This window comes from Eretmochelys imbricata, chromosome 23 (genome assembly GCF_965152235.1).
Source record: "Eretmochelys imbricata isolate rEreImb1 chromosome 23, rEreImb1.hap1, whole genome shotgun sequence".
Taxonomy (NCBI): domain Eukaryota; kingdom Metazoa; phylum Chordata; order Testudines; family Cheloniidae; genus Eretmochelys; species Eretmochelys imbricata.
In genome coordinates, this window is record NC_135594.1 from 2,335,327 (window position 1) to 2,397,271 (window position 61,945).

General features: G+C 42.8%; 2 protein-coding genes across 2 annotated transcripts; one reads left to right on the forward strand and one right to left on the reverse strand.

The window, feature by feature from the left end:
- Positions 1-7,246: 7,246 nt before the first annotated feature.
- On the forward strand, positions 7,247-48,135 carry ZNF541 (zinc finger protein 541). Its single transcript, XM_077840709.1, has 15 exons — positions 7,247-7,550; positions 8,884-9,127; positions 10,331-12,146; positions 15,700-15,758; positions 18,967-19,126; positions 20,186-20,353; positions 21,424-21,760; positions 23,076-23,139; positions 27,952-28,094; positions 28,605-28,708; positions 31,595-31,670; positions 32,224-32,312; positions 39,472-39,555; positions 46,569-46,750; positions 47,807-48,135. The coding sequence occupies exons 1-15, from the start codon at positions 7,247-7,249 to the stop codon at positions 47,907-47,909; spliced, it is 3,933 nt and encodes a 1,310-aa protein (XP_077696835.1). The 3' UTR covers positions 47,910-48,135.
- Positions 48,136-52,597: 4,462 nt separating this feature from the next.
- LOC144279114 (E3 SUMO-protein ligase ZBED1-like) lies at positions 52,598-58,898 on the reverse strand. Its single transcript, XM_077840563.1, has 3 exons — positions 58,829-58,898; positions 57,488-57,644; positions 52,598-54,978 (listed from the first exon to the last, which is right to left on the reverse strand). The coding sequence occupies exons 1-3, from the start codon at positions 58,838-58,840 to the stop codon at positions 52,904-52,906; spliced, it is 2,244 nt and encodes a 747-aa protein (XP_077696689.1). The 5' UTR covers positions 58,841-58,898; the 3' UTR covers positions 52,598-52,903.
- Between the last annotated feature and the right edge of the window lie 3,047 nt (positions 58,899-61,945).

Sequence of the window (61,945 nt, forward strand, 5' to 3'; positions counted from 1 at the left end):
CAAGTTCAGGGAGTCACTCTCAGCCAAACCTACTTGACAGAATTGTACCATGTCTGAATATGATTGCCAACAATTGTGGTTAACTGACACAGTAATGAAACTGAGCCTAATTCAGGACAACCCTGCACTCTATGTTGTCATTTACATCAGTGCAAAATGGGCTTTATATAAAAATGTCACATAATCCTGCCAACCTCATCATGGCAGTCCCAAATCTATGAAGATGATAGTACTTTGAAATCTACCTTTATTTAATTGCGATGGATAGTATCAAATGTCACAATTATATAATCAAAAGAATATTTGATTATTTCCTTGTTCTCATTTTGCAGCTTTATTGACATAGAATGTGTTTTCATATCCATGGAAATAGTAGAATATAATAGGTCCTGTTATATTAAGTACATTAACTTGATGTGCTTGTTCAAGTGCTGAAACAGTTAACATTGTTCTTTATTTGACTGGTCACAATTAGTGTTTAAATTTGAACTGAAATAAATTGAACATGATACTGTATTAAGGTAAATTAAGGTGGAAGTTCACATCTCTCTTGGTGATGTTGTTTTAAGCTGAAAACCAAAGTACATTAGAGAAATTTACAGTGTGAAGGGATAGCTGTTGAAATATAAAACCAAAGTTTTGACCACTTGTCAAGCATGTAATACTGAGTATCAACTTAATATTAGTTTTAGCTCACTGATCAGTATGCACACAGATTTCACCTTACCTGCCACTGAAATTCAGCCCCTTTGGGACGGATGGAACACACCAGCTGTTTCTTCAAATGAAACTGTCAAAAAGGGTTTTACTAGATAGAATTGTAACACCCAAATTTAAATTTAGTTAGCGCACCAAGGCTAATAACCATGATCATGAATAAAGACATTAGGCTTGGTTCCTCACTCCCTTGCACTTGGTGTAGCTATGTACACCTATTGAAAGGGGGAGTAAAACTACCATTTTGATCTAATGGCATTTTACTTACACGTTGCACTACTGTTCATAACTACACAAGGAGCAAAGTAGTCCTGAATGAGGCCCAGTTTCATTACTGTGTCAGGTTTCAGAGTAGCAGCTGTGTTAGTCTGTATTCGCAAAAAGAAAAGGAGGACTTGTGGCACCTTAGAGACTAACCAATTTACTGTTGGCAATCATGTGAGGCATGGTACAATTCTCTCTTGTCACCTCCTGCAACATATCACCCTGTAACACAATGGGATATTGGAATCCATGCTGACAAAAGACGAGTCTTCTCCTCTATAGCCTTGCCTACACTCGTGATTTGCCTCATGTTCGGCCACCAGTGTAGTTGCACGAGAGCAAATCCCTACCGTAGACAAAGTAAACCTCCATAAACCAATGTTAGAATTAGTACACTTTACCCCGATTTCAAGCAAGGGTAAGTTCATCACAGTTTTCTGTTTTTCTGGTTCGTGATGTGCTGTTGCCTTAGCAAGATGTTCAGGGGACAAGTAAATGTAGCCACCTTTTTTTTTGGGGGGGGGTGGAGTTAGGGAAACAGTCACAGCACCGTCTCATTGGCTTTTTCTCCACTTCTCTCTCCTCTCTCACACCTTCTCCCAACTACACTGTTATACTTTCTCCCTTCCTCCTCCTCATAAACCTCTTCTCTCTCCTTACACTTCCCCCTACAGCCCTCTCATACTTCCATCCCCTCCTCTAACCAATCACTTTCTTCTTCACGCTTCTTTTCCCATGGTGCCATTATAGAGCAAACCCCTTCCCTCAACGAGTCCTTCTCCATACACCTCCCTCAGACTTCTCACTCCCCAAACACTTCTTCTCACTCATCCAACACCACTCCACCTTCCATTATGTCTCCCCCTAAGCTCCCCTTCACAGCTCCTCCACCCTATATTCATCACACACCTTCCCTTTAACCTCTTCCTGCCTCCATATTCCCCTCACACCTCTCCTTTGCATCTCCGCCTCTCCACACCCTCACGCCTCCCCTCCCACTCACACATCCTCTCCCTGTATGCCCGGTCCCCTCATATCCTCCCACCTTGCCATATATCCTCTGGCCCTCCTCTCCTATCCCCTTCCTCTCTCTCCCCCCACTCCTCCCTATCCCCCTTCCCCATCCCCTCCATTACCCCCACTCCACTTTTCCCTATTCCCTCCCCTACCTCCCACTCCCCATCACCCTCCTCACTCCTCCCTATCCCCTCCCCCACCATATCTCCCACTTCACTTCTCCCCAACCCCTCACACCTCCCCTCCTGACTTCTCTCCCGTCCCTATCCCCTCACAAGTCCTTTCCCCACCCTTTCCCCATATGTCTCTCCCCAACCTCTCCCCCATATACCCCTTCCTATCCTCCCTCCCCTCCCTTCCCTAGTCTCATATACACTTCCCTATCCCCGCACTCCGCTCTTCCCCCTCCTCCCAACCCTCCCGCTCCAGGTATACCCCCTCCCTGTCCCCTCACACCTCCCCTCCTTTCTCCCTCCCACAAAATGGCGCCGCCCTTCCGCCCCTTTTCCCGCCCAGGCTGTCCCAGCGCCACGTGACCGAGGCGGAGCCGCTCCTCCTGACGGCCCCTCCCCTGTCGGCGCGAGGCTCCGCCGGCGGGGGCGGGGCGGGGCGGGGGCGCCTCGTGCCGGGGCCGGAGCCGGGGCCGGCGGGAAGGGGCGCGAGGCGACGGGTAAAGTTGCTGCCTCCTGTGGGGCGGTGCCCCCGGCCCCCTCAGGCGGCGGGGCCTGACTCGGAGACACGGCTGGACCCCGGGACAGGGACCCCCCCATCCGCCCAGGGGCGGGGACCCCCCCTCAACGACAGGGACCCCAGCCCATCCCCCCCAGGGGCGGGGACCCCCCCATCGACGACAGGGACCCTAGCCCATCCCCGCAGGGGCGCGGACCCCCCCATCCGCCCAGGGGCGGGGACCCCCTATCAACGACAGGGAGGGAGCCCCTGCCCATCCCCCCAGGGGCGGGGACCCCCCCATCAACGACATGGACAGGGACCTCCCGCCCATCCCCCCAGGGGAAGGGAGCCCCAGCCGAACCCGCCGGGAGCAGGGACCCCCCCATCATGGACAGGGGAAGGGATCTCCCACCTATCCCCCAGGGGCAGGGACCCACTCCCATCCCCCTAGGAGCAGAGACCCCCCGCCCACCCCACCAGGAGCAAGGATCCCCATTATGGACAGAGACCCCCCAGGGGCTGGGCGCCCATCATGGACAGGGGCCCCCCTGGCCATCCCCACCAGAGGCAGTGACCCTCCCATCCAGGGCAGGGACCACCCTGCCCCCTCACCCCCACCACATACTGGGACCGTCACCCCCATTGCGGTTAGGGTCCAGGGATGCCCTGCCCATTCTCTCTAGGAGCAAGGACCCTCCCCCTATCATGAGCAGGGAGCTCCCCATCCATCTCCTCCAGGTGTAGGGATACCCCTCTATCATGGTCAGGCACCCAGCCCATGAGGGGCAGGAGCAGCATCCCCATCAGAGCTAGGAGCCGTGCCCCCCCTCCCCAATTGGAGCAGCAGCCTTATCCCCACCAGGGCCAGGAGCAGTCTCCCCAGGAGTAGTACCAGTCATCACCAGGGCAGGAGCAGCCCCCATCCCTACCCAAGCAGGAACTTCCCCCCTTCTCTACCATGGACAGCAGTCTTCCCCATCCTCATCAGGGGCAGGAGCATTCCCCACCCCCCCACCTTGGCCCAGAGGTAGAAAGCAACCCCCCATCCCTGCCAGGAGGTAGATCACCGCCCACTTCATCCCCAGCAGTGCCAGAGTTCTACCCTCTATTGGCATAGGCCCAGGGGTCGGAGTGGATAAAAATGGATTTAAAATTTTTTGATTCTTTTGAAATTGAATTCAGATTTTTTTATTTAAATTAAATGCATTTTTCTTTTTAAAATAAACCTGTTGAAAATTAAATTTGAAATTGTCAGCCTATATTAAGGCATAAATTTACTATAATCTATTAAAATAATTTAAACTACATACAAAAAATTTCAAGCAGTGCATGTTTGCTGTTGAAGTTTAAAGTCAAACCACCGAACTGGTGGAAATTGCTGACTAAGCACCTAGAACCAGAATTTGCTGACATGCTGAGCCAGCTTTTGACAGCAGTAGCCTTTTCAGGTGCAGAGAGAATATTTTCTTCAGTTGGGTTTATTCAACTAGTTCAGTTCAATGGCTAGTTAATACTTAGCTTTCCTCACCTCAGTTCAGACAAGGGCAGCTTCCACCATCTCTCTTATTCTTCGTGTGAGAATGAGGAGGACATGCCCTAGGATAAACTCAGGATCTTCTTTCTTGACAGCATAAACATAGTGACTTCAGCTTTTCTGTCATGTTTCTCTGTCCCTAATACCCTGTTCTCCCATTATCATGCTGCTTCAATTGCCTAGTTACAACCCCCTGGTTATAATGTGCTCTGCCTTCTTACGGATATGCAGTTCAGACCCCCACAACAAAAATTCCAAACAGCTCTGCAATTATAATGTATTTATTAGTCTTCAACCCTCAGAGACAACGTTAAAAAGTATTTATTCTCCCGCTACCCATTATAAATGATGTTGTGGATTTTAAGAGTATTTTGTTTCCTTATCACCCTAATTTTTTTTTAAAGGATGAATTTAAAAAATACTGTGTGTAACTGAAATTCTCTCAATTCTTTTGACCCAGCAGCTCACAATCCTAAAAATGCGACCTGTGGACCGAAGAGTTCTAAATTGCAGTCCACAGCTGCCTTCTATCTGTAGCTGTGTGAAGACAAAATCAATCAGCTTCAGGTTTTGATTGCTGGTTAATGGAGGCAACTGGCTTTTAATCTAACAAAATAGATTAGAGTGTCAGCAGATTATTAGAGCTATGTGTGTTTATTGGTAGTTTAAAAAACTGATGTGATTGAGCCCAGATTCACACGAGTAGCTTTGCCGATATAAGTGTGGTCATGTCTGGGCCCTTTATCTGTAAATTAGCCGTCGTGCTTTTGCTCCTGGCAAATTTAGCGCCTGATCGTGTACAGGCTTATGCATATGCTTAACTTTATGCATGTGAGTAGTCTCACTGAAATCAATGGGACCAATTTGCATAAAGTTAAGCATAAATTTTGCAGGACTGGGCATTAAATGCTATGATGATGGGCACTCTACAGATAGAAATAGAAGTTAATTTTACCCCCTGTTCTGCAAATTTGAGTGCCCCTGTTTTAACAAAATAATTTTTTTTCTTAACTCTTTGGCCCTGTTCTTGCCATTGTTACTTGGGCAAAAATTCCCAGTGATTTAAATGAGAGCTTTGCTTGAGCAGCAGACCCATTATGGAAGCGTTAGATGTAATTTTAGTAGCTTTATTAAATTATTACAAAAAAATTAAAATCAGTTTTCCAGCCTTCTTTGTCTCTTAAAACAAAGAAAGAAAAGCAATTGAAAGCTTCTATATAGAGGGTGAAGAACTCATTTTTAAGAAAAAGAAATTTAATGCATTTGACTTTAAAAGGAAAATATTTCTTAAAAATTGGGTTGGGGAGCATTTAAATATTTTCCTGTTATTCAAGGTGTGAGAGTGGGGAACAAAGGAAGGATACCCAACATATACATTGCTGTATGTACAGCTAAAAAGAATTTATAACAAAAAAATTAGGTGTCATTTTTACTATTCCATCTCCTGTAAAATTTGAACCTATTATTTGAAAATAATATTGCCCTTGGTCAGAGTAGTATGAGGAAGTTCTTTATTCTCAGATATGCAGCAATAAACTATTCTTTTTGTGGTGGTTGTGAAAACTGTGCCTCTGAGATCTGTATGTCCTGTTCGAGAGAGATATGTTGCAGACTGGATGAAATTCACCTCTCTGCAGGTTCTGTAACCTGGACCTACTTTTTTCTAGGCATATAGCACCATAAGTTACAAACTTATAAACAGGGTCTTTGTCCCACCATCTTTTGACCCCATTGAAATACATGAGATTCAGTGATTTTTTAGGAATGATGTAGTGAATAAATGGTAACATTTTTCATGTTTGCAGCAGCACTGGATGCTGGTAAGGAACTTCAGGTTTCATAGATAATTCAGGCATATTTTAATTATGGACTAGTTCCGGTACATACACTTATTGGCATTTAGCTGTGTGCAATTGTGCATGAATTTTTTTCATATACAGTGTGTAGACTTGGTTTGAATATCTTCTCTGCAGGTTGCATTTCCTAAAATAATATCATCAAGATCAAATTTCTCATCAATCAAGTTTAAGGCAAACCAGGCTTAAATTACTTCACTTGTTCATGACTAGGCTTGGAAAAATTAGATTTTTATTGGTAAATGTCAATTTCACCATACATACACAAATGTATGAAAAATATTGCCATTGATAATAATTGTAATTTATGCATAGAAAAAGTGAGAAAATTGCTGCTTGAGAGCATATTAGAGTTTGATTTAAGGATATTTATTTTGTACGTTTTGATATGTGATGTTGACAGTTTGTGTTTTAACTGGTGTAAAACTAACTTTTTGAATCACAACATATACTGTCATTAAATAGAAAAGGAGTACTTGTGGCACCTTAGAGACTAACCAATTTATTTGAGATTAAGCTTTCGTGAGCTACAGCTGTAGCTTAGTCTCTAAGGTGCCACAAGTACTCCTTTTCTTTTTGCGAATACAGACTAACACGGCTGCTACTCTGAAACCTGTCATTAAATAGTTATTGTCTTAACCCCCCCCATATTTTCCTGCAACTATGAAAAATTAAATAGATAAAAATAGAAAACAATGCTTAAAACCCATAATTTTGTGCAACTGTGAAAATTTAAATTGATAAAAAATTAAAAATGCTTAAATATAAACATCAATATTATCCCTCAAATTTATATTTAAAAAATATGAATTCTGCCAAATCTGTTCCTGATGATCAGTGTAGCTTAAAGAGCAAAATGGATTTAACCACACATACAAAGTTCCAGTTGTTTGAAGGCACTTTTAATTTGAACACATATTTCCATCTAAAATACAAACCAGAAGTATTTATCTAGAATACTATATAATAAGGATTGGTTTATATATATATGGGCTAATTTATCAATACTGGTATTGCTTTCATTTTAAAATGTATTATCTGTTCATCTCTGTTATCTAACTTTTTCCTGTTACCTTTTGTTTAGGAATCTTGCTATACACTAATGCAGTTTTCAAGCTCTGAGTCTTGTCCTAGTTTATCAGAAACCAAAGCATATTCCCTGACCAAACATTAAAGGTGGGTAAACATGGACCAGTACCACCTCAGTGATGAAAACTTCATCCAATCAGAGATGCATATTCCTGGATTTTCAGAGAGTCAAGGGCTGAACTGTAGTGACACTCTCAACCTTAAGCTGTGTCCAGATACAAGAGACATAATGTATACTGGCCTAAGCAGCCTAGATATGGATCCTAGCCTTTCAGCTGCAGATATGGCTAATGACACTTTGGAGGACAATTTAGATGCACTGTCTTTGTATTCTGTGAAGGACTGTGATTTTGTTAAACTCCTTGATGAGTCTGACTTTGGCTCACAGCCTTCTTTGTGTGGTGAGTACATTGGAATCTCCTTTGGTTATAATTTTACAGTTCAGTGTAGCCAGAATTCTTTAGTAGTTAATTTAGAAGCTAAAGTAGACCTAGTGATAATCTCTTTGGGGCAGGGACATTGGGTAAAATTTTCAAAAGCCCCTAAATGACGAGAAGCCTAAATCCCAATTTCAAGTGCCTTTTGAAAATGAGACTTAAGACTTCTAAGTCACTTAGGTGCTTTTGAAAATTTTGCATCTTTATTTGTCTTGTAAATTGTCATGTGTATTTATAGCTCTATAGAAAATAGTTACTTATAATTACTGTAATATTAAATAGGATAGGAATATTTCCCCTACGACTCTGTTTCCTTAAAATTGTACCATGACTAGGAATACACTCTCTCTTCAAAGTCTTTGCAACTTGATCTCAAAACTGCAAATGGAAAATTTAAAAACATTAAGATAACAGATTTGCTAAATATGCTGCTAACGTTTACATTACTAGCTTTCCTTGAAGCACAGAAGAGACATTCTGTTTAATTTTTGCATTTCAAGTTCTCTGGGAAATGGATTTAGAAGAATGGGCTTTCTCCAAAATTTGCAATTAGAAGTTAAAAGGAGAATGTCCTGAGTAAAATACTCTCCTTGAAAGAGCAGGGTAGCATCACTGCTAATGCAGATCAGTGATCATGCAAAAGTTCAAGGAAATTTGAAGACAGAAAAAACAAAAAGACACAAGCAGGAGTGCTCAAATAAGAGAATGATAGAATTTTTTTTATAAAATTTGCTGCTTTTATTTAACTGATTAGGCCAACTGATAAAATTTGTAGTATATCTACCTCTCTCCTTTTTCATTCTGGTTCATAGGTAATTAATCTTAGATTTATGAAAACAATGTAAGCTTAGTGGCTCAATGAATTTATTAACTAGTCAGTCATCTCTGGTGACCGTGGTTTAAATATTGATAAGGTCACAAGTGCAAAATAATTCGGAGGAGTCTCCTGTGTCCATTTTTGTCCAAAAAAGCGGAAACAGTGTGGCAGAATTCAGGTCAGTTGACACTGCTCAAGAGATTCAGGACTGAAATAGCAAGCCACAACTGAGGTGCATTGTCAGAGCTGGGTGAGGACATAGGCCTGGAAAAGCAGTGGTGTTGCAGATCACAGGCTACATTGTTAGACACAAACCTGTGGTGCATCATGCTTGTACTAGTTATCCTGCCCTGTAACTAGGCTCCCAACAGAAAATTTAGGGGAATTAAAAAGAGAAATCTATGAAACCTTACATTATTGGGGTAATTTACTAAGATACTGTGTGTTACCTAATGAGTATAACTTTCACCCTTTATTTAGAATTGGGGCTTCCTGTCCCAGCAGCACCTAAAGAAGTTGAACAAGAAGGAAAGTCCAATTCTGGTAGTGCCAGGAAAGGGAAGCATCAGCACAGCTCTCCTCAAAATCCTGTTCTGGATTGCAGTCTCTGTGGGAAGGCGTTCAGCAGTGCCAGCTCTCTTAGCAAACATAACCTGACTCACAGCCAGGAACGGAAATACATCTGTAAAATCTGCAGCAAGGCTTTTAAACGGCAGGACCACCTGTATGTAGGCGTTTACTAATATAAAGGCATAAAACTATGTTCAGTTTGTTTGTTTGTATGTTTGAAACAGAGTGGATAGTATCCACTTCAGTAGTACTTCATTTTCCTGTTTCAGTTTGGTTTAGATGCACAGTTACCCTACTTTGGTACTTTGGTGTGGGCATTTGTCAGGCCAGCAAACCCCATCAAATTACATTGCAAAGCTATATCAATAGCAGAAGCAAGTTAGTTCTAGCATTTCCAGAGCATATTGGTGCAGGAAGGGCCTCAACTAGCTATATAAGACATAGTTCAGCTACAGAAGACTTGGTAAGCTTGTATTGTGCAATAGCAACTAAGAGCCTTTTATTTTTCTTTCTGCTCAGTGGTCCAGGGAAAAGCTTACTGGTGTTGGAAGTACTTGTACTGGACAGCCAATTCTTGTGTGGTTTCAGCAGCCAATATGTTGTGAACTGCAGTTAAAGATTAAATTTTCACACCATTAATAACTGGGATTCAGTGTTTCAAATGCTGTATGGCATTTGTTCTATCTCTAGTGGTTCTTGAAGTATTGGACCTTCAGTGGTCTATTCTGGTTTCTTGATGTAGCAGTGCTGGTTCAGACTAATTGTATCAAGTCCAAGACATCGGACCCGTGCAAATGCCAGTCCCAGGCTGGAGGTTTCAGTCCGTATTACTATATTTTGAATTAATATGTGTCCTTTAAAATGTTGTTCTGCCCTAAAAGTGTCTCTGTAGAAAGGGCATTGTGGTGTTCCATATTCATTGTTTGTCACTGGTTTCTGTATCAAATTTGCTTTGAAATTTTGAATTTCTCAGTGCTGGCAGTTAAAAAACGTCTTTCCTGAGAGTTTTGAGAAGGTCAGTTTTGAATTGGATTCAGCGATAGGCAGCCCGTGCAGGTGATGGAGGGTGGGAGTGATGTAATCCTTCTTCCTAGAGTGAAAAAAAAAAGCAGTCGGGCTGCAGCTGTGTGGACCCCTCCTGCTTTAGAGAGCCCTAATTGTGCCTTGTTTTACACTCTGTCCAACCCCTTTGAGTTCTGTAGGAGTTGCACTGGATATGTCAGTGCAGAATTTGACCTTCAGGATTTAATAAAACCATAGAAGTGAGAACTGAAATAGTTCAGGAAAGAAATGATTTAATTTATGCTAGTCATTTTAATATGAGTCTTCTCTTCTGTCTTTTGTCTTTTTACCTCAGGAGTGGACACATGCTAACACATCAGAAAACAAAACCATTTATGTGTATAGAACAGGGTTGCAATAAGAGTTACTGTGACCATCGGTCGTTGCTTCGACATTATGAAATGCAACACGGCTTGTCTATCTTGAAGGAGGCCACCTGTGATGAAGATGCCTGTAAGGTCTCATCACCTTCTCATGATGCATTTGTCCAAAGAGGAAAAGGTAGCTTGAGAATGGAGAGGCTGGCTGTTCACTCTGAATCCAAATCTCCAAATCCTGTCCTGCCCAACAGAGACCTACTGAAATGTATTGTTAGCAGCATTGTAAATCAGAAGCTTCCAACAACTCCAGCATCGTCTGCAGGGGACTTGAAGGGTTCACTGCAGTCTTGCTCCTCTGCAGCTGATAAGGTTTCTTGCATCCCATCTAGCACGACTGCACTATTTGAAGCTACAAGTGACAACGTGGTGAAGGAGCATTATTCTTGCCAAAAGAATGCCACCTCTTCTAATGTGTATGCCATAATAAATCCTGGTAATTTATCTGTGATCATGCCAGGAGAAAACATAGTTACCAGTTTGACTGATACATCCCTGCTTTCAGAATCACAGTTTCCTTTAGAGACTACAGGGCTGGATTATTGGCCAAACAGCACTTTACCTTGTTTTCCATTATTCAGAGGTCAGAAGATTTCTGCAAACTCCTCCCATCAGTCAAGCAGTAATTTTCAGTGGATCAGAAACATGCCAGTTTGTACTAAAAGCAAAGGGAATAGTGTTTATATTAATCACAATCCATCTGTTGCAGCTCAGAATATTTCAGGTGGGTTTCCTGGACCTTCTCACGCATTCGACTCGTTTGCACAGATGTATGAGTGTCCAGATGCTGTGTCATTCGCACTTTTGAAGACCCAAGGGGAAATCTCAGGTGAAACAAAGCTCAGCAGTTTTGAGGAAGCCTTTAGGCCAACAAAAAGACAAGAATGTGACATTGATTCTTGTCACTGGCAGAACATTCAGAAGCATAATGTGTTACAGAATGATGCTAACCCACACTTCAGGCAGCTTTTCATGGAATCCTCCGTGAACCAGGAGCATTTGCAAGTGCAGCAGCACCTGCTCCAAATGTTCACCAAATCTCAACACATTTTGTCCCACAGCCAGGTGGTGGCTCCATCACAGAAAGCAACTTCTGAGGTGAAACAGGCTGTAGAAAAACCACTCCAAAATGTATTGCAACAGCAGCAGCAGGCTGACGTGATTCACTCTCTTCTAGAGCACACACAACGTGGAGGGTCTCCCATGTATATGCAAAAGACTTTGACCCAGTATCAGAAGGATGTGTTATCTGTTAGTGAGGAACAAGGCCAAATAGGAAGGCAGCAAGCTGCAGTTACTTTGCAGTCTTCTCGGTCCCTGTCTGACCCTTTCATAAATTCAGACTCTGTTTACTCTGCCAAGCAGACTAGACCCTTGAAAGGGTGTGTGGGATTCAAAGATACTGACAACCCAAGCCAACCCCAGACTGCAGTATGTGATAAGGCCCTGGGAAACTCTACTTATGGGAAATCACGTCAACGAGAAAATAACACTTCTGTATATAGCAACAAAGAGAAGAATGAAGGATATTGCAAAGGAACAAGTGGAAAACTACAGTCCAGCAGTGGTAGGCCTCGTCGCTTGTCCAGTGTCCGAAAAGAGAAGCTAAAGTTTGACCTGTCTTGCACAGCTTCTCCAAGTCAAGTGGCCATGGCTTCCTTTTCGTTACCTGGTACTTCACCAAGTCATGTGACTGAAAAGAAACACAAACTAACAATTTTTAATAGGATTCAGGTATGTTCAAATCTTCTTTTATTTTTTAGCGAATAAAATAAAAACTTTTAAATAAATAAATAGAAAACAGAGATGGCATCTTCATGGTTAGAGCAGGGAATTAGGAGTCAGAAATCCTGGCTTTTCCTATTGAAAGTCACTGGGAGGTATGTGTCTAACTCATTTGGGTGCTTTTGCATCTTTAAGTATGTAAATAACTTTGTAAATTTGGCCCTCTGTGTCTCAGATTCTCCATCTTTAAAATGAGGATAATGATATTTACCAACCTTTGAGAAGTTGTGACACATTATTGGAGCAGTGACACAAGGCTCCATTTTTTAGCTGAGAAGTGAAACCACTATTGTAACCCTTGTGGTACAAAACAAAACCAAACCACCATGTAAGCTAGTCTTTTTGAAAATTAGGGTGTAAATATATAGGGGAAATTATTTTAAAACTAAGACCTTCTGTACCAAATTTATATAGAAGATTGCAGTTTATAATGGAAATACTCACACATTTTAACAGGGCTGTGCTAGTAGACTATGCTAATAACTTGTTGCCAAGAGGAATCAAGTTGAAATCTGCTTCTGGATTGAGATGGGACTCTAATCAGCTCATCCAAAAGCAAGTGTTAATGTAGTTGCAGAATAAAACTTCTTTTCAGACTAAAAAAAAAAAAAAAATCCCCAGCTCTGAAAATATTTAGTATTCCACAGGATAAATAAATAGTTTCACAGTTACTGTTGATCTAGATGTCTTTGTCAGGATCATATTACTACATTATTTTAACATGTGGGAGAAATGCTCATAATTCATTCAGTTCTTCTAGTGAATTATGTATGAGGCTTAGTCACTAATCAGTGAAGATATCTTTCAGTGCTCCCATGGGTTGCACTGAAATATTTCTTTGCTTTTCATAAATCAAAAACAGTAAAGCTTAGTCTGACATCCTTCACACTTGGTAGTGTGACAGGATCCTTATTTCTTATACTTTATTTGTCAGTGTTGCTGTATTAAACTTCATCTTGAAAGGTGTGGTAAAGTGGGTCCAACATTCTTTTAAACAGCACATCAATTATGTTTTTTCTTTTATTATGAATAAAAATATGGGGCAGTTAGCTGTGCTTTTAACCTGAGATCTGAAAATACTTTATAATTGTTCATGAAGGGGGTTAAGATTACCTCTGTTTTATAGTTTAGAAAACTGGGACACAGAGATGTTATGTGATGTATTAAGTTAATTTGCAGTCTGGAATAGAACCTAGGGTTCCTAGCTCTAGGTACTGAGCCTTAGCTATTGGATTTAATTATTTCCCTGTGTTTTTTTAAATTGGAGGTAGGCAAAGTACGGCCCATGGGACACATCCGGCCCGCGGGACCTTCTTGCCCGGCCCCTGAGCTCCTGGACCAGGAGGCTAGCCCCCGGCCCCTTCCCTGCTGTTCCTCCTCCCCTGCAGCCTCAGCTCACTGCACCACCAGTTCAATGCTCTAGGCGGCGGGGCTGCGAGCTCTTGCTGGGCAGTGCAGCTGCAGAGCTGCTGCCTGACCTGGTGCTCTGTGCTGCACGGTGGCGTGGCTGGCTCCAGCCGGGCGGCACGGCAACCTGTCCTGGTGCTCTGAGCGGCACGGCTGTAGCACTGCCAGCCACTGGTGCTCCAGGCAGTGTGGAAAGGGATCAGGGGGGTTGGCTAGAGGGCAGGGGAGTTCGGGGTGGTGGTCAGTTGGCGGGGATGTGGATGGGGTTGAGGCGGTCAGAGGGCGGGGAACAGGAGGGTTGAATGGGGTCAGGGGTCCCGGGGAGGCAGTCAGGAAGGAGAGGGGGGGTTGGATGGGGTGGCAGGGGGCAGTCAGAGGCAGGGCTTCCCGGGGCAGTCAGGGAGAAAGGGTGATTGGATGGGGCAGGAGTTCCAGGGGGGCAGTCAGGAATGAGAGGAGGGGTTGGATGGGATGGCAGGGGGCAGGCTGGGGTCCCGGGGGGGCCATCAAGGGACAGGAAACAGGGGGTTGGATGGGGCAGGAGTCCTGGGGGGGGGGCCGTCAGGGGATGAGAAACAGGGGGGGTCGGATGGGGGCGGGGGCCGGGCCACGCCTGGCTGTTTGGGGGGGGCACAGCCTCCTCTAGTCGGCCCTCCATACAATTTCGGAAACCTAATGTGGCCCTCAGGCCAAAAAGTTTGCCCACCCCTGTTTTAAAATCTTTTTATTAGTGTTGACAACTTTGGACTCACCAAAAATAATCTTTAGTATTTACATGGCACTTTACATATTTCAAAGTGCATTAAAAACTAATTAATCCAGTGTCAGAGGTTTAAAAATGATTTAACAAGATGAAGTCTCACAGGATGCTTTGTAAAGTCTTTCACCTAGGTTCTTGGTTCAACTTGGGCTCTGGTCAGTAATAAAATATTGCTAGCATCAGACTGTTCAGGGAGCTGTGTGAAATGAGTCAGTACAATAATGGACAGATGTCCATATAGCACAGATCACTTTCTCAATTGGGAGTAATTAGTGCCTAACTGCTTGCATCAGCAGAGAGATAAGGGGCTAAATAGTTATACATAATGAACTTCTCACCCTTAGAGATAGTCCTTTCAGGTCACAGATGAGGCACATTGATGCAATTGTGTAGGGAAGCTGCTCGCAATAGTGCTGCCCATGCTGTATGTGTTCTGTGGATAAATAGGAGTTTTGAGTCTCCAAGGTTTTGTGGAGAATCATTTTTGTTGTGTTGATTATTAGTTGCACTTCCTGCCCCATTCAGTCTGCTGACATCTCACCCTCATGCACTACTCTGATGGAGAGTTCATATGCATGCTTTTGTCCAGGCTCTGCACAAACTGCTGCTGTTTCTGCCGGCCAGAAGGTCGCCTGTCATCTATGCACTGAGGTGAACCTTTGTGCAAGGAATCCCCTCTACTCCATACTGTGGGGGCAGGTGCTGAGCCACCTCTGTTGTACTGTTCCCTGCCTTCCCCTAGGACCTTGCAGAAGGCTCTCTGTAATGGAAGGGGCCTGCCATTGCTGTGGGAGGAGTGAGATGCTGGCTGGGCCAGAGGAATGCCGGCACTAGGAAACCTGCACGGGGCTCAGAAGCTATAGGAACTCTCTTAACTCCTTGAAGTTTATATGGGGCGTCTTGCTTCCCTCCCCAAATCCCTGCATGTGGGCACCATGCATTAGGAGCCTAAGAGATTGGAAAGTAGGAGGAGAGGATCCTCCCTCTCTGGCATTCTTCTGCAGGAGGTTACTTTCTCTGTGCTGATGATTGCTCTCTCATTTAGAGGGTCTTGTAATGGGAAGTAAGCAACTTATGATATAAGAGTGCTGTTGTTTGGAACTCATGTTATTTGTATATGCACACAAGGGTTATGAGGATAAATTCATTAATGTTTGTAAAGGGCTTTGGGATCATGTAAAGAAAGTTTCTAAACCATATAACTGCAAAGTGTTATTTTTAGAAATGAAACAACTCTGAAGTTCCATGTCTTGTTTCAGTATGGAATAACTATATTGTAAGTTTAAATCATGGACATCATAACATCTGTTTTTGATTTTTTTTTTTTAAACTCAGGGTGGAAATATCTACAGCCTTACTAATGCAGTGAGGGAAGAAAACTTGTCAGCTGGATGGTAAGCAGGGTACACTGTAGTCTTGACAGAGCTTCAAATAAAATAATGTCACACAGATTTTTATTTTTACTTTTAGGTTTGGCTTCAAATGTCTGTGTTAGCAGTAAGAGTCCAAATGATGTATTTGCTCCCTTAGGGTTGGATTTTTACATAACCCTTTTTTTTGGCTAGCTCTGAGATTATGCTAATTAATAGGTGTTTGAATTTGAGCCACAAGGCTTTCATAAAACTACTTTCTAACCCACAAGCATGAAAGCCATATAGCAACTTAACTTAAGTATGACAGAGGGATATTTGAGTGTGTTATTTAAGGTTATTAATATGATAATAAAAACTGACCAATCCTTTTCTTTTCACACATTACCATAATGAATGAGGGTTCACAATGAAAGGAATGGAAGGCAAATTTAGAATAAAATTAAAAGAGATTCACCTCTGGGCAAGAAGGGCTTCAGTGGGTCTTAAGTTGAGTACAGGTCTTGTGCTGAGTTTCATCCACAATGAGTAGTCAGCCTTTGAAATTTATTGTAGGAACAGAGAGTCAAATACTGAAGCTGGATGTTTAAAAGTGGATGGATAATTTTATGACCAGTAATTTATTTACGGCAAGTTTGTGCCTGGTCCTCAGTGGCTGCATAGGGAAGTAAACACCTTTCCCCCTCCCTCTGTTCAGCTGCTTAAAACCTATCTGCATCACAGCTTGGGTGCTGGTGTAGAGAGCAGGGACTGCACTCCTGATATTCCTTCCGCAAGTAAGCCATGGTCTATCTTCCCATATGTTAGCCAGTGGAGCTAATTATTTATTAAATGAGGAAGTAAGCTGTTCCCGAAAGGGGGTGTCAGAGCTTACTCCTCCCTGGGGAAGGAGGGGAGGAGTTGTGACTTTGGGTCACAGTTCATTCCTGGGGTTCCTCTTTGGGTGATACAGCTATGTGCTGCCCCATGCTTAAGTCTGAGCCTTTGTGACACTATCTGTGGTGCCCAGGGCTCTGAGGCACCTTGCTACCACCAGCTCTTAGCGGGAGGAAGCCTTGTCTGTGCCCACCAAGGCTCAGCTCCCTGACACCACAAGCCTCAGGTGACACAAGCACTACCTTCAGGCTTCTGCAGGCCCCATCCTCTCTTTACAGGTTAATGATAGGCACACTTCAACTCTGAACTCTGAGCATCCCCCTGGAGTATCCAGCACCTGTTCCACTGAACACTCACAGAATTCATAGATCCGCTACTCCCCAAGGAAGAGGACACCCCAGTGCAGCAGTTACAGCTAAGAATCGCCACTCTGATCAACGCACAGCACTTAGATATGTTTATAGTAAAAACCTTGAAGTAGTTTATTTAACAAAGAACAGAGACCAGGAAGAAGGAAGTAGAACTAATAGAAACAAATGGCTACATATAAAATAAAATCATAACATGCTTTGTAGCGGCTAAACTTAACTAACAAGACATTATCATGTCATATAGAAGGAAAGCACACCCAAAATCCTTGCAGTGTATTATAGCCAGTCTTAGCTGTAATCTTCTGTTCATGAGACAAGTCATGTTGTCCTCTTGCTTTGTCAGTGGAGAGATCCCCTGTGTCTCTTTGCAATCCCAGATACTTCCAAACAGTCTTTTGATCTTTATTCATAAACAGGTCACCCTCCTGCTTATTGTTCTTCCCTGTGGCCTCCCCCTCTTGTTGACCTTGCAATCTTTTAATTAGCATCTGGCTCCACATGCACATAGGCTTACCTTGTGAGACACTCGGTGCACAATACACATTTGGCCAATCAAAGAGAGAGAAGCATCCCCTGACCAAACTGAATCTATCCAAGGCTGGTTACCTCCTGGTGACCTGCTTTTAACTTCAAGGCTTTAAGAACATAATTTCCAGTATAGATACGTAACTTCCTAAATATTACTCAAACATACATTACAGAGTGACTAATAGTCAGTGGTTGTTGATAGAGACTTCACATATCACTCTTTGGTATCATATACCATCAGACGCAGGGGATTCCTATGCATCCCTACGCAGCCTGGGGGTTCTCTGCCAGTTGGCACAAGGAGGTTCCTGAGTCATAGCCTTACAGTTCAATCTAGTGAAATTCAGTTGAATTCAATGAAGTTGCACGGGTGTAGCTTGAGAGTAGAATATGGCCCACTGATTTAATTCTTCTGTAGACATGGCGCAGATTAATATGATTCTTCATTTAAACTGCACAAACAGCTGCCTTTCCTACAATGCCACTAACCGTGATAGATACGCCAATAATTTTCCATTGTTAAGAAATTGATTGACATTTATTAAGAATCTGAAGAATCCATTCCTGGTCCGTAATGACTGAAAGTCACAGTTCATAGTGAGCAAGTGTCCACATAAAAAAAAAATCACCCACACATCAAGGTAGTCTCCTTCTCTCTCTCCCCATCTTCCATTTCTAGCCCCAGGAGAGGAGCCAAGGACTGAATGGACCATAGAGTCTGAACTCATCTCTCATTCTCACCCTTAAGGTGGTCCCTCCACATTAGGGTGGTAGGTGGGTGGGTATTGGAAAGCTTGAACTGCCTTTGCTTTGTTTGTGTTGTGGATAGAGGACTTGAGTCTCCAGAGCTGTCAATCTGTCGCCATTCATCAGCAAAAAATTCATTAGGAGAAAAAAAAATAAAAGGAAAAACAACCCACATGTAACACATGTTTTCCGATGGCAACATCTCAATTACAGAAATTCCATATGGTATGTTTAATGGATGGCTTAAGAAAATGCTCTGCGGGATTTGAATGCAGGCCATCATTTTTAGAGGAAATGGTGTGGAGCTCTGTGTAAGCTCAAAAGCTCATCTCTGTCACGAACAGAAGTTGGTCCAGTAAAAGATACTACCTCACCCACTTTCTGTGTTGCTTTTTGGAAAAGGCATTTCTACATAGTTGGTAACAGAGGTACAATTGCATGTAAATACCCAAGAGGGCATTTCATTGCATCTTCTGTTTAAAACTATCTTTCTAACATGGATGATTTATGTCCCAGTGGGGATTTTTCTCTGGTTAACATAGTTTGCTGATAAATGAACTGTAGAGACTTCTTTTCTAGCTAGACATAAAATGAGAACTAAAGACGGGAATGCAAGCATGCACCTAATGTTGATAGAGACTAAATTGCAAAGAGTAGTTCAGCTTCATAATGTTAATTTTCCATCCTTTTACCTTGCTTTTCACGCTTAGTAATAACACCAGTGGTGTTCCTGCAGATGGGAACGAATATGCAAGTGGTTTCGTTTGCAAGACCTGCAATCAGCTGTTCTTTACTGAGAAAGGTTTAAACAGCCATATGTGTTTCCAAAGTGAACAATGGCATTCACCACCAGGGAAAATGGAACAGCAGGTAAAGGGAAATTGAATCCCTCAGTGCTTGTTAGTTAATGGGAGAATGAATTAAAGCCACAAGGATTCTTTAAAACCTGTTCCTGGCCTATGGGGATAAAAATACCGTGAAGCACCTTAACCTTTGTATTGAAAATTAAGAATAATAGGATAGAATCTAGAATTCTGGAACTATCAGACACCCTTCAAGTGGTTATTGTTCAGTAGGCATTCTTAAACAATTGTAATGTTTCAAAAGAGTGCTATTTCCCACAAAATTTTCTACTATATAGACAGGGAATATCATTGAAAATGGTCACTTTCTTTTTATAAGATAGAATTTTTTAAGTGCGTCTACTGTGCATAGGGGTCGACTCTGTGGATACTCCTGGGCTGGAGCACCACGGGGAAAAATTAATGGGTGCTCTGCACCCACTGGCAGCCAAGCTGCTCCCGCATCCCCACCTTCCCCACCTGAGTGTGCCGTGTCCCTGCTCCTCCGCCTACAGCTGTTTGGTGGCGTGCTGGGAGGGAGGGGAAGGAGCAGGAATGTGGCGCACTCAGGAGAGGAGGCAGGGAAGAGGTGGGGCTGGGTTGGGGATTTGGGGAAGGAGTTAGAATAGGGGCAGGGAGGGGGTGGAGTTGGGGCAGGGCAGGGTTGGGATGGGGCAGGGCCTCATGGAAGGGTTGGAGTGGGGGCGGGGCCAGGGCCGGGCATAGAGGGGGGTCAAGCACCCACCAACGGGAGCAGAAGTCAGTGCCTATGCTACTGTGGTAGCACAGTCTTAGGGTTTGAGAGCCAAGTTTGGCGTGGAGTGTGGCATAATGGTTAGAATAAGGGACTGTGACTTATGGGTTCTGTTCCTGGCTCTGTCACTAACTTGTTATGTTACTTTGGAGAAAGTCATTTAAATCATTGGGTCTTCATTTTTTCCATATATAAAATAGTGATAATAATAGTGCTCTAATGCAGAAGGATATTGTGAGAATTGTTTGCAAAGCACTTTGAGATCCTCAGATGAAAAGATGCTATGAGATATGCCTGTTATTATTATTATTTATTAGAATTTTTTGTGTTAAGGTGTACAATGCAGAAAACTTAAACCCTCAGAAATTGTCACTCAAGCCAATAGGAGATGGAAACACTCCATCAGAAATTAAGAAACCTTTAGAAGATGTAACAGTGGCACCTCTTGTGATCCCAGTCTCTGTACCTGTGACAGCTATGAACCAACAGACCAGGAACAAAGTGGGTTGTGATTTGTGTTCTTCTACATGGTATACATTGACTTTAATGGGACAACTTCTGTGAGCAATTGTGCACCAGTATGTGAAATCCCTCCCTGCTCAGATGGTTAGCAAAAAGCCTATGCACCACTTAGGTTCTACTTAAACCCTTAAAATAAAACTTAAGTGGCATTTCAGTGGTGGCTTTCTATACAGCAGTGAATTTCACTGCAATGTGAGGGGTTCATATGGACCTGTGAGATTAATCAATTGGAAATATATAAATATTTTAATGCAGTAAACCACTTTGAGTTGCATAACATTTGAAGATTGTGAGAAATGTCTGAATTATGATGCAAGCCTTGTATTTGGCTTTTGGTTTTGTGGAAAAAATAAATATTTAGAATTACAGAGTTGAGGCAACATTGAACTGAGTTTATTTAATTTGTTAGATTTGAAAAAAAGTAATTTGTTCTATGTTTCTTGCTAGTAATTGTCTTCTCTGGTAATTCTTTGTCACCAGTAGCAAGTGAATATTTTAGCTAAGAAGTTAGCAAATAGGCTTTCCTAGAAAAATTATTAGGAAGGAATTTCACAGACTTACTTTGCTATCAGCACGAGTTGGTGAATTTGATTATTGTGTAGGATAATCATTTGGTTTAAAGCAAATTAGAGTATATCTGAACTCTTTAGGAAGGATTCGCAATAACTCAACTCTACATGATTACAAGGAAACTTACATAGAGCTCTAGTTTTCATTCCTTTCTCATGTGAATACTTCCGTTGACTTAAACGGGACTACTTGCATGAGTAAGGGCTGCAGAAGAGGGTCCTTTCTTTAACTCTGCTCTAAATCTTGATGTTTGCTATTAATTATTAGTCCCAAAAATGATGAATCACCAAAGTGAGATGCTAGAAAAACCCAAACATGCAAACGACATGAGTCCCATGTAATTTCAAGTTTCCTCCTCTGTTAAAGGATTTTAAGTGCTTCATGTTGGTCATATGCCACACACCTTAAATGCCAGAGACTCACACTTGTTACACTTGTTCCTGTGGTCAATTAAAATTCCAAATGAAATGTCTCCTCAGGTTAATGAAAAGGAAAGCCAGGATGAGAAGGACCTCAGGAAAAGTTTGCCCCAAAAAAAGAGGAAGAGACAGACTCGTCCCAAATCGCTCTTTATCCCACCTCCACCTCCCTTATGTGCTGAGATGCAGCCAGCCATGATGGGAGGATGCCATGAGAGTAATCTTCGATCACCTGTCTACATGGTTGACCACCTCCTGAGAGACTTATTCCAAAACTCTCCATATACCCCGCCTCCTATGCTCAGCCCAATACGGGAGGGATCAGGGCTTTATTTCAACACTCTTTGTTCTTCCTCTACTAATGCTGGTCCCAACAAGTTGTACAGTACCATTCTAGGTAACAAAAACCACAGTGTTCACATTCAGCTAATAATAATAATAGAAAGAAATCCAGTTTGCTATCATTAGTTGTATGGGCCCAGATTGTCTGTTGCCCTGACCTTTGTGCAGATATTTACTACAATGCAAAATGGGCTTAATTGGTACTACATTAGAAAGGCCCACACTTTTGCACTGGTGTCAATGACACAATGTAAAGATCAATGGAAAATCTGGACCTATATGTCCAACAATGTAAGTTAAGAATGAAAACTGCTCAACTAATTTTCTTGCACTACTTTTCTGTTGTGTTGGTCTAAGCGTTAAAAGCATTTGACAGTTACACCAAAATGTACAAATATTAGTATAGAGGCATCAAAATTCAGTCATTATATATGTTCCCATTCCTGGGGGCAAATTCTACCAATCCTAGAACAGTGTTATATACAGCTTTACTCCAAAACAGTGTAAAATATGCATCAGTATACACCTGTGTTTTCCAACACTGCAGCCCCGTGCACAGCTCTCCCTCCTCCAAGGTCTGATTATTCCTGCTAAAAGCATGTATAATCTGTGGTTGAGTTATATTTAGGGGCCATTGCTGAGTTAGGGGTGTACATAGAATCATAGAATATCAGGGTTGGAAGGGACCTCAGGAGGTCATCTAGTCCAACACCCAACGTAGTGCTGCCCAAGAGTTTGCAACTCCTGTCACAGACAGCCAGGGAGAATAGGAGCAGACATCTTCCGGTTTGTGCTTCTTGTACTGGCTGCTGGTTTCTGAAAGGAGGAATACACCTACCAGAATTTGGCTCCAAATACACCTCTACTGGGATATAACGCTGTCCTCGGGAGCCAAAAAATCTTACCGCTATAGGTGAAAGCATGTTATATCGAACTTGCTTTGGCCTCGAGCGTTTCCATTATTAAAGCAGCCCCGCCCCCCAGAGCGCTGCTTTACTGCGTTGTATGCAAACCCTTGTTATATCGGGTTGCGTTATATTGGGGTAGAGATGTATTATATTTAATATTGTATGGTATTTAGATTTTGTTTATGATTCCAAAATAAAGACCTGTTATGCCTGTGGGATGACAGCTTGTGATGAGTGGTCAAAAAAACCAAAACTAAAAAATTGTGTGAGGATGTTCCATATTGAGGGCCTCTTCTTGAAAGACATAGTCATGTGAGTAGTTCCACTGAAGTCAGTGGGAGTTCCAAGAATTAAATATCTGCAAAAGTAGTTGCAGAGAGATTTTAGATGAGCATGGCAAGTAAGGCCAAGGGGAAGGGTCTTGTGAGTACATTTATCTTCAATGTATTTATATTTTTTTAGGCAGAATGGATGGAGACTTTGGATTCTGTCTTGTGAAAGATAACACCAAAATCAGCATAAAGCCGTAAGTTGGGGCATAATAATAATAATAAAAAATGTCATGCTTCTCCATTAGTCAATATTGTAGCTTTAAACAAGTGACTGGACACTTCATTATGAGAATAGAGCTATTTCCTTCCCTCTACAGTATCCTTCAGTGGCTACTGCAGAAGATGGGATAACTGGACCAGCTGGACCATTGGTCTGAGGGAAGGAGTGAGAAAGTTTGAATGCAAGACAGATCCCACCGTACAAGCTAGTCATAGGCAAAATATTAGCATATGGGGCTATGGGTTTTCTGTAATTCCATAGACACAAAGTTGTTCTTTTGACTCTGAAATGTCAGCGGGCAGCACAATGCCAGGGGCAAGAGAGAATGGAATTCATGAATACATGGAATGGAATGGAAAGCAGTGCCTTAAATGCATGGAGTGCTGTTCAGGGGTTAAAGAAGGGTCTAGGAGTAGTTTGCTGGGTTCAGTTCTTGACTCAGACACTAATTTGCTATCAAGTTCAGACACCAGTTCACCACGTGCTTAACTTTAAGCACATGAGCAGACCATTGACTTCAATGGAACTACTCATGTGCTTAGTGTTACGCACATTCTTAAGAACCATGCTGAATTGGTCCCTACTTTGTACTTCACTAGACCATTCCGTCTAAGGATCGAAAAGTGCTTTACAAACATGAATGAATAAAGCTTCAAAACAGCCATATGAGTTATGTTAGTATTAGTATTCTAATAAAGAGAATATTCTCATTTGGAAGTATGCTCTTGTGGTTTAACTATTATACCATGCTGTTCTTACCCTTGCTTAAATTTCACTTCCTCTTTCTGTGCCTCAGTTTATTGATCCCTGAATAGGAATAGTAACACAGATAGCTTTTTCACATTTGTGTTGTAACCCTTAATTAAATGGTTATAAAGCACTCGATGTTTGGAGCAAAGGAACTGTATAAATACGGAGTGTTACTGCATCAATTTAAACAAAGTTTGACTGTGTTACTCATGATGTTTGGTCAAGTCATTCTATCTAATGCATCCCTTTTTTTCTACACTCCCCATTAATAAAGGAACTCAGAAAATGTTAATAGTGGGGAAAATACAATTTTAGGAGACTGAGAATCTTGGCTATTGCAACTACAATGTTTTAAAGGCCTTTTAAGATAACATTATCCACTTCCCTCCTCCTTCACCCACCCACAAATCCGTCATTTGGCTGACTCTCTCACTGTCTTGCATCATTGGCTGGATTAATAGCATTTTTGGCCAGATAATGTCAGATGCTGGCCAAAATGAAGTTGCTACAAAATATCCAGTGCTATCCCCATTAAACATGGACTGGGTTATGCATGAGGCTAGCATAATAAATAAAGATTGCTCTGCCTTTTCATTTTTTCTTAGGCTGTTTAGACATCCTGCTCTGTCATCTGTCGTAGCCACCTTTCTTGTTATCTGTTGTTAATTTCACCCTCTGCCTCTCACTTTACAGATCAGAAATTTAGGAGGGAGAGCCTGGTTTATTATTTGTGTAGGGGCACATTAATTCCTGTGATAACTCCATGATTATCTAAGAGCAAAGAGGTTAATTTGCTAAGATTAATCAAGGGATGCAAGCCTCAGTTCTTTGTAGTATATTCATGTGAATGAATGTGAGGCAGGTGGAGAGGTGTGGTCTGAGCACAGGACTAGGAGCCAACCAGGGACTTCTGAATTCTGATAATATTTCTGACAATGATTCCCTCTGAGGCTTTGGACAACCCACTTAATCTATCTCCCTTTGTTTTCTGATTGTGACAAAGTTCCTGCTCTGCCTTAGTGGGTCTTGCGCTTATTGGTGAATTTGCTTGCCTTGGAGCTTCATGGCAGCCCTCAGCTTGGCCGTTTTTCTGAACCCACAGTCCAGGTCGACTCCTCCTGTGTCTGACCAGGAGTTGGGAGGATTTGGGGGGAACCCGGGCCCGCCCTCTACTCCAGGTTCCAGCCCAGGGCCCTGTGGAATGCAGCTGTCTAGAGTGCCTCCTGGAACAGCTGTGCGACAGCTACAACTCCCTGGGCTACTTCCCCATGGCCTCCTCCCAACACCTTCTTTATCCTCACCATAGGACCTTCCTCCTGGTGTCTGATAATGCTTGTACACCTCAGTCCTCCAACAGTCTGCGTTCTCATTCTCAGTTCCTAATGCCTTTTGCTCCCAGCTCCTCACACGCACACCATAAACTGAATTGAGCTCCTTTTTAAAATCTAGGTGCCCTGATTAGCCTTCCTTAATTGATTCTAGCAGCTTCTTGATTGGCTGCAGGTGTTCTAATCAGCCTGTCTTAATTGTCTCCAGAAGGTTCCTGATTGTTCTGGAACCTTCCCTGTTACCTTACCCAGGGAAAGGGACCTACTTAGCCTGGGGCTAATATATCTGCCTGTCATGTAGGTTGTCTAAAATAAAACTCATTAAACCCATTCTAGGTTAAAAAAAAATTACTCTCCTATAGCCATTTGGCCTTCCCTGTCACATGATATATACAAAATGGTACTAATACCTACCTCACGAGGGAGAGATTGGATTGTGTGGATTAATACATGGTTTTAATTCAGATTGTAAAATGATGATTGTATAGTGGAATCTAAACATTTTTGCAGTGCCAGATTTACAAGGAATCTAATGTACTAGAGGCAATCAGTCAGATTTCAAACCTGTATATAGTAGGGGAAGTAGAACAAGTTACCTGTTAGGTCTTTTCCATCTTTAAGATCTAGGAACATAGGAATTGTCACACTGGATCAGATCAGTTGTCCACCTAGTCTATTAGTCTGTCTTTGAGAATGACCAATACCAGCTGCTTCAGAGGAAGGTGTAAGAACCATGCAGAAAGTAGTTATGGCATAACCTGACACCAGGGAAAGATTTTTCCAGATCCTCCATTGGTTAGAGATTGGCTTATGTCCTGAAGCAGGAGGGCTTACAGCGCTTCTGAAACGCTTGTCTTTTTAAAAAATCCTTACTGTTATAACTCTGAGTATTCTTGTTACCCATATAAATGTCCATCCTTAACAGCTATAATTCTGTCAACTGTATTTTTGTCAACAGCGATGACAGATGATGATACTTAAATACTTGGCTAGCAATTTTAAATATTTTAGTATGGAGTGAGTTTAATAGTGTGAGTCATATTGTGGTTCTTGTAAAATAGAAAAGGTGAACAGGGACTATATACGTATTAGATTCCTTTTGTTTGGGCTCTGATTAGCTAAGGAAGGACAGAGTCTTCTCTGATTGTCATTGAATGCATAACGTGGACAAACAGTGACAGTGCTACAGTAGTTGTGGAATAATGAAGTAAGATTGATCAAAGACGACTAATTCTGTTTGCAGTGAATACAGCAGTGTTGTGTAGCTTGGCATCTAATGAAAAGCTAAGATCTGGTAACATATCCGGAAGGGGGCATTGTTAACAAGATTGCACCATGTGGGTTAAATATACGAAGTAACAAGATAATCTATAACAGGATTATCCTGCAATAAGACAACCCATTGAAGAGTTTCATGCCATTTACAAGAGCAAGAACTGTAAAGGCAAACCCTAGAGCAGTGCATAAGGGGAAACTGTGAAAACCACAAGTCGGCAGAGCTGACTGAGAATTAAGGAGGATAAAAGTAATACTGGTGAAAAAGATCTTGATGTCCTAAGAGTTTTACACGTAGTTTAGGCACACAGAAAACTTGAACCATACACGTTACACCGAATGCTCATTATGGGGCCATCACTTGAGACTACACATCTGTTCTAAGCCTTCTTTGATCCAGCCAAGGGGAAGATATTAAGCCCATCGCTATGTCTCTCACTGGGAATGATCTACAGCTCTGAACTGTATTGTTCTTATATATAAAATACCAGCTCATAATTTCAAGACTGGCAGCAGGAGAACTGAAGTTATGGCTTTCCCAGACAATTGATGGTGCGGGCACCTCAGTTCAGACTTTCCTTCCCTGTCCTGCCAATATGCTTCAACTTACCTTTGCCTGCAGAGGTACTCCCAGTAGGTATAAGGTGTTCAGTCTCCTTGGCTCATTCACTCCTTGGCCTCAATGCTGAGTTTTCCAACAAGATCACCTGTTCTGATAATAGTTTTTGTGATGTGGGTACCTGCCCAGTTGTAATCAATTAAGTTTCATATAAGCCACTGAATAGCTGAAAGCCAGGGTTAGTGACCTACTTTTAATTTTGTAGTTGCTCAGGGCCTGATGCACTGCTAGGTTACTCCAATTTTACACCGGTGTAACGCCGTTGCTTTAGACGATATTACATTGACATGAAACTGGAATAATGCAGCAGTACGTCAGGCTTTTATTGGGTATAGACGGCCCGCAGAAGCAAGCTTCCTGGTCCAGGTCAACAGTGACAGGCTAGCAGGGCTCACGCTAGGGCTCAAAAAATAAGCGTGTAGACAACACTTGGAAGTTGTGGAATGAGCTGGAACAGGGGACTCTGAAGCCAACCCCCTCTAGCTCAAGCAGTCTACACAGCGATTTGTAGACTGCTAGCACAAAAGCTGCTAGCCCAAGTCTGTCGACCTGGGCTGGGAAGCTCACTCCTGCTGGCATTGTAGACATACCCATTGTCTCTTGCTGTTTACTTGGGAACAGATAAGGTGCACTAGCTATGGTTTGCAGATGCATTTGTGCACAGCATAAATGACATATTTATCACACTGCACCTTGTTGATCTGAATCCTCTGAAATGCTGTGTTGCTCTGTGTGTGTTTGTGTGTATCTGCTGACTTATTGAGTTGTATTTGTTCCCAATTCATTGTCTCCCATCCCCCACTTTTTATTTTAGACACATTAACATTGGAAACCGGTTTCAGGCAGAGATACCAAACCTCCAGGATAGAGCATTTTTAGAAAATGATGAACATGCAGCATCGTTAGTGTGGAAACCCTGGGGAGACATTGCAACCAACCAGGAAACACAGGACAGAGGTGTCTTAAAAATTTTATCCTAAGACTATCCCAAGATTTTATGTTTAGAAATTGTTTTGCTGTCATTGCAACCTTGTGTTCTTTTTTAATTCTCTCCCTTATTAACTGCATTGTGCTGTGGAAAATGTTAATTTTCTTGACCTCCTTCTCAACACAGTTGCATTACAGGGAAGTGATTTGCTTAGTTTTGGGAGAGCTGAAGCAGTAAACAAATTAGACAGCTGTTGTGCTCCCAGTGGCATCTCCTCATCACAAATAGTCATGAACATCTCCATTAGTCTCCATTCATCTACAGTGACTTTGAAAGAGGAGATGTTTTGCTTAAGCAAACTGGTTTATCAGTGAGACAGCCATGTTTAAAACAGATGAGACATTTCGCCATTCTTTCTGTGTTTTACTAGCGGCCCATTTGAGTATCGCAATTGTTCTTTTTTCCTTAAAGTAATGTTCTCATGCACTTTTCCTACCTCCATCATGGAACTTGACTCTGCTTTCTGATTGTGGTTGCAGTAACAGGACTACTAAATGTGGCCTGCTCCAGTGCGATGCCAGGGGGAGGGACCAATCTAGAACTAGCCCTGCATTGTCTGCATGAAGCACAAGGCAATATTCTGGTAAGAGCTATTTAGTCATAGGTAATAACTGGCCCAGTTCTGTTCTTAGTTACAACTTGTGTGAATTTGAAGTAATTCCATTTTGTCCAGGCTTACACCACTTGTAACTAAGAGTAAAATTTGACCCGGTGTCTCTAAATTTAAATGCAGCCTACCAAATCCTATTGTTACTGTCTGAATTTCTGTATTTTAGAATTATTAAACACCCCTGGTGGTGCATCCATATGTAACAGGCCATCAAGAAAGATTTATCACTGTTTCCATTGGAAATAGTGTTCACCTTCCATTGACTTCGGTGGATGCAGGATCAGCCCCCCAAATTTGCTATTGCACTTTAGTAGCTTAGTGAATATTATTTTGAGTTTTCACTGCAGTTCAACTAACAAGTCATTTCTGTTCCTTTCTGATTCAGGAACGCATACCTATTGAAAGAAAACACGTGAACGTGTTTAACTTTAAGGTTGTATTTAAGCTCTATTGAAGTCAATGGGATTGTATTTATGTGCTTTCCTGGACAGGGATGAATTTACACATGAGCTTAAGTGTAGATATTATGATTGGGAGAAGAGAGATTTTAGTTTTTACCCCCATGTACATTTCTGTGCACATTAGATGCCAAACTCAGATGCTTGGAAAGCTGTCAATATGACCTTCTGTGTCACAGAGTTTGAGCTACACTGCTCAAGTGTAAAACTGAAATATAAAGAGCATTACCGTTTTCGTATTTCAAGAACATCTGTAAGCCAAGTCTTGCATTTTTAGAGTTCAAGGGCATAGAGAATACAAGTTTTAGTAGCTGGGAGCCTCTGCCATGCCATTTTCAAATTAACCTAAAATTGCGCTCAGTTTTATCCCCTACATATTTGTTATCATTACACTTAAGCCTGTCTGGCACTGGTTCATAAGATTTAAATTTTTAAAAATTTTGGTATATTAATTAGCTATACATTATTTTGTTACTTTAAAAGTGTTTTAAATGTATTTTAATACAAAGATTATGTAATTCCCATTCTGAAAATTAAGAATCACCAGACTAGATGAAACCCAAGATAGATAGTCCAGTATGCTGTCTCTTCCAGTGGCTGGCACCAGATGCTTTAGAGGAAGATGGAAGAATCCTGCTGCAGTCAGAAGATGTGGGATAATTTGCTTCCCACATAGGTCTCATCCCAGTCTCTCAGAGTCGGAGATTGGTTTAAGACCTGCAGAACAAGGTTTAATATCCCTTCCAAAATTTTTGTCATTTTTTTATAACTCTGGACATTCCTTTTATCCATATAAATATCCAGTTCCATTTTGAATCTTGTTAAATTCTTGGTCTCAACAGCTTCCTGTGGCAGCGAGTTCCACAGTTTAATTTCATGTTTGAAAAAGTATTTCTTTTTACCAGTTTTGAATTTCCCACTATTTAATTTAGTTGACTTTCCCTTTTTTCTTGTGTTGTGAGACAGAGAGAACAGAAGTTCCTGATCTACCTTCTGTATGCCATCTATTATTTTATAGACTTTTATCATGTTCCCTCTTATTCATCTCCTTTCCAAGGTAAACAGTCCCAGTCTTTACAATCTCTCTTTAAACAGTCCCAGTCTTTACAATCTCTCTTTGACAGTGTAAGTTAAACTATCAAAGCCTTTTTTTTTTGGTCAGTGCCTCAATGCCCAGCTGTGAGGGAAGCCATATGAAGAGCGCTGGATTATTTGTTTGATCTGCAGCAACATATTTTCTCTCGTTTTTTTATGATTACATAAAATTATAGAAATGTAGGGCTGGAAGAGACCTCAAGAGGTCACCTACCTAGTCCATCTGCCTGTGCTGAAGCAGGATTAAGTATACCTAGACCGTCCCTGGCAGGTATTTATCTAACCTGTTCTTAAAAACTTTCAAGGACAGGGATTTAACAACCTCCCTTGATAACCTGTTCCAATGTTTAACTATCCTTATAGTTAAAAGTTTTTCCTAATAGCTAACCTAAATCTGTTTAGCTGTAAACAGTAAGCCAATTACTTCTTGTCATGCCCTCAGTGGACATGGAGAATGTTTGATCTCTATCTTCTTTATAACAGCCTTTTACATATTTTAAGAGACATATTATCATGTCCCTCCTCTTGTGATAACCAACATACTAGGATCTGGTCCTGCTGCCATTGAAGTCAATGGCAAACCTCTCCAAAGTCTACTGGTTTAGGGCTCAGTCATCTCTGAGCCAGTGCTGAGCCTAGTGCAAAGACTGAGAAGGAAGGCAGTGCATCCTGCAGGGGCTTACTGGTTCACCTAACGCACAGGTTAGAGTAGCCTTGGGGCTTGCACTCATTTGTGGCCCAAGTCCAGGTACAGTGGCTCTTATGGGAATACTCTGGCCACACCCTCCTTCCTGCAGTGTGACCCAGATGCCCCATGATACTTCTATGCCAGGGATTCCTGCGGGGGAGTAGTCTGTCTTAGTGCCAGGCAGAGAAGACTTATAAGCCTGGGGTGTCCCTGGCTGGGGGTGGTCTTATGGTTGCAGTGTAACTGCTATGCGTTGGCATAGGTGGCACAAAATGACTGAACCACAGGACGAATAACCCCCCTAATGTGGCAGGACACTGCTACTTTTCTGCACAAGATGTTTGCACAAGATGTATTTTTTCTTAAAACACTTGAGGCATGATCTAAAGCCATTGAAATCAAGGGAAAGTCTCCCATGGACTTCAGTGGGCTTTGCATCAGACCCCTAGAGAGCATTATATTACATTAGCATTGCCAACAGGAGCAAATTCTTCTCTCAGTGATGCTGGCATGAATCACTAAAGTCAGTGGATTTACATCAGCATAGCTGAGAGCAGAGTTTACCTCCCTGCTTCTCTTTTGAGGGCTCTGATTACTTTCTGGATTAAATTGTTGCAGGAGGCCCTAGAGAAGCTGCTGTTTAGAGGACCTCAGAAAGCTCCATCCCACCCTCTTGCTGACTATCGTTATGCAGGTAAATTGAAAACAAAACCTGTAGTTCGGGACCAGTGAACTGGGATGCTAATAGACATGCAATAATTGGGTAACTCTGTGTTTTGCCTTTAATTTTCTTCTTTTAAAAACACAGGCACTTTAAAAAATATAAACAGAAGATTCTTGCCCTGCGGTGTGATCACCTCGTCAATTTTAATATTGTTTACACTGTTTTCTTATGTTCAGCTCCCTGGTTCCCTTGTGACAGCGTGACTCTTTACCATGCACTGCCCTGCAGTGACACCCAATGGGAGAAGTATGCTGAAACATGGCAATGACAGATGCTTGCTATTGTGTGGTATTCTTTTCCATGGTGCATATGTTTTATAGTATGTGGTATTTCCTGTGCCAGTAGTAATTTGAGTTTTTCAGACTTTTCTAACATATTACTGATTACTGTTTTTAATAGATTTGAATTGTTTCCCTGAGAGAGAAAAATGTGTACATGAATAATCAAGTGTTTTAATTTTGTAAGTGTGATGGTCCATTAAGCATGCTATGTGATCTAATAATTTGCATCTTATTACCATTAGGTTCAGATGTTTGGACGCCTGTTGAGAAGCAGTTGTTTAAAAAGGCTTTTTGCCTACATAAGAAGGATTTTTACCTGATACAGAAGAAGGTAAGTCCTCTAGGCAGAGGGTTTTTTCAGATTGCTAAAGCTCCTTCGAGAATTAATTAAAGGAGTTATTTGTAGACTCTTTCTCAAGGCTGAAATGTTTTTGAAGTGTTTTTGATGTTTCTCAAAAAGAATCAGAAGCAAACGGGAAAAAAAGAGTTATAGATGGAATTTGTTTGTCTGAGGGAGTTCAAAGATAGTAGGCTAAGGGATTGTCTAGACAGGTAATTTAAACTGGATTAAGTCAAATTAATCTGGTTTGAAAATCCTTGTGTACACACAACGTATCACACTGACACGTTTATCATGAACTCTGAAGTCCTTTTTCAAAGTGAAATAACTTTGCTGCAATTCGAATTCCTCTGATATATTGACTGCTTTAGGAGTCTTCCAACATATATCCCACACAAGCGGCCATTATTGACCTATCTGTTTACCTGTGTGCTCTCCCGAGCTCTGGGGTCAGTTTGGTCAGATGTTCCCTCCCGTTTATAACCTGGAAGGTGCCAGATTTTGTCCTTTTGCGCCTGGATTTGAGTATATCACAGTAGCTGCTCCAGAACCTTTACAACATGACTCGAGCAGTTGCTTCAAGCTGAACTGAGACCCCACTTCTTCGCCCTCTGAGGAGAAGCATCAATGCAGGAAGCTCATATGGCCAGCCACCAGAATAAAGATCTTGTCGACATTGTTAGGCAGATGTCCTCGAGGGGCCATGACCATGATGTCAAAAAGTACCAGATAAAGAGCAAACTGGTCAGGAGGACCTATGCTAAAATGAGAGTTGACAGGAAGATATCTGTTGTATGCAGTGTTGTAGCCATGTTAATCCCAGGATATTAGAAAGATAAGGTGAGTGAGGTAATATGTTTTATTGAACAACTTCTGCTGGTGAGAGAGACAAGCTTAGAAGAGCTTTGTGTCAGCTCGAAAGCTTGTCTCTCTCACCAACAAAAGTTGGTCCAATAAAGGAAAAAGTCTGGCAGGGGACATGTAACTTATCCAGTTTTTGAGGAGCTGGACAGGATTTTACATAACTACATGACCACCCAACCCATGCAGTCTGTGGATCCTGCTGCCTGCTTTCTCCCTCCCACCCCTCTCCGAGGATAACTGGCAAGATCAACAGGAGTCATCAGAAGATGAGCATGAGAAGGCCAGTGAAGAGATCTCCCTGGAAAGCCAGGGTCCCTTCAAGATTCACACCCTGATGCCAGCCAGATAGAAAGCAAGCCCGAATCATGCCTTGCTGCAACCAACCATACTTCCCAGACAGCAACCCAGACCAGGACTGAGGAGGCTGATCCTATGGAGGGAACCTTGCATGTATGGTTTTTTAAAATTATTAATAATTTAATATAGAAGTTTTAATGTATTATTGTTAAGCTACACTGCTGTGCCAGCTTCTGTTCTGGGTGCCTCATGGCTGCAGCCATTGTAGGTGGATGTGAGTTCCAGATCCTTGCCTCCCTCCATCGGCCCATCTATCTGTTCTCCTCTCCCCCATATGCCTTACCAAAATGGCGGTGACTCCGGCTGGGCAGTTGATCTCTTATCTCATGCTGAAACCCCAACTACCAACTATTTTCAGGCCCATGCCGTGGAAGGCACGTGTCCATCCCTGAGCTGTCCATACCAGCAAGCCCCCCCCAACCCCAATCTCCAGCTCAAAATGATGGTTGACAGCATGGTGCAGCTTCAGCCTCCACGCCACGCACCTCACGGCAGATTCAAATAATAAAAAACATTCTTTTGTCCAAATTGCAAAAGTTTATTGAGACAGTGATTACAGGAAAAGCAGTTTGGTTAGCATTCTCACTTTGTATGAGGTAGAGATGCACATTGCATGCCCATAAAGCTACAAAGAGTACAATTCCCTACTGAGGTATAAATGCCTTGTAACACACATTCTTACAGTAAAAAAGCTTTGCTGTGAGGATAGCAAAACTCTTAACAGCTTTTCACAGGCTTACATAGAGCTAGACTGGTAAAAGCAAATGCTTCAGGCAATCATTGCAGAACCCTATCAAGTTTTCTCTGCACTTTCACCATGTCTCCCCATACAGGGGAGATAAAGCAAAATGTAAGACTGAGAAATGGCTCAGTTGTTGTTTGTAGATTATGAGAAAAAGCTGCATGGTTATTCCTGGTATAGTTTGCGATTCCCTTTTGCTCCTGCAGCACTTCTGGGTGAGGACCATCTTGGTGAATAACTTGACTGTGCATCTCACTGGTGTGTCCTTTGTCTTTTTGAGTAAGTCCATTCTCTACCTCCTAGTCACCTGCCTCGGGTCATCCAGAGGTGGGACAGCCTAAAGTGGAGGTAGAGGATATTACTATCCAGTTCACCCCCAGATTCGACCCACTCTCCCTTATAACACCAAATAAGCAACACCAAGGCACAGCAGAACTCCAAAGCCAGACTGGGAACATCATTCCTAACCTCAGCTCCCTCTCTCCTCCTGGCCAGCCTCCAAGGCACAGTCAAACAGCATATATTGCACAGACAAAAATTCCATTACATACACCACTTACCATGGCCCAGGTTCTCCTGAGACTGGGAAGAATCTCAGAAAGGGAAAGCCAGAGATGCATACAAGAAAAATGCTATCTCAGCCTCACTAGAATATGAACAGTAATTGCTTGTGAATTTTTGAACTCCCACAATCATGGCATATGCACTGGCTAGACCCTCAAGGAGAAGGCCTTTTACCAACAGCTGAGCAGTTGGCTAACCTGTGGAAGAGAAAACGGAAAACTCACGATGAAATATTCGCACACATCATTTAAAATAGTGGAGAGGTGGAGGCAGCATTTGAGGATGGAGAGAGAATCAGACAAGCTGCTCGACAGGGAGATTGTTGCAGTGGCCAAAGGCAGCATGGTGGTTGCCAAAGGCAGCATGGCAGTTGCCAGGGATCTCATTGGCATGGACAAAACCAGTATGGAAAAAGACAGGGAGATAGAGAAGCAACTCCTGGAGGCAACACAAAGCCAAAATGCCCTGCTGCAGCGCATGTCACTATTGGGGCAGCTGGCAGTGCAGTATTGTAAACCAACACACAGGCATATTATGAAGCCCTTGGACAATACAGGCTACTGGGAACCACATTAACTCCTCCCTGCTGTAACCCCTCAGCAGGGCTCCAATAGGCCATTCTCTTCACAGACTCAAGCTTCGGGAACTGAGAACAGTGCCAGCTGGAACACCAGCCCTTTTGAGCTCTCTATCACTCCTGGTAACTTCAAGCCTTGCCACTCAACACCAGAAGACCTAGGAACAAGAAGAAGAGGCAGAGCCAAGGCAAATACTTGCCTTTGACTTTAAACCCCTACACTGCTTGTGTTGTGTCTTGCCCTGTGCTGTTTTGTTTCGCTGCTATTTAAAAGGGCACTTTTTAGTTTGGTAATAGAATGTTTTTAATATATTGTTTCATAATTAAAAACATTTTTCATTACCATTTCACTTCAAGATGTATTTTCTGTTTATTACATGGTAGGTGAAATAATAAAAACCTTGAAAACTTCATTCATAAGGAGTTGACAGCTCATTTCACATAGAAAATCATTATTTGCACTTATTCTTGGGTTTTTACTACATATGTAGGCAAAGAGACCCGTTTAAATAGGGATTGCCACAGGGTTGCGCTTCCACCGCTCATAAACAACACTGCACACACAAAAAACTCCCAACACTTTCCTGCCCCCCGTGCATTAACAGCTGGATGTACAGCTGCACAGTTTCAGGCCTGAGACTTAAAAGAAGAACAAAGGGCATCCCAGACAATATTGCCATGGCTATTTGTGTTTTCTAGTGGATACCTCACTGGCTACTCAAAGTGCTGAGTAAGTCTTTGCACCTAAACCTCCCACCCATCACTAAAGCTTTCTCCCTTACTCTCACAAGTATAGTGCAAAATACAGCTTGCTGCTGTAATCTTTAGGATGCTTTTTTCTGTTGCTTCTAACCTGTTTAACAAACAGCTCCATCTCCCTTTCAGATGGCCGATTGCATACTCCACTGTCTTTCTGCAACTACTGTGGTGGTAGTTAAATAGTTCCTTCCTTCTGTTCAAGCAGCCTGTGAATGGCTTCATTAACCAGAGAAACAGAGGATTAGTTGAATCTCCCAAGATATCTGGAGTAACATCCACACCATTAATGTCCATAGTGTTTCCGTGGGCAAACAGTCCTTTTTCCATTAAATTAAATAGAGCTGAGTTCCGAAAGATCCTGGCATTGTGGGCCCTTCCAAACCACCTGGCATTTATGTTTGTAAATCTGCCACAGTGATTAACAAACCCTTGGAGTGTCATGGAGAAATACCCCTTTCTGTTAGTCAGCACCAGGCCCTGGTGTGAGCGGCAAACAATAGGCACACAGGTCCCATCAATTGCCCCACTACAGTTTGGGAATCCCATATGTACAAAGCCATTGATAACCTCCTGAGCATTACCAAGTTTTGTAACCCATTGCAGTAGTACCTCTTCCATGGCATCACACACCTCCATGATAATGAGCCTGATGGTGGATCTCTCCACACTGAATTGATTAGCTACATACCAGTAGCATTCAGGGTGGCCAGCTGCCAGATGGCTTTGGCAACCTGCTTGTCCGCAAGTATGGGGCATCACATGTTGGTACACTGCCGCTGCAGCTCTATCGTTAGTTCAGCACATATCTCCAAAAAGGCTGTCTTCCCCAACCTGAAATTCTCTCGTCACTGCTGGTCATCCCAGGTGTGCAGAACAATCCTTTCCCACCAATCTGTGCTTGTCTCCTGAGCCCAGAAACGGCGCTAAATGCTGTGAAACTGCACCAAGAACCAGTCCTGTTCTGTCACTTGCCAGGTGTCTTCCTTTTCTTTCTCATCCATGTCCCAGTTCCACCACCACTGAAGACCCTCCTGCTGCTCGAGAAGCTGCTGCAGCTGCCACATCATCAGCTCAGTGTTGAGGCAAGCAAAGTCCAAAGCCAGTTCATCCATTTTTGTGTGCTGAGCACACAAGCAGCCTCTGCCTATTCGAGGTTGCCAGAATAGCAGCACGGAGCATTGATGGGTCCATTCTGGCTAACAGTAATTCAGAACTGATGCTAGTCCACACACAAAGGAAGCACAGGGCGGAGACAGATGAATCATGGGATTTTGTAAAAATTTCAACTCACCTGGTGTCCACTATGCATCCCACAATGCACAGTGAGAAAAATCCCAGAATGCACACTGCTCAACAGCAAAACAAAGGAACATGGGATACCTTCCAAGAATGCCACAACCTCAGTTTGCAGCAAACCACTGTGGTGTTTGCAGTGATTTGCTTTGAAAGAGGGCACCCTTCTCCCATGTGCATGCTGTTACTGTGACTTGCATACTGCATGTTACTTGATGCACAGGGATCTGTCCTGGGTCTGGTTCTGTTCAGTATTTTCATAAATGATTTGGATAATGGCATAGGGAGTACACTTACAAAATTTGCGGATGATTCCAAGCCGGGAGGGGTTGCAAGCCCTTTGGAGGACAGGATTAGAATTCAAAATGATCTTGACAAACTGGAGAAATGGTCTGAAATAAATAGGATGAAATTCATTAAAGAGAAATGCAAAGTACTACAGTTAGGAAGGATTAATCAATTGCACAGATACAAAACAGGAAATGTCTGCCTAGGAAGGAGTACTGCAGAAAAGTATCTGCGGGTTATAGTGGATCACAAACTAAATAGAGTCAACAATGTAATACTATTGCAAAAAAAGCAAACTGCATTCTGGAATATATTAGCAGGAGTGTTGTAAACAAGACTTGAGAAGTAATTCTTCCGCTCCACTCCACACTGATAAGGCCTCAACTGGAGTACTCTGTCCAGTTCTGGGCAGCACATTTCAGGAATGATGTGGACAAAGTAGAGAAAGTCCAAAGGAGAGCAACAAAAATGATTAAAGGTTTAGAAAACATGACCTACAAGGAAAGATTGAAAAAACTGGGTTTGTTTAGTCTGCAGAAGAGAAGACTGTGCGGGGACATGATACTATCTTAAAGTAGTAAAGAGGCGGATGATCAATTGTTCTCCTTATCCACTGAGGACATGCTAAGATATAATGGGCTTAAATTGCAGCAAAGGAGATTTAGGTTAGCCATTAGGAAAAAATTCCTACTGTTAGGGTAGTTAAGCACTGGAACAAATTACCTGGAGAGGTTGTGGAATCTCTGTCATTTGACGTTTTTAAGAACAGGTTAGACAAAAATCAGTCAGGGATGATGCAGATAATACTTACTCCTGCCTCAGTGCATTGGACTGGACTAGACGATCTAGTGAGGTCCCTTCCCATCCTACATTTCTGTGATTTGTATGATTTCTATAAAGAGTTTAACTATTGTATTTTTAAAAAGCATTCCTTATCAGGGACAATCAAATGTTGTGCTTAACCAATTTACAGTGTCTCTTATATTTCAAATCCTCTGTGCATTAGAATTCAAACTCTCTTTCTTTCTTTCTTTCTTTCTTTCTTTCTTTCTTTCTTTCTTTCTTTCTTTCTTTCTTTCTTTCTTTCTTTCTTTCTTTCTTTCTTTCTTTCTAATAAAATTATGCCTATACAAGGTACTAGTTGCTGTAATGTGTAAGTAGCAGTACAAGAAAATTCCAGCAGCATTAAAATAATCATTCAAACAGGAACTTAGCCAGCCACTTACCAAATATCCATTCCATCTATTCATCATTCTGGGAAGCTTACTCTGAGCCTTCTCAAAAACCCCTATCAAACACCTTTTTCAGCCTGCCAGGGAAGTCACCAGATTTGGGCTATATCAACCCAGGTGGGAAACTGCTCCCAGAGCCCTTCCAGGGGAATGCCTTGTCAGCAGCCTTCTCTTTTTTATAATGAGAGGAATCCTGCTCAAGCACCACTGCTTATCGCAGCTGTAGCAGTGTGGTATTGTATGAAAGGCTCTCAAAGCACTTTACAAACATACATGAATTAAACCTCTCAGATTGGCTCCCAGTCTTGGGATGAGCCTATATCACAAATACATATTTCTAGGTACTTACATGGCCCTTAGCATTGTGATTTCTGAACACCCATTATGGTGGGAATGAAAAAAATCCCCCACAGACGCAGTTTTTGTATTGTGTTTTGCAGAAATAACTATATTACTTCTGTTTTTTCCTAATAGATTCAGACTAAGAATGTGTCCCAGTGTGTTGAATATTACTATATCTGGAAAAAAATAATAAAATTTGACTTCAGTCGACCAAAAGTAAGTGATAGAAAAAAGGGTTCAAGGATTCAGGAGAAGGATGAGGTAGAAGAGACAGCAGAAAAGGTAGAAAAAGACTGCTTGGGGAATCTGTCTGAGATTCAGCTCTTTAATTTAAAGATCTTCCATTGCCTTAGGAGATGTGGAGTTCATGTGTGTAGCAAGCTCCCTCCAGGAAACACCTTCCTATTTAATATTCTGTTGCTACCCTTTAACTTGCAGAGACCTACGGAATAAAATTGCAAAAAATCTCAAACAAACCCTGTTCAATAGTTAGCATGTTATACTATGCCTAACATTTCCCATTACTCTCGCAGGGAAAAAGAAAAGGAGTACTTGTGGCACCTTAGAGACTAACCAATTTATTTGAGCATAAGCTTTCGTGAGCTACAGCTCACTTCATCGGATACATATTGTGGAAAGTACAGAAGATCTTTTTGTACACACAAACCATGAAAAAATGGGTGTTTACCACTACAAAAGGTTTTCTTTCCCCCCACACCCCACTCTCCTGCAGGCAATAGCTTGTCTAAAGTGATCACTCTCCTTACAATATGTATGATAATCAAGTTGGGCCATTTCCAGCACAAATCCAGGTTTTCTCCCCACCCCCCCTCACAAACCCACTCTCCTGTTGGTAATAGCTTATCTAAAATGATCACTCTCCTTACAATGTGTATGATAATCAAGTTGGGCCATTTCCAGCACAAATTCAGGGTTTAACAAGAACGTCTGAGGAGGGGGCGGGGGGTAGGAAAAAACAAAAGGAAATAGGTTACCTTTCATAATGACTTAGCCACTCCCAGTCTCTATTCAAGCCTAAGTTAATTGTATCCAATTTGCAAGTGAATTCCAATTCAACAGTCTCTCGCTGGAGTCTGGTTTTGAAGTTTTTCTGTTGTAATATCGCAACTTTCATGTCTGTAATTGCGTGACCAGAGAGATTGAAGTGTTCTCTGACTGGTTTATGAATGTTATAATTCTTGACATCTGATTTGTGTCCATTTATTCTTTTAAGTAGAGACTGTCCAGTTTGACCAATGTACATGGCAGAGGGGCATTGCTGGCACATGATGGCATATATCACATTGGTGGATGTGCAGGTGAACGAGCCTCTGATAGCGTGGCTGATGTTATTAGGCCCTGTGATGGTGTCCCCTGAATAGATATGTGGGCACAGTTGGCAACGGGCTTTGTTGCAAGGATAGGTTCCTGGGTTAGTGGTTCTGTTGTGTGGTATGTGGTTGCTGGTGAGTATTTGCTTCAAGTTGGGGGGCTGTCTGTAGGCAAGGACTGGCCTGTCTCCCAAGATTTGTGAGAGTGTTGGGTCATCCTTCAGGATAGGTTGTAGATCCTTAATAATGCGTTGGAGGGGTTTTAGTTGGGGGCTGAAGGTGACGGCTAGTAGGCGTTCTGTTATTTTCTTTGTTAGGCCTGTCCTGTAGTAGGTGACTTCTGGGAACTCTTCTGGCTCTATCAATCTGTTTCTTCACTTCTGCAGGTGGGTATTGTAATTGTAAGAATGCTTGATAGAGATCTTGTAGGTGTTTGTCTCTGTCTGAGGGGTTGGAGCAAATGCGGTTGTATTGCAGAGCTTGGCTGTAGACAATGGATTGTGTGGTGCGGTCAGGGTGAAAGCTGGAGGCATGTAGGTAGGAATAGCAGTCAGTAGGTTTCCGGTATAGGGTGGTGTTTATGTGACCATCGTTTATTAGCACTGTAGTCTCCAGGAAGTGGATCTCTTGTGTGGACTGGTCCAGGCTGAGGTTGATGGTGGTGTGGAAATTGTTGAAATCATGGTGGAATTCCTCAAGGGCTTCTTTTCCATGGGTCCAGATGATGAAGATGTCATCAGTGTAGCGCAAGTAGAGTAGGGGCGTTAGGGGACGAGAGCTTAGGAAGCGTTGTTCTAAGTCAGCCATAAAAACGTTGGCATACTGTGGGGCCATGCGGGTACCCATAACAGTGCCGCTGATTTGAAGGTATACATTGTCCCCAAATGTAAAATAGTTATGGGTAAGGACAAAGTCACAAAGTTCAGCCACCAGGTTAGCCGTGACATTATCGGGGATAGTGTTCTTGACGGCTTGTAGTCCATCTTTGTGTGGAATGTTGGTGTAGAGGGCTTCTACATCCATAGTGGCTAGGATGGTGTTATCGGGAAGATCACTGATGGATTGTAGTTTCCTCAGGAAGTCAGTGGTGTCTCGAAGGTAGCTGGGAGTGCTGGGAGTGTAGGGCCTGAGGAGGGAGTCTACATAGCCAGATAATCCTGCTGTCAGGGTGCCAATGCCTGAGATGATGGGGCGCCCAGGATTTCCAGGTTTATGGATCTTGGGTAGTAGATAGAATATCCCAGGTCGGGGTTCCAGGGGTGTGTCTGTGCGGATTTGTTCTTGTGCTTTTTCAGGGAGTTTCTTGAGCAAATGCTATAGTTTCTTTTGGTAACTCTCAGTGGGATCAGAGGGTAATGGCTTGTAGAAAGTGGTGTTGGAGAGCTGCAGAGCAGCCTCTTGTTCATATTCTGACCTATTCATGATGACAACAGCACCTCCTTTGTCAGCCTTTTTGATTATGATGTCAGAGTTGTTTCTGAGGCTGTGGATGGCATTGTGTTCTGCACGGCTGAGGTTGTGGGGCAAGTGATGCTGCTTTTCCACAATTTCAGCCCGTGCACGTTGGCGGAAGCACTCTATGTAGAAGTCCAGTCTGCTGTCTCAACCTTCAGGAGGAGTCCACCTAGAATCCTTCTTTTTGTAGTGTTGGTAGGGAGGTCTCTGTGGATTAGTATGTTGTTCAGAGGTGTGTTGGAAATATTCCTTGAGTCGGAGACGTCGAAAATAGGATTCTAGGTCACCACAGAACTGTATCCCCTTGTTTTTTCCTACCCTCCCCCAAGACGTTCTTGTTAAACCCTGCATTTGTGCTGGAAATGGCCCACCTTGATTATCATACACATTGTAAGGAGAGTGATCACTTTAGATAAGTGGGGAGTAAGGAGAGTGGGGTGTGGGGGGAAAGAAAACCTTTTGTAGTGGCAAACACCCATTTTTTCATGGTTTGTGTGTATAAAAAGATCTTCTGTACTTTCCACAGTATGCATCCGATGAAGTGAGCTGTAGCTCACGAAAGCTTATGCTCAGATAAATTGGTTAGTCTCTAAGGTGCCACAAGTCCTCCTTTTCTTTTTGCGAATACAGACTAACACGGCTGCTACTCTGAAATCTTGCAGGGAAGTTATGTAACAATAACAGTTGAGCAGGGGGTTGGACTAGATGACCTCCCGAGGTCCCTTCCAACCCTGATATTCTATGATTCTATGACTGTTTGCTCTTGACATTATGACACCATTGCTAATTAAAACAAGAAAATTAAGAAAACTCTTAGCTCCTAATTAACCATCTAAAATAATCCCTAGCTCCTTGTTAGTAATGCTGTCAGCATTAAACTTGTCATTGCTGATGTGGCAGTGTCATCTTTGACATGCCAGTATTCTGCAAAAAAAACCCGCCACGTACATGACACAGAGCACAGGCGCCGCTGAACTGTTTCATGGCAGCAAGTGGGGAATAAGACTGAGCAGAAAGATTTTTGCTGAGGTCCACAGATCCATTACAATGAGCACTTCAGCCTGCTTGCAGCTGGGTGGCAGAACCAAGCCTGCCACTCCTTGGCAGCAGGGGAATGGCTCATCTCCTCAAGTTCTCTCCAGTTTTTTCTGTCCTCCTCCAATGGCATGTAGCTCCCCTCTCCTCCCTGCTGCAGCATTGCTGAGGGAAATTCCAAACTTCAGTTCAAATTTTTAAGACCAACAGTAGGGCTTAATAATGTGTCTGTGTAATTCCCAGCCATGCCCCAGGGCTGTATTGGATTTTGGGGAGAAACTGTCTGTCTCAGCTCCACTTCCCCTACTGGGGCGTTGGTTCCCTGGAGGCTTCAGGGAGGGAATTAGGCCAAGAAAAGCCAGAGGAAGGGTCCATGTCTCTTGCTTCTCCACTTATCGAGCATCTCTCTGGAGAGCTTGTGCGGCTCTGTGGGCAGAGAGCAGGTTGACTCACAGCTCAGGCCAGGCAGGATTCCCTCAATCCCTCGCCCCGCAGGAGAAAGGAAGAAGGCAGGATTAGAAAAGAATTGGGTCCCTGGCAGGCAGCCCTCCCTCCCCCATCTCTACGATAGAAGCCAAGCTAAAAGGGCAGCGTGCCAAGTGAAGATCCCCTCTGAATTCGTATAGCCCGAATCAGCAGCTAAGCTTCCCCATGGGTCACAGATGGAGGGCACCAGACACAGCACAGAAGCTACTAACACCAGAGAGTTCTATATGGGACCTTTGGGCCCAACACCCCCCCCCCCGCTGCCCTTCTCTTTAATGCTCCCTCCCTCCTGCCCCCAGAGGATCCAATCTCATATCCAATCTCCTGCTGAGGCCTTCAGGAGAAACACAGATCTGTCTAGCCTGTGTGGATCCCATGCAACAGAGAGAGGCTGCTGGGGGGTCCATCCTTGAGCTGCAGGCCAGTGCCTTCCTGAGAAACCATGTGGGGAAGGAGAGACAAATAGACTTGGCCTCTTTGAGGACAGAGAAATTGCTAGCCACTGGAAATATTTTCAAAGCAATCTCTGAGCCCAATTTAGCTTCCGCCTCTGAAGCAGGATTCTGGGGACAGATTCTCAAGGGGAAATAAATTAATAATGAAATCTGCAGTTTCCTCTTGTCACCTTTGCGGAGTGCCACAGGACAAATCAATACGGAAATGACCTGGCCGTAGGCGTGGGTTGATCCCGCTAGGCATGGTTTAAAATGAATAGCTGGATGAAGTGATTATTGTGCTCATGGACTCCAAAAGAGAAGTCAACAAATTGAACTTAGTCTACTGACTGTTGGAAAGTCCACAGTTTAACTACCATGTTAAACCAGTGAAACACAGCCTTGGGTAGCCCTGCCCCAGGAGGGTTTTCTTGTAGATGCACAAGAGTGCCCAAGCAAAAGGTCAAATCTCTGTAGTATAATGTTCTCAGCACATTGAAGAAAAGGAAGTTATGTACAAATACCAACATTAAATGCTTCCTTAGGGCATCCACTTTATTCCAATGCTGCAGGGTGATATCACTCAACCTTTGAACCTTGTTTTGTTCCTTATAGCACTACCTAGATGGAAACACCCTTTTGCAGGTGTCATTATTCTTCCTATCCATTCATGTAAGCCTCATGATGGCCACTTTCTCCAATGAGATTGAATTTTTCATTTGAAGTTGGAAGCTTACTCTAACCAGACCTAGTATCGTACCTTTTATTCAGAACAGTAGTTCTCAGAACTGTTAGAACGTTCATTCTCTAAGTAAATTCAAGAAATATGCCACTTTCAGTCAAGCATTAAGAGTCAAATCCTTAGGGACACTGACAGTCTCAGGACAGAGTAATCATATCTCCTGTTTTGAGATCTACTGGACAGCCATTAATTCATCAAGTTCTTCATATTGTTACAAATTATACCTGATAGGACATGCACACAACTGCTGCGAATTACACCTGGTAGGACACGCACACAAATGCTACGAATTACACCTGGTAGGACATGCACACAAATGCTACGAATTACACCTGATAGGTCACGCACACTTCGAATCTAGGCTGAGGCACATAAACAGAGTCCACAACTGCCGAGTTCCCAAAAAACACCAAGTTTATTACGTTCGAGTGTGGTGCCCCCCTGCTAGCCAGGAGGGGACCCCGAATACAGCTTATACAAAGGATATATACTTTTTAGCAAAGCATGTTGCCCTCGTGCATCGGAAATCTTAGCCAATAAACAAACCCTTTTCTTATCTACCACCTATCCCTGCTTGGTGCATTCCTCGTGCTAAACTAGTATGTTAATTACACAGCATGGTCCTAAAGCCATGCATCAGTAACTTTTATTATCAGGATGGGAGGCCTTACATCAAAGGCCAGGAGATAGGGAGTAGGGAGTTTAGGGACTGACAAAGAACAGATACCGGGAGTCAAGGCAGGCTGGAGACAAGGAGGAGGATTTTCACAGGAATGCAGTATCTAAGGAACACTCCTCCTGGTGCATGATGTGCTTGTGGTGAGCCCCAAACCAAAATGGAGTCACATGTGCTAACTTTTTCTTAACAATATTGGTCATCCAGTCTTACTCAGTGCCATTTTCTTTCTTTTGTCTTCTCCACACCTCAATGCCAGGGGATGATGGAGAAGATATTTATATATAATGTACTTTGTAGTAGATGTCCACATTTCAAGAATGATCTTGCTTCCTATCTTGGAGGCACACTGTTATGAAAATCCATTGTAACAGATCTATGGACCTTAGCATGAAGAAGAATCAGAAAATTTATCCATGGTTACCTGAAAATTTCCTTTTTTCGAATGATAAGGTCTGCAGATCCAATCACAGAGACAACAGATGGTCCGGAATAGAGATGGAAATGGATGTCCAGTGATTTGGGTTTGTTGTCAATAGGTGAAATTTACTATCCTTTGCAGTAAGAGAAATTGTTGTGCTTTTTCCTCCAAGTATATTTAACACAGTCTGTAATTTAAGAAAGTAGATTTGCATTATCCTGGCTGTGAAAGCTATCTCAACTGGATGTGGGGCATTTCCCAGCTGCCAGGGACTGACAGGTCTGGTTCTGCCCCCTGCCTCCCCCCCAACCTGCAAGCAGGTTGAAGCACCCATTCTAATGGATCCGTTAGAATGAACAGATTATTTAATGAAAGGAAATTTTCAGGTAAGAATGGATACATTTTCCTGTTGACTTCAGTGGGTCTTAAGTGCTTTCCTGAATCAGGATCTGAGAGAGATTGCACTGTGTCATAATTTGTATGTGTGTGTACAGGTGTATAAGCATATGCATGCGGCTTTTAAAAAGTTTAGAATTAATTTTCTTTGACTTCAATTCCTTTTAACTATCCAACCACAACAATACAAACCTTTCTGAGGGGGAAAGAGAGGGAAAGAATGCTATTTTAACAAATATTCCATAATTTGCAGATTGCATGCAGCCCAAAGAAAATGCATGGTTATTTGCCTAGACAAGACTTGAAGATAAAGTCAAAGAATTACAAAAAAGCATCACAGAAGACATACAGTCCAGCCTGCAGTCAGAGGGGAACTCCAGACCAGCCTGGGAGCACAGACTATCAGGGTGCATTTCCATGTAAAGAGTGTGAAAGGTATGGCTTTATTATTAATCTTGCATTGTTCAGTGATTTCTACATGTCTGCTTAATTCAGAGTGTATTTATAAACAAAGCCTTCTTAATTAAAGGAGCACCATTTACTTCAAAATCTAATGTCTTTTTTAAAATGAGTTAAATGCATTATGCATTTCTCCCTGAGCCCCCTAGCCAATTTGTGTGATTTTACGACCACGTATAACTTTTTTAAAATAGTTTTTTCTTCCCCCATTTCAGCATGAAAGACCCACACAAATGGGAAATTGGCAAAGATGAAAAAGCAAACCTGATTGTGCACAAAGCAAAAAAAATGAGAAAAAATAAGAGGAAAATGTTTTCTTTTTCTAATCGCTTTCATGTTGTGATGTTAGGTGTTATTTCTAACAGTAAAAGGCAAAATGATTTGAGATAAAAATGTGATTTTTTTTTTTACAAAAGTTGCATTTGTCCCTTTAAATTAATGAACCCTGAAGCTTTAGATTCATATCCCATTTCATCTCTAGGCTAACCCCTACATTTTTAAAGAGAATGTAGGGCATTTAGCTCCATGGCTGCCATTGATATTGTGGGAGAATCATATGACTAAAAGGAAATAGGTTCTTTGGCTGTTGCCAACCCATCCGTGATCATCTCCCTTTCTTTGTAGTCTAATTCCCTATCTGTTTTCACTACAAAACAAATGCATCTTTTACCGCAATGGAACATTACTTGTAGATCCTGTTCAGGAGATGTGGGAACTTGACTGAAAAGGAAGAGGAAGTATTACAGCTAGGGACTGGGGTGTACTGGCAGAACTGGTTGTGGAAGGAGAATACCAAGCAGTGCTTTAGGTCAGGATTGAGGTGCAATTGCAGAGCTGCCTAGGGAAGCTTCCAAAGTACTAACCTTTACCTCACCATATGCTGGTTCCTCACTTCCATGTGCACTGCACACCTAAAAATTAAGGGAGTCTGTTCTGCTCATTACCTGGGGAAAGCTTTTGTGTGCGAGTCCCATTTTATTTAGCCTCGTTAAGAAAACTAACAACTGGCCCTTGTTTTCTGTCAACTTGTAGGGTGTTTGACAAGATAAAAAGTCGGAATGCTCATATGAAATGCCACCGTGTGCAGGAGCAGATGGAGCCGCTGATAAATATTAAGTGGCCCATAAAACATTAAAAAATGAGCCAAAGATGAAAGAAACAAACTCAGATGTTGACCTTCTCCAATGGTAACTGGGAAACCGCGCAGGGTTATCAGTGGTGGTAGTCTTGTCTAAGCTTGGAAAATATGTAAATGTTTTTTAGCATCTGATCAGTTGCTGATCAGCTCTGTGCAGGATTAGCTGACATGACTGTGTGCCCAGCCTGCACTTACAGCTTACACCATTGTTGGCACTGCAGAAGAACACTCACTGTTTTTCCTCGTGCAGAAGCACCTGATGAGGCTGGAAAGAAACCTCCACTTGAAGGTATTGAAAGGAGAGTTGTAACTGTTTGTATATGGTAGGATGCCAAAGCCTATTTGGATATTTTTAGCATTTAGCACCAATATAACATTGTTGGCATCAAGTTGAAGTATAAAGAAACATTCAGGCATTAAATGCTCTTTACTTACATTAACACAGCAAGGACGTGTGTGTTCAATTAAGTATGCATGCCTGGCATTAAATTACAATTATGCATGGTTGAAAAAAATATGTAGTTGTTAATGACTGTAAAATAGCTGTTGTACAAATAGGAGAGGCTCTGTACTTCTGCTTCCGTTTAATTAAAAAAAAGCCCTCTTGCTTCCATTTAAAAATAAACGTTGGATGTGGATAGCCCTTGTTTCTTACCATCAGTTTATGGGTTCAGTTGCTGTTGTTAGAAAGGTCAAAATAGGAAAATCAATGAGAAATTGCTGTTGTATTTATATCTTTTTTGCTGAAATGTGATGGTCATGCCCTGCATTTCAGATTGAATATGTAGCCCTGGGATGATCTGTGCATTGTTATTTTGTATGTGCTCTCTGCATAGCTTATTAAATTGGGTTCTTGAGCTCGAGTTGTAAAAGTTGTTATACCGCTTTTAATGGTTACTTCAAAACTAGTTATACCATGTTGGTGAAGCAGAACAGGGCATGCTGCACGGACATGAGACTTGAAAGAATCAGTCTTATTTAACTTAACAAAGAGAATGTTAAGGGATGACTTGATTAAAATCTATGAGTACCTAGGTGGGGAATAAATAATTAATAATGGGCTCTTCAATTTAGCAGAGAAAGGCATAACACGATCCAGAGGCTGCGAGTTAAAGCTAGACAACTCAGACTGGAAATAAGGTGTACATTTTTAACAGTCAGAGTAATTAACCAGTGGAACTGGTTACCAAGGGTCACAGTGGATTCTCCATCACTGACGATTTTAAATCAAGATTGGATGTTTTTCTAAAAGATCTGCTCTGGGAATTATTTTGGGGAAGTTCTATGGCCTGTGTTATGCAGCAGGTCAGACCAGATGATCACGATGGTCCCTTCTGGACTTGGAGTCTGTGAATCTGTGTATCTAAATATATGCTGTGCCAGCTTCATACAGTCATTTGGTAGGTGAAATATACAGGGAAGTGATTATCATTACTATAGCTGCTCGGATCTTAAAGTGCCTTACAGACTTGTAACAGGCTTGGTGAGCTGAGGTTGGGTAAAGGACAAACTAACATGGTTTGGAGTTTAATAAAAAGCCTGGCTTCTCTCAGGCAGAGCGAATGCTAAATTAAAACAAAAGGCCTTCATGCAGCCAATAGCCTCTGTGGGAATAACAAATTTGCAGGTCTTACATTCCCATGGGTAAATTGAACATATTAGTTAATTGGAAACTGCAAGTTATGGAGCAGGGTTTTTCTTAATTGGACAACAGATCCAATCGTAGCAGAATTTTGTTTTTTACTGCAGTTATCTTCATATTGGCTGTGATACCAAGGAATTTTTTAGCAGCTTAGACTATTAAAACTGAAGAAAAGGTCAATACAGCTGACCACTCTGCTCCTTTGGAACACTAGAATTCTCTATTGGAACGATGAAGCTCATTTGTGCAGGAGACAGAACGTTCTCAGGGCTCATCCAAGGCTGTGGAATTTGCCTCTGTTGGAACTCAGAGCTACTTCAGACCTCACCACTTTACGATTCAAATGCAAACCTCACTTCTTCAACCCAGCCATCACAAATAATAACATACAGCACATCAGCCTTTCTTCCTTTTATTTTTAGTCACATGCAGTTTTCCCCCAGGGGAGAGTAATGGAATGAGCCACACATTACATGTCAGTCCCTTGTTTATTTTATCACTGGAAGACACTCAGATACTACAGTGATGAGAGCGGCGAAAGATCCAGCAATGGAACTAAAGGTCTGTTTGATCTGCCATAAATCTTATCAGCTGTCTAGCAGTCCCACTGTTAATATCCCAGAATATTTTAAAGCACCATAGCAGGTCGTAAATTATTGCACCGGTTTTGTGTATCACTTTTTGTTTGCAGAAGCAATACAATCTTGCAAAACTGAAAAGTTGAGTTGTTATTGGATTTCTTTTGCTTGGACAGCAAGTAAAATATAACTAGGGTTTTCCCCCAACCATCATTGTGTGGGAACTGGAAATATATTTTGTTGTTGGGTTGGTGGCTGTTTTGCGAGACTGGATGATGAAATCCTTCCTCACACTAGTCAAAATGCTCTTATCATAGAATCATAGAATCATAGAATATCAGGGTTGGAAGGGACCCCTGAAGGTCATCTAGTCCAACCCCCTGCTCGAAGCAGGACCAATTCCCAGTTAAATCATCCCAGCCAGGGCTTTGTCAAGCCTGACCTTAAAAACTTCCAAGGAAGGAGATTCCACCACCTCCCTAGGCAACGCATTCCAGTGTTTCACCACCCTCTTAGTGAAAAAGTTTTTCCTAATATCCAATCTAAACCTCCCCCACTGCAACTTGAGGCCATTACTCCTCGTTCTGTCATCTGCTACCATTGAGAACAGTCTATAGCCATCCTCTTTGGAACCCCCTTTCAGGTAGTTGAAAGCAGCTATCAAATCCCCCCTCATTCTTCTCTTCTGCAGGCTAAACAATCCCAGCTCCCTCAGCCTCTCCTCATAAGTCATGTGTTCTAGACCCCTAATCATTTTTGTTGCCCTTCGCTGGACTCTCTCCAATTTATCCACATCCTTCTTGTAGTGTGGGGCCCAAAACTGGACACAGTACTCCAGATGAGGCCTCACCAATGTTGAATAGAGGGGGACGATCACGTCCCTCGATCTGCTCGCTATGCCCCTACGTATACATCCCAAAATGCCATTGGCCTTCTTGGCAACAAGGGCACACTGCTGACTCATATCCAGCTTCTCATCCACTGTCACCCCTAGGTCCTTTTCCGCAGAACTGCTGCCTAGCCATTCGGTCCCTAGTCTGTAGCGGTGCATTGGATTCTTCCGTCCTAAGTGCAGGACCCTGCACTTATCCTTATTGAACCTCATCAGATTTCTTTTGGCCCAATCCTCCAATTTGTCTAGGTCCTTCTGTATCCTATCCCTCCCCTCCAGCGTATCTACCACTCCTCCCAGTTTAGTATCGTCCGCAAATTTGCTGAGAGTGCAATCCACACCATCCTCCAGATCATTTATGAAGATATTGAACAAAATATTGTGTGAAGAATCTTGTAGCGCCTCTTACTAAAGCAGCAGTGTTCAGGTCAAGGGCTTGAAAAACATACTCACCCATGGCAATTGGGACAGTTTCCCTGGAAGTTTTCTCATTAGCTTCTGTAGAATTTAAGGTGTTATTTTTTTAAAAAAAGGTTAAAGATGAAAGAAAGCTTTCTAGCCTTAAAGGAAACCCTTAAAATATGACCAGCTGTCTTCTGAGAGTGCAAACAGAAGGCCTCAAACAGGGTATTAGCATGACTTGCCTCCATTCATCTCAGTGTGCTCTTTACTTTGAAGCCTGTCACTCACCCAAGCCTTGTCTACACACAGAATTTTCACTGGTTTAACTAAAAAAAGGTTAAAAACCAGTTTAGTTAAACAGGTGCAAACCCTATGGATACTCTTGTACTGGTTTAAAACTGGTCATATTGATTTAACTTGTGCCTGTAAAATTGTAAATACCAATGCAAGAAAAATTGATGTAAACCAGTTCAAACTGAATTAAGAGTGTCCATGGAGGGGCTTGAAGCAGTTTAAAATCTGCCTTTAAGTAAACTGATGCAAAATTACTATTATCCAATTCTTCCGCTGCTTAGACTAGTGTAAGTCAGGAGTGTTTCCACTGAAGATAGAGTTAAATGGCTTTAAAACTGGTGTGTGAGTGAAGAATCAAGTTTATGGGCCAGGTCATCAGCTGATATAAATCGGCATAGCTCCGTTGATGTATTGTACTAGCTGAGGCTCCGGCCCTTTATGTGTAACTTATGGGAGGTTTTCTGCTATCTCTCCTCCCAACCAAGCCATGCATACACTCTGAAAACTGGCAGCAGACAGGATCTGTCTTCCAGTCTAGTGACCCACTGGATGATGTGTTAAGGGCTGCCCTAGGTGAACAATTTCCATCTGCTTCTCTGTTACCAGGAACAACCTACTGCAGAAGAGGAGAGTAGCTCTGAGGACTGAAACTTTTAACATCAGTGCAACTTAAATAACATCTCAAAATAGTGGACAGTGGCCTGTTCCATAAAAACTCACAGCTTTTGACTAATGTAGTAGTAGGATCCATGCAGCAGGGTGAATAGTCTTAACATTTACATATATTAATATATTTGACCTTTGTTCTGTAAAAAGGTTGCTACAATGAGAATTTTTATATCCTTTAGGATTTTACTAGCATGCCCTAGGGCCAAATTCAGAGGTGATGCTAAGAAGTCCAGATTGGTAGAATTTACATTTTCTTTCTGCTCTGGAATTATATTGTATTTGAGTTGGATGAAACTATCACAAAGTGGTTACAAAAACAGTGTTTGTTGTACATGTAGGGAGGATTTTGGAAAACACTCAGCACTGGCTTAACTCTGCTCCCATTGACATCAAAGGATAATTTCAGTGGGAATGAAGTTAGGCAGACACCTTTCCAAAATCCCACCCAGAAGGTAGGGAAGCGTTAAACACTGTTATACATCACCTCTGTACTCAGCCCCACCCCTACTGCATTTTAATACTGGGCATGCAGATTTCTACCCCGTATCTCATTACTGTTTCTCATTGATTCTAAAAAATCAAAATTTTGGTGCAAGAACAGAATTTGGTCCAGATTTTCAGGGGTGAGGACAGCTCTCCGATGCTCCAGGGTGCTCTCGTTGGCAGCAAAGGCCTGGTCTGGCAGCACAACAGTGGCTGGTATGGCAAGGTACTGCCTGCCTAATCTCGCCACAGCGGGGAAGCGGTGCTCATTGGTTTTCCACCAGTCCAGTGGGTTGGTGCTGCGTTTGCAGAGAGGTTCCACAATGTAATTCTCCAGTTGCTGATGAATTTCAGGCATGCTCTCCGTTGGATCTTTCCCCAAAAGGATGTCATACATGCTCTGGGACTGGCCACTTGGGCCTCTGTCTTTATGAGCAGACAGCTGACCCCCTGCTTCTCCTACCTCTGCTTTGTAATCTGAATTCGGCACCCAGAACTGGGGAGAAGGCGGGGACTGGTGGTTGAAGACCTGTGATAGCATATTTTTGACTCTCTTATGCAGCTCACTCCTCAGGTTGGGACTCAGGAACCTCATCTCCTTGAAACGAGGGTCTAGAAACGAGGCAATAATCGCAGGGCTTTCCAGCACCTTCTCATCCTCTGATATACTCCAGCGCTGCATCAGCTCTGACCTGATATTGCCTACCACCATCTTGATGATATCACTGGACTCTTCCAACTGCTGCCCAATGGCAGCGACGATACCGTGGATGCAAGGCATCAGAGAAGAGATGGAGATGTTCTGCTCCTCACGCAAGAACGATGTGGCGATCTTAATCGTCCTCATGACTGGCACCAGGTCCTGCAAGAGCTTCCACTGGTGGTCAGCTAAGTTCTGCACAGCCAACGTCCCTTTGGGATGTTCCTCCAGCAGGGACATGATAGCCCATTTGAGGTCCAGGAGGCTCTCACACATCTCGATGGTAGTTATCCAGCGAGATCCCACGTCCATCACCAGCTTCAACTTGGTCTTGTTGATCGCTTCCAGCTTGCTGTTCAGCGAGCAGGTGGCTTTCGCATCCTGTTGGAAGTAGCTCACTATGCCCCGGGCTGCAGTCAGAGCCTCTTGCACCTGCCCGACCTCCAACCCCGCCTTGATGCACAGGTGCAGCATGTGGGCAGCACAGCACAGACTGGTCCAGCCATAAGCCCTTTTAAGCGGCTGCGAATTCATCACTGTGTTCTCCAGGCTGTCATGCATCACACAGAAAATGGACTTATTCGACAACCCAAACTCTGTCAGGATGCTGTAGAGCTTCTCTCCTAAATCGCCCTCCCCTTTAGTCTCATGCACTGGCTGGGTTTCCAGGATACATCTTGCTCGGCGCCACTCTCCGTCGATGAAGTTGGCTGTGATTGTCAAGTATGTCTGGTTGGGCTGGGACACCCAGAACTCCACGCAGAGGACTATGGACTGGGCTGTTTGCAAATAGCGCTCCAGGTGCTGCTTCACCACATTGTATCTATGCCACAGCATGCTGGAGAGCTGAATAGGAGATGGAAGGGTAAAATTAGGCTCTAGATACCCGATGAGGAGGCCAAAACCCTTGTCTTTCACCACGGAAAGAGGGTGGAGGTCACGAAATATCATCTCAAGCACCAGTTCCAGAATCACATCAGTCCTTGGTTCCGAGCAGGACGCGGCATGGTACAGGTAGTTTTCTGGTGTCATCTGCCGGGACCTCTTTATCATGTTCTCCTGAGCCATGCAGTCAGACTCGGAAGCCTGGTCATCCTTCAGCTGCGAGAGCAAAGTGTCGCGAATGCTGTGCTTCCTCACCAGGTGCTCCCGCATGGTAGTGGTGCTGTTGTGAAAGGAGAGCTGCTTCTTGCAGACGTTGCACTCGACATAGGCATCTCCCAGCTTGGTGTAATAGTTCCACACCTTGGACTTGCGGCGGTCAACATAGAGGGAGGTGCTCGTGCCATCGTGATTCGCCCCTTTCTCCCTCTTCCTCCTGGAGGCTGGACCAAGGTTGGCTGCCATGTTGTAGGTGTTGAACACCATCGATATTTCCTCTGTGAGGAGGAGAAATCCCAAAGTCACTATTAAGATCACCCAAAAAAATTGCATTAGTTCCCCCGCAAAGCACAGTAGTTTCATTATTTCATAGATTGTTATAGAGATTCAGGCCAGAATGTACCATTAGATCATCTAGTGTGATCTTCTTTATATCACAGGCTATACATTTCACCCAAATACCGCTATGTTGAGCCCAATTACTTTACTTAGTCCAAAGCATTTCAGTCTTCAGGAGACTAAACTATGTGCCACAGGCAGAGAACAGGAGAGACCAAGGTAACCACCAATGCCAGAGGCCCCTGCAATGGCAGGGGATTGATTAGGTGAGATATGCCCAGATGATCCCACCAGGCAAACCATGCCTCAGGCTGCAGAGGAACACGAATAAGGGATGTGGATGGTAGAGTTGTAGGAAAGAGATCTTTATTGAACAGGCTGGGAGACCAGTATTATGTGCGGAAGTCCTAGAGTTGATGTGAAAGCAGTCTGGTTCAGCCAGCGTTCCCGAGCTCCTTAGTGCCATGCTGAACTAAGTCCCTCCTGAAATCTGACCCTCTTTCTCAGGTCCATTCATCATACTACAAAGCAGCATGAAAATCTTTTAGTTTTAGTTGTGAAGGTCTAATATTATTGTTTAGGTCACACTTTAATAAAGAGGATACATTTATAAATAGTTTATACAGGTTTAATAGATGTTATAAGCATCTACAGACATGAGTGACATGTACTATAGATGGTTAGAAGCATATCAATAGAAGGCATTATAGGTGGTTATGAGCAACCTGTTGGCTTGTGGGACTCTAATAAATGGTTAATCAACTGTTATAATGTCCACACAAGAGATACACTTCCTGGACACTACAGTGCTAATAAACAATGGTCACATAAACACCACCCTATACCGGAAACCTACTGACCGCTATTCCTACCTGCATGCCTCCAGCTTTCACCCTGACCACACCACACGATCCATCGTCTACAGCCAAGCTCTGCGATACAACCGCATTTGCTCCAACCCCTCAGACAGAGACAAACACCTACAAGATCTCTGTCAAGCTTTCTTACAACTACAATACCCACCTGCGGAAGTAAAGAAACAGATTGATAGAGCCAGAAGAGTTCCCAGAAGTTACCTACTACAGGACAGGCCTAACAAAGAAAATAACAGAACGCCACTAGCCGTCACCTTCAGCCCCCAACTAAAACCCCTCCAACGCATTATTAAGGATCTACAACCTATCCTAAAGGATGACCCAACACTCTCACAAATCTTGGGAGACAGGCCAGTCCTTGCCTACAGACAGCCCCGCAACCTGAAGCAAATACTCACCAACAACCACATACCACACAACAGAACCACTAACCCAGGAACTTATCCTTGCAACAAAGCCCGTTGCCAATTGTGCCCACATATCTATTCAGGGGACACCATCACAGGGCCTAATAACATCAGCCACACTATCAGAGGCTCGTTCACCTGCACATCCACCAATGTGATTTATGCCATCATGTGCCAGCAATGCCCCTCTGCCATGTACATTGGTCAAACTGGACAGTCTCTACGTAAAAGAATAAATGGACACAAATCAGATGTCAAGAATTATAACATTCATAAACCAGTCGGAGAACACTTCAATCTCTCTGGTCACGCAATCACAGACATGAAGGTCGCTATCTTAAAACAAAAAAACTTCAAATCCAGACTCCAGCGAGAAACTGCTGAATTGGAATTCATTTGCAAATTGGATACTATTAATTTAGGCTTAAATAGAGACTGGGAGTGGCTAAGTCATTATGCAAGGTAGCCTATTTCCTCTTGTTTTTTCCTACCCCCCCCCCCCGATGTTCTGGTTTAACTTGGATTTAAACTTGGAGAGTGGCCAGTTTGGATGAGCTATTACCAGCAGGAGAGTGAGTTTGTGTGTGTATGGGGGTGGGTTTTTGGAGGGGGGTGAGGGAGTGAGAGAACCTGGATTTGTGCAGGAAATGGCCTAACTTCATTATCATGCACATTGTGTAAAGAGTTGTCACTTTGGATGGGCTATCACCAGCAGGAGAGTGAATTTGTGTGGGGGGGTGGAGGGTGAGAAAACCTGGATTTGTGCTGGAAATGGCTTTTAGATAAGCTATTACCAGCAGGACAGTGGGGTGGGAGGAGGTATTGTTTCATATTCTCTGTGTATATATAAAGTCTGCTGCAGTTTCCACGGTATGCATCTGATGAAGTGAGCTGTAGCTCACGAAAGCTCATGCTCAAATAAATTCGTTAGTCTCTAAGGTGCCACAAGTACTCCTTTTCTTTTTGCGAATACAGACTAACACGGCTGTTACTCTGAAACCTGTTATAATGTCTATTCATCTATTTGCAAACTACTTATAAATGTTCCCTTCATGTGAAGTGTGACCATTATTTATACAGCACCATACATGGGCCTGGCTCTTTACAGCCATACATGAGGCAGATGATAACAACAACATAATGGCATCATTGCAAAATGCATTATTAGAAAGAGGCCAGAGAAATGCACGTACCTTGCACTGTCTGAGGGTAGGATTGAGTGATAACAGGGAGAGACTGCTCTTCTATTATCTCCTCTTTGGGCTGTGCGTCCCCTCCGTTGTCCTCTGGCTTAATACATTTCTGCAACAACTGAGATGCCCTCTTGGAGTTCACATCTGCCATTTCGCTCTTAAGGACGGAAACACAAAGCTCATTAGAACAACAATAAAGAGCATGGCCCTGCACTTCTGACTTCGGCAATTAAAAAGTGGGAGCTGGATAGGGGCCAGATTCTGTTCTTGGTTCCATGGGATTTACAGTGGTGTAAGCAAGATCAGAATCTGGCCATTGTTCTCCTCTACTGTGGATATTACCTTCAGGTAATGACTAGCGATAACATAACGCCTGTCATCCATGAATTTCACAGCTCTTTGCAAAGTGAGTCAGTATTGTTACTCCCATTGTACAGTAAACATTTGTGCCCGTGTATTTGTAGATTTTAAGGTCACTGCACTAATCTAGTTGGAGCTACTATATAACACAGGGCATGGAATTTCACCCAGTAATTCCTGCAGTGGAGGGAATTGCTCTTCCCTGTGAAGACAAGACTGCAGTTTGTTCTGTCTAGGTGCTCAGATATTGCTCTGATGGGCAGCAATATAAGAACCCAAGCAAACAGAACAGTAGTTTAAAGAGGTGCATAGCAGGGCTACCCATAGGTCAATCAAAGGAAAACCTCTGTAAGAGATCTGATGGGTGGGGTTTCCTAGAATGGCAAAGGATATCTGTTCTGGTTTTCTAGCACTGAGTCATGCACTGTGAAATACTGACTTCTAAATGCCCCCTTACCTCCCACCTTCAGTCATACTCAAAAGCTAAAAAACAGCATTTTATCTATGTCAATATCAGAAGGGATGCGGACAGCAGCCATTTATTTAAACAGGTGATCTTTTAAGCAGCTGTTATCTACAACTGCACTGCAGTGCTCCATGCAAGGAGGAGGGGCCATCTGGCAACAACCTGCAAAGACCAACAAGCCTTGAAGGCATCATAAATCATGAATGTAAATATCATTTGGACGGAGAGCTTTGCAATCAGGAATCTGTTGTGTCACCTATAAAACACTTGGCCATATGCGCTCCATATAGTGCAGAAGATTTTAGAGGAAAGCTGCATGTCAAATTATGTAGCATTTCATGGGTGGCTAGGAATACCTATTTGTTATTTTACAATCACGAGATCTCATGACATCACTAGATACCATGGTGATAAATTTTATATAAAAACCTAAGCTAGGTCTTCTTTGACAGCAAGAAGAAAAGAGAGCAAGGCATATTTTCAAGCCAAAATTGCAGTCTCTGCACGGTTTGCACCTGTTTCAGCATGCTTGTCACAAGAGTCTTTTTAAAGTCCAACGCAGGCTTATCTCATTTGCTAATGCCGCCTCATTTCTTCCTGTCCTTTGCTGCTATTTATTACTGCAACTGCATCGTTTAACTCTGCAAAGCCTTCCGAGGAGGGGAGGACATGACGTTTGCATGAAAGGTGCTGCACAATGCCATCGAGAGTTGCATTGTATTGTTAAAAAAGGTGACAGTGGAAATAAACGAAGTGGTGACGTCACATTTAAAAACCTCCAGCTGGTCATATGCAGAGGCTGTAGTCAAAGAAGCCCTGCCTGGAAAATAATTTCAAGGTTAATTTGCTATAAGAATCACTATTTTACCTCCCCTGCTTTAAAACAGATATTATGTCTAGCACAGAAAAATATACATCGTGCATAGACTGAAGCAAGGCTTAGACAAATGAAGAAACAAGCAGGCATATGACAGTGTATACTCACTGCTTTGTTACCATGGGCATAATACAGGCTGGTGGGTTGTTTGCAGTCTCTGAGCTCTGTGCAGTGAAATGGGATAGCTAACCTTTCATCTGGAAGTAATTCATTTAGGGCTCCTCTCAAAAGTTCACACTGGGATGAAAAGTGATCTGAACTTAAATGGATGTATTCTTGGATGCCAACGAAGCTGTAGGCACATCAGAGCACAGATGCTGCATACAAACTTATGCTTGTGTACAAATGGGGAAAGGGGGGGGTCTCATGGTTCACATTTATAATAATACCTCTGTATCTTCAAAGAACTGTGCAAAATAATCCAATTAATCATTAACTATTTCAACATCAAGGGACAAATTCTGCCCCTGGATAGCCAGTTAATAAGACACAAATTTTTAAGTGTGGATAATTAGCCATTGGAAAAAACTACCAAAGGGAGTGGTGATTCTTCTTCAAATGTCGGTCCCTATGTATATTCTACACGTGGGTACACATGCACCCCATGCCCCTGAAATGGGAGATTTCTAGCAAGTAGTGTCCATTGGTCCACACCTGTGCAGTTGCCCTCCTTGTGCTCTAAACTGAGGTCACTAGTGGATCAACGCCTCTCCAGTTCCTTCTCACTGCCACATGGTCTGAGTTGGAATCCTGTGCCTGTAACTACCTCTGTGTCTTTTTCTTCAGAACCTGTAAATATAATTGTACATAGTTTTTAGTATTCTTAGTGTTGTTAGAGTTTTAGCATTATAGCATAGTTAATATAGCTTAGTTTTGCCTGCCGACAAAGACTATGCCCTGAGTCCTGGGGTATAAGAACCGTATCTCCTGCCCCTCCTTCTTCTCCAGGAGAGACGGACACCAACACTGCCTCTGTTGCCTTGGAGAGGTCACATCTCTGCTAAGTACAGCATCTGACACCCCCTCACCAAAAAAAACCTGCAAGGGACAAGAGCTCCAACCGAAGAAACACCTTATGGAGAAGGCCATGAGACCTCAGTTGGATCCAAGTCAGTGAGACATGCCTCCTCCCCCACATACAGCAGCCTCAGTGGATGAGCAGAGCCCCTTGGAGCACAAGCTCAGGAGCCAAGGCCAGAGCTGCTAAGCTCAAGGAATCCCTGCTATTTTAGACTATCTCTTGTCCCTGAAGACATCAGGACTTTCTGTTCGTTCACTGTGGGACCATCTAGCAGAAATCTGGTAGAAGACTACTCCATTTTTACTAACCCAACAACCACTGGATTCCTGCAAGGTCTCGTTAGGTCTCCAGTGATGCTGAAACCTACATCAAAATGGGACTTCAACTTTGTACTATTAATGCTTACCAGACCAATCTTTAACCATTGGCCATGTATTCAGTGTCCTACCTCTCCATGAAGATCGCCTTCCTAGTTGCCATCACATCAGCCAGATGGGTGAGTGACCTAGGAGCCCTCATGGCTGACCTGTCATACACCATTTTTCATAAGGAGAAGGTTTCCCTTCAGCTTCACCCGAAATTCACCCCCAAGATAATTTCTGAGTTTCATATGAATCAACTTATTCACTTACCAGTATTCTTTCCAAAACCTCATACTTCCAAAGAGGAGAGGAGACTTCACTTGGTATCAGACGGGCTTCGGCATTTTACCTGCAAAGAACAAAACTGATTAGAAAATCACCAAGGTGATTTGTCGTTATAGTGAAGCAATTGCGAGGACAACCATTATCTGCTCAGTAATTCTCTACGTAGATTTCTGGCTGCATCATTCTTTGTTATCAGTTGGCACATATTCTTCCCCCAGATGAGAGCCCACTCTACTAAAGCACAACCATCCTCAAGAGCATCCTTTCAAGAGGTACCCATACTAAACGTTTGTAGGGCAGCTACCTGGAGCTCCATCCATACATTCACAAAACATTCTGCATTAGTCCAGGCCTCCTTTGCAGATTCAGCTGTTGGGACATCAGTATTACAGACATCTATTCCAACTGCATCCTTGCACCCCTGTTCTGTTTGAATACTGCTTACCAGTCATCCATATGTGGAATACACATAGGGCCCAGCACTCGAAGAAGAAACGGAAGTTACTTACCTGTAATGGGAGATGCTTCAAGATGTGTGGTCCATATCTGTATTCCACTACTTGCCCTCCTTCCCCTCTGCTTTGGATCTTTCTGAGTTGTGGTAAGAAGGGGAATTGGAGAGGTGTCGGTCTGCCCTACCCTTTATGCCTTTGGTTTGGAGCATGAGGAGGACAACTGTGCAGGCACAGACCAGTGGACACTAATTACCCAGAAATCTGTCTCATGGAGTGCATGCATACCCTCATGTAGAATACAGACAGAGGCCACACCTCTCAAAGAATCTCCAGTGACAGATAAGTAACCTCCATATTCTCCATCTCGTGAAGTCTTCCCATCAAGACTGGATGACTTTTTGGAAGAGATGCTTGTTAGGATATAGATATTCAGGCCTGTCTTGAAAGGCCTATACTCTAAGAATTTAGGTGTGTTCTTATCACTTGGCTAGTTAGAGGTATAAAAGAAAGAATCAAAATCACTGTCTGCCAGTGTAAGAGCCTTCTCTTACTGTGACAGTCTGAGGCCCTGTTCTTAGGCTAAGATCTTTGGCTAAGCAACAGAGGCAGCCATAAGCTGGGAAGCGACTGGT

Excerpts from the sequence above, each read along its gene's own strand:
- ZNF541 (XM_077840709.1), top strand. The coding sequence starts at position 7,247 with ATGGACCAGTACCACCTCAGTGATGAAAACTTCATCCAATCAGAGATG. Across the intron at positions 28,095-28,604 it reads CCAGGAAACACAGGACAGAG|TAACAGGACTACTAAATGTG; the intron begins GTGTCTTAAAAA and ends TTGTGGTTGCAG. Across the intron at positions 31,671-32,223 it reads TGCTGACTATCGTTATGCAG|GTTCAGATGTTTGGACGCCT; the intron begins GTAAATTGAAAA and ends TATTACCATTAG.
- LOC144279114 (XM_077840563.1), bottom strand. Across the intron at positions 54,979-57,487 it reads CTACCCTCAGACAGTGCAAG|TGACTTTGGGATTTCTCCTC; the intron begins GTACGTGCATTT and ends TGATCTTAATAG.